Source organism: Rosa chinensis, chromosome 4, assembly GCF_002994745.2.
Source record: "Rosa chinensis cultivar Old Blush chromosome 4, RchiOBHm-V2, whole genome shotgun sequence".
NCBI lineage: Eukaryota > Viridiplantae > Streptophyta > Magnoliopsida > Rosales > Rosaceae > Rosa > Rosa chinensis.
The window spans coordinates 59,637,305-59,707,286 of record NC_037091.1 but is presented as its reverse complement, the minus strand read 5'-3'; the positions used below and the strand labels follow the sequence as shown (position 1 = coordinate 59,707,286).

General features: G+C 40.5%; 4 protein-coding genes across 4 annotated transcripts; 2 read left to right on the top strand and 2 right to left on the bottom strand.

Moving 5' to 3' along the window:
* Positions 1-24,132: 24,132 nt before the first annotated feature.
* Positions 24,133-31,421, top strand: LOC112196838 (tRNA(adenine(34)) deaminase, chloroplastic). Its single transcript, XM_024337305.2, is given in 6 exon segments — positions 24,133-25,335; positions 25,338-28,390; positions 28,495-28,582; positions 29,065-29,192; positions 29,326-30,994; positions 31,157-31,421. Coding segments are annotated over 5 exon segments (4,734 nt in total). The 5' UTR covers positions 24,133-24,147; the 3' UTR covers positions 29,603-30,994; positions 31,157-31,421.
* Positions 30,323-31,000, top strand: LOC112199670 (lysine-rich arabinogalactan protein 19). Its single transcript, XM_024340651.1, has one exon. The coding sequence runs from the start codon at positions 30,323-30,325 to the stop codon at positions 30,998-31,000; it is 678 nt and encodes a 225-aa protein (XP_024196419.1).
* Positions 31,262-32,545, bottom strand: LOC112196836 (uncharacterized protein C24H6.02c). Its single transcript, XM_024337304.2, has 4 exons — positions 32,353-32,545; positions 32,096-32,222; positions 31,664-31,792; positions 31,262-31,572 (listed from the first exon to the last, which is right to left on the bottom strand). Exons 1-4 carry the CDS (start codon positions 32,475-32,477, stop codon positions 31,465-31,467), a joined length of 489 nt encoding a protein of 162 aa, XP_024193072.1. The 5' UTR covers positions 32,478-32,545; the 3' UTR covers positions 31,262-31,464.
* Positions 32,546-33,078: 533 nt separating this feature from the next.
* On the bottom strand, positions 33,079-38,570 carry LOC112195825 (phosphate transporter PHO1 homolog 1). Its single transcript, XM_024336038.2, has 14 exons — positions 38,015-38,570; positions 37,623-37,926; positions 36,872-37,286; positions 36,703-36,751; positions 36,542-36,613; positions 36,093-36,222; positions 35,430-35,550; positions 35,096-35,345; positions 34,906-35,010; positions 34,708-34,752; positions 34,448-34,600; positions 34,056-34,334; positions 33,543-33,679; positions 33,079-33,388 (listed from the first exon to the last, which is right to left on the bottom strand). The coding sequence occupies exons 1-14, from the start codon at positions 38,342-38,344 to the stop codon at positions 33,298-33,300; spliced, it is 2,481 nt and encodes an 826-aa protein (XP_024191806.1). The 5' UTR covers positions 38,345-38,570; the 3' UTR covers positions 33,079-33,297.
* Positions 38,571-69,982: the final 31,412 nt, after the last annotated feature.

Genomic DNA, 69,982 nt, shown 5'->3' with positions numbered 1-69,982 from the left:
ACTAATATACAAGCCATCTCTGCTAAGGATATCCTTACCTTAGCTTATGCAACGAATTTCCATATTTTGATCAATTATCGATCACATATTCACATCTTAACCGCTCAGTTTTTAGGTCCTAATGTATAAATCATCTCTACAAATTTTCAGCCAAATTGATGATCGTTAAGGCATTCAAAACTGCATTTTACAATTATGAACACTAACGGTTCCGGTTGGACAGATTCGGTTCGTTTATTGATTTAATCGAGTTCGATGCCTTAAAGATCATCGATTTAATCGAGTTCGATGCCTTAAAGATCATCAATTTAGTTGAAAATTTGCAGAAGTGATCTATACATTAGAACCTAAAAACTGAACAGTTAAGATGTGAATATATGATCGAAAAGTGGCCAAAATATGGAAATTTGTTCCTTAACTAAGGTAATGATATCCTTATCTGAGAAAGACTGATGCACATATATATGCAACACATTTAAAGTAGTTTGATTATTTATATATGTAAGGAGGAGTTGACAAGGAACGATGAAAAGTAATTGAACAACTCGCTAATCATCACTTGCTTATTTTATGCTTTTCTTGTTTTTCTGTTTACAACCATAGTAAATGGTAAGTAAATTATGGTCATACAAAAAGGGGATCAAGCTTATGATTTGATCGATGATGTTTTTTTAGAAATTACAATATGAAACCTAGTAGAGCTTTGCTAGGGTTGAGTGAGCGCTGCCCCTGAGCACTTCCTCCACTATAATTGAAAGGCCATTCTGACATTGTCTTTGGTGTCATGTGGATTGATGACAGATGTTGCCGTCTCTCATCATCCTTAGAGTCTTTCGGAGCGACGGTGGCTTGCATATTCGTGCATAGAAGTTTTGGTTTTGTCAGTCTGATCGGCCACTGGTGGGAGGCCTTCTCCTTCTCTGTTATGCAGGGAGGACTATCATACGGTTCCATCATCAATGTGGGTAGCAGACGACATAAATGTGGGAGACTGAGGACATTTTCGTTAGTTGGTGGCTGGGTATGATCCGAGTAGCAAGGTCGATTTGGGCTAATGTGTTATGGTTACTCTTCAATTTTAGATGGATTTGTGCATCTTGTTTTGTTTTTCTTTTAATGCATTTACATTGCTACATATACTTCTTTTAATGCATTAAAATAGAGAAACTTACCCAAAGTAGTAACTTAAAAAGGAGGCACTGAACGTTTCTTACAAATTAAAATAGTTATTATTATTATTATTATTTATTTTTATTTTTTTATGTATTACACCTTTCATGCAAACCAATTTCCAATGCCCTTTTGTGATTTGTGGTATCAACTAATAAGATTATGTTGGGATCAGAATCCATAAACGGAAATAGAAGAAGTAAATTGCATAAAATGAAAGGAAATAAGCTAAACGATATTCATATTCATCGATGTCTTTTACAATGGAGGCAGGTTGCTTATATAGCTCAGTCTACTAACAACCTGTTAATGTCTGAAAGTCTAGCGGTGGCCAAACCTTAGTTAACGCTGATCCGGTGGGCGGATCGATACTTGTACTTATGTTGTGATTCCTGTTACCTGTCAAGTAAAATACTACGGGCGTCAGAGGGAGACCGCGCTGGGCGGTCTTCAACTCTCCGATGCCTAAGTTAGTCAATGTATTTATGTTGACAAAATAACCGTAGGTAAGTATTGAATGCGTGATTAATGAGGAGAGAGGAGAGAACCTTTTATAGGTGAGGAAGAGACTGATCTTGTCTTTGTTTTCGATGTGGGACTGATATGCTTCAGTTCTTAGTTTCAGAAGCTTCTGATGCTTAACTTGGCGCGGCGCGTGGCGGCGCGTGGGTGGCGATCTGGAGGCGGTCCGACGCCGAGGCTGTAGCCCGCCTTGCAGTGTGTTCGCATGTCATTCCTTTGGTTGGAATTAGTACCTTTGGCGGTACAATGAGCATGGCCCATTATAGCTAATTATGTTTGCAAATGTACACGTATGTACAAGTCCCCCAAGTCCCCAGTCAAGGAGGGCAATCTTGGTTGGGGAGTTGTTCGGCGGTTTGAAGCGTTGTCCTCCGCTAGACTTGCAAGAGCATAATTAGCGTCAGTGCGTTGTCAACCGTTGGTTTTACTGAGCAAACGCTTTATACCCTTTCGGGTGGGCCCCCCAGGGAGTCCCCCACTCCCCGGCGAAGATAGACCTCCGGATGGTCGTTGAATTGTTTGATGAGGGGGGGCTGCACGGAGCAGAGGGTGTTGGGTAGCGAGCCCAATGTTTTAGCACCCAAATGACGGGGGTCAAATTGCCTGATCAGGGCAGTCGTAGACTGTGACTAGTCCCCGTGTCCCGTAGGGACGGTCTGACGGTAACGCCGCGTAGCGGTCGTTGTCAGTGAGGCGTAGCCTCGGGATTTTCCGTTTGACGGACATCCCCCCGCTGGATGCAGCAGGAAGCAGCGTCTGATAGACGTGCCTGGCGGTTGTTTTTGCAAGATGAAAAAGGGATTCCGCCAGAGGTGTGTAGCGACAGACATCGCGCTTGCAGGATGGCAAGGGAGAAGTTCCGCTGGCGGGGTTTCGCTCAGCGGAGACTTCGTTGCTTGGAGGATGACAAGGGAGAAGTTCCGCTGGCGGGGTTTCGCTCAGCGGAGACTTCGTCGCTTGGAGGATGACAAGGGAGAAGTTCCGCTGGCGGGGTTTCGCTCAGCGGAAACTTCGCTCCTTGGAAGGTGACAAAGGAGACGTTCCGCTGGCGGATTTGCTCAGCGGAGACTTCACTCCTTGGAAGGTGACAAGGGAGAAGTTCCGCTGGCGGATTTGCTCAGCGGAGACTTCACTCCTTGGAAGGTGACAAGGGAGAAGTTCCGCTGGCGGATTTGCTCAGCGGAGACTTCACTCCTTGGAAGGTGACAAGGGAGACGTTCCGCTGGCGGATTTGCTCAGCGGAGACTTCACTCCTTGGAAGGTGACAAGGGAGACGTTCCGCTGGCGGATTTGCTCAGCGGAGACTTCACTCCTTGGAAGGTGACAAAGGAGACGTTCCGCTGGCGGATTTGCTCAGCGGAGACTTCACTCCTTGGAAGGTGACAAGGGAGAAGTTCCGCTGGCGGATTTCTCGAAGTTGCCCCTTCGGTGGTTAATACGTGTCGTGCCCACAGCGGGTTAGCGTGCGTAGGCTTGTCTGCTAAGCCTGTCCGTCTTCTAGCCTTTAATGATAGTAACTGTGGGTTTTGTAACCGAGATGACGCTTCGGGCAATCCGGAGAGTGAGTGGAGATGTACGACACGTGTACGGCTAACAAGGGATGTTGGTATGGAGCGGACGGTCGAGGACGCGTTGGGGCCTATATAAAAAGGGGGGAAATTCTGGGGGATTCGACACTTTGTGAAAATTTTGAAAGCTTAGCCACCGTTTGTTCGAAACCGGAGAAGGAGCCTACCGAAGTTTGGATACACTACTCCCAGAGACGTTGGTCGTACCTGTGCACCACCGTGCCGGAGATTGCATCACTGAGGTTGGTATTCGGATCTCTGTCTTCTGCTATTTGTTTCTGCTAGTTTCTGGGTTTTGTAGTGTTTGCTTTTCTGGGTGTGCTCTGAGGTGTGAGATGGGGGTTTTTTGTGGGGGATTGAATGATGGTTGGCCAATGCGTTCATTGGTTTTAGGATTTGGATAGTCGAGTCTGGGTTGAGTGTGTTTGTTTACACTTTGGGGTTTTCTGGGTTTTGTTCTTGATTATTTTGGCTATAACTGATGCGAGAATAGGCTAGATCTATGTTTGTGCTAACTGATGTGGGTTTTAGGGTTTTGGGATGGCTAGCGTTATAGAGATTTCGAGCAGTGAGGATTCCGGGTCTGACGTGTCGCTCAGCGCGGCGGATGGGGTTTTTATTGATTCGTTGCGTCCGTCTGCCCATGCAGGATCCTCACTGCCAGAACCGCTAGAAGTTGAGCCGTTACAGACTATCCCCTGGGAAGCAACTATGGCCCGTGGTTCGCGTTCAGAGAGCTCTAGGGCGGGTGAGGCCGCTGCCGCCAAGGTTAGGCGCGACGAACGCTTGGAAAGCAATAGTGCTGCTAGCGGCTCCGCCGGGGAGGAAGAGGCAGCGGAGCAAAATGTTGAGTCGGCGTGGTTCCTCCCGGATGGGACAGCCGTTGACGAGGCGGGAGGGGGGATGAGCGGTGCTGCTGTCGCTCGACTGAAGCAGGCGTTCCACTTGCCGGGGTCGGTGAAGCTGCGACCACCGACGGCTGATGAGAAGGCGTCGATTCTCCCGACGGGGTGTGCGGCCGTGCACGAGGCCATATTCCGCCAAGGGGTGACACTTCCGCTAGTGCCCAATCTTCAAATCCTTGTTTGTGAGTTTGGCCTTGCCTTCGGTCAGATCTGTCCAAACATGTGGCGGTTGATGTTGGCGATGAACTCCTTGTGGCGCTTGTCGGGGTGCGAGGGGCCTACCGTGGCGGAAGTGCTCCATTTCTACGAGTTAGTATATGTGAAGCGCCAAGGTTGCCACGGGCAAGTAAATTTGAGTCGCCGGCAGGGAGCGCCCAAGCTGATCGAGAATCTGAGGGACTCCATGTCCTATTGGCGGGGGACCTTTTGCGTCGCTACCGACGGTTGGGAGTACCACGCTAGGTCCAACGAGGAAGGGCCGTCATTTAGGATTAAGTCCGAGTTCCAACCTATTCGAGGTTGGTGGCCCGTGTCCGCTGAAAATGTTTGGCGTGCCTACATGCTTGAACTTATATTCTTACGACGTGTTTGTCTTGTGCAGCGGGACTCCGGTATGCGCTGACGCGTGCAGAAGAGTGCCGGGTGGCGAGGATCAGAGGTTGCTGGCGGAACCGGAACCTGCTTGATTTCCGCTTGCTAATTGGTTGGGAGTTATTGGTCGACCTGCGACTAACACGCTCTATTGGTGAGGATCCTACCCTGTCGTTTCGTTTTACAATTGAATTGTGTCTGACTGGTGGCTGGCTTTCCCTTATCTCTTTTTTATAGAAACTCCGCCGGGCAACAAATCAAGTCGCGACGCGTTCGAGAAGGCGATGGATCGGGCGGAGATAGAAAACTTTTTGGAGGCCATGTATGCCGAGGGGCTGGCGGCCCAGCAGACCGTGGTGAACCCGGAGACGTTGGCGTTGAGTCACTCCGAGGTTCCGGTGGAGATGGCAATGCCACACCAGTCTCACCTTGGCGAAGATGGTCTGCCTACGGTGCAGGCGGGGACTCAGGCGGATGGCGGGGAGAGGGGAACCGTTGCTACCGGGCAGCGGGAACGGATGCCTGCCACCAGGCGCGGTCCTCAAAAGAAGGCGGTACCTTCAACGGAGACTGCCACCGAGGCCAGGGGTGAGCCGCCAGTGCGGGCGACGAGGACCGCTGCTGGCACACAAAGGGAGAAGAGGCGCCGGCAGCCTGACTCCCTCGCCGAGGAAGAGGAAGAAGAGGTGGTTATCGGGGTCCGCCAACAAAAGAAGGCCCGACAAACCGCATCGAAGGTTGCAGTGGCGGAGGGAGAGGCGCCCCCCGTCAGTAATCTGGACTCCTTTGCCGAGTACGCGCCGTTCATGACAGAAGGGGAGCGAGAGTTCCTCTTCCATCTGTGTGAGCGGCTGGGGTTCGGGGGTCTGGCGGGCATATCGCGCCCGACGGCAATTGACCAATCGCCCTTCAGCTCTGCGTTTGGTCAAGTATCGGCGGGGTTACACGATATGTTCGTGGCGGCGTCTAAGCAGCCCCGGATTGAGGCGGAGCTCAGGGGAGAAATCGAAGGTCTCCAGAGGGAGTTGGCGGAGGCCAAGGAGAGAGTGGCGGAGATCCAGCGGGGATTGGTTAAGGCGGAGTGTGATTATGCGGACGCCCGTGGCAAACTGAATGCGGCTATCCGGCGGGATCTGGAGAGGAATGAATATGTCTCCAAGTTGGAGCAGGAGATTGGGCTGCTGAAGGAGAAGATAGCCGCCAAGGACAAGAAGCTTATTATAGTGCAGCGGGAGTCTGCCGCCAGACTGGATGAGATGAAGCGGCTGGATGGTGAGGTTGGTCGCCTGACAGCTGAACAGAGTGCCTCTGCAGCCGCCGCCGTTGAAGCGTACAAGCTGTCGGCGGAGTATAAAAAGGCGATGACTGAGGCGGCGAAAGCTGGTGCCCGAGCAAACGTAGACATGTTGAAGCGGAAGGGTGCCATTGATTTTGTAAAGGCCTCACAGCCTGACGTGCCGCTGGTCCAGAGTGCCCCGGCGGAGCCAGAAGTCGTGCCTGCCCAAGCTGCAGGTACTCATTCAGGCAGCGGGGAAAGTGGCCCGCATCCGACGGAGGGGTCCCAGCAAACCCCCAGCAGACCCCGTCGGAGGTGTCACGTGCCGGGTTTCTGGAGGCACACACCCGAGCCGACGGCACCCTAGAGACTCCCAGTCCGACAGCCCGAGGGTCCGATCAAGCGAGCCGATCGGTCGCGCCGCCAGCCGTCGAAGCAGCAGAGGCCGAAGCCAATCGCTGAACCTATCTGAGATCTCCGAAGTTATTTTTTTTTTTTTTTGTGTAGCCGCTGAGGCATACTAGCTTGTACCGAATTTTGTGAAATGAAGTGCATTTCTGACTTGGTTTGCCATGATGTGTGTGTAGTACTATTGAGTTATATTTTCTTTTGTCGATCAATGGAACATTAAAGGAATTAAGATTGGTCCAAGTGCACCGCGTAGCGGACGGAGTCCGCCGACGATTGCTGGCGTTGCCAGTTGCCCTCGGTGCTAGACTTGGTAACAATGGTCTGAATAATTCTTCGTTTCATTGATGGCTGACTGATCAGCGTACAAAAGTGGGGTAGTACCCGTTGGGTAGCTTCCCTTAGCTAAACATTCGAACAAAAAAATTTAGCTAAGTCAAGATGCGCATGGGTAGCGGTTTGACTATTTGTAATAATACCGAAGGTGTTCAGTATTCCAAGGGCGGGGCGTTGTGACGCCGTCCTTGTCCATTAAGTAGAAGGTGCCTGGGCTAACGACTTCCACAATTTTGTATGGGCCTTCCCATGTTGGGCGGAGTTTTGTCGGTGGCGGAATGACTTCTTTCATGACCAAGTCCCCAGTTGGAGGTTCCGGGCCCTGACTCTGGCGTTGTAAAAACGTGATACCCGTTGCTTGTTTTGCAGATTGTGTAAATGGGCCTCGAGTCTTCTCTCTTCTAGGAGGTCCCTGTCCAAATTGACGCCGGCGTTGTTGGTCTCTGGGCAGTAGCCTTCGACTTTAGCGGTAGGTTGGGTAACTTCAATGGGTAAGACAGCCTCTGTGCCGAACATCATACAAAAAGGAGTTTCTCCGGTGGCGGAGGTTGGAGTTGTTCGGATGGCCCACAGGACTTCTGGGAGTTTCTCCGCCCATAAACCCTTGGCGTCGTCGAGCTTCTTTTTTAACAATTTTTTGATTATCTTGTTTGCCGCTTCGACCTGGCCGTTGGTCTGGGGGTGGGCGACAGATGCAAACCTCAGCTTGGTGCCCAAGTTGATGGTGAAGGAGATGAGCTCGTCATTGTTGAACTGTGTGCCGTTATCTGTGATGATTGTGTGCGGGACACCGTAGCGGCAATAGATATTCTTCCAGAGGAAGTGAATTACCTTGGCGGTAGTTATTGCCGTCAGTGGCTCTGCCTCTATCCACTTGGTGTTGTAATCGATGGCAACAATGATGTATTTGAACTGGCCCTTGGCAGTTTGGAATTTGCCCATCAGATCAAGGCCCCACGTAGAATGAATCCATGGGCCCACGATGATTGACAGTGGCTCTGCTGGTGCGTGTGGGAGATCTGCGAATTGCTGGCATTTGTGGCAAGACCTCGAAATCCGCCGGGCGTCATCGCCAAGTGTGGGCCAGAAGTACCCTTGTCGCATTGTGCGGTTGGCCAGGGATCTGGCGCCCGAGTGGTTTCCGCATTCTCCGCTATGGATTTCAGTTAGGACAACCCTTCCCTCCTCTGGGGTTAGACAGCGGAGGTTTGGATGGGTGAATCCCTGGCGGTAGAGTTTGCCGTGCTGGATGTTGTAGCGGGTTGCTCTTCGTTGGAGCTGCCTTGCCTGGACCTTATCTTCTGGCAATGTTCCGCTGCGCTTGTATGCGATGATTTCGTCCATCCAACTGGGGTCGACCTGAATGTTGAAGATTTCCGCCAGAGTCTTTGTGATGCTTGGTTTGTTAAGATACTCCACCCTTGTGTCCGCCGGACTCTGATGTGGTTGGGCGGTTGCCAGTCTCGCCAGGGAATCAGCCTTAGCGTTCTTTTCCCTGGGGATTTGTGTGATTGTGTGAAACTTGAACTTTTTTAGCAACGTTTTGACGTACCCCAGATATGCCGCTAGCTGCTGGTCCTTGGCTTGGAAGCTGTCGTTGACCTGGTTGACGACTAGTTGGGAGTCGCTGAATATGTTGACGCTGTCAGCTCCTGAGTCAATGGCGAGGAGTAGGCCGGCGATGAGCGCCTCGTACTCCGCCATATTGTTTGAAGCTTTGAAGTTGAATTTCAACGCATATTCTGCCTTCAGTCCCCCGGGTCCGGTTAGGATGACCCCGGCGCCGCTGGCCTTGGCGCAGGCGGAGCCGTCCACATGTAGGTCACATCCTGACTGTGGGGTAAGTACCCCTGTACCGGTTACCATTTCTGTTCCGGGCTGTGCTTGAGTACCGGGTTCTGGCTGACGCTCAGTAAGTTCAGCGATGAAGTCTGCTACTGCCTGGCCCTTCATAGCGGTTTTTGGCTTGTACTCGATGTCAAATTCGCTGAGCTCAATCGCCCACTTGCTGAGTCGCCCTGAGTGTTCAGGGTTCTGCATCACCTGTCTCAGCGGTTGATTGGTCAACACATGGATCGTGTGGGCCTGGAAATACTGCCGAAGGCGTCTGGCGGCAACGATAAGTGCAAGCGCCAGCCTTTCCAACGGTGGATACCTTGTTTCTGCTCCGTTCATACCTCTGCCGGCGTAGAATACTGGGAGTTCATCCTGACCCTCCCGCCGAACAATGGCGCAACTTATTGCCGTTGCCGAGACCGCCAGATATATGAATAGTATCTCTCCTTGGACGGGGACAGAAAGGAGAGGGACTGCCGCCAAATACTCCTTTAGACCTTGGAACGCCGCCTGACATTCTGGGTTCCAGTCAATGACCTTCTTGTGAGTTGTTTTGAGGAGTTTGAAGAATGGGGCGCACTTGTCAGTAAGTCGAGAGATGAATCGAGAAAGGGCGGTTAACTTGCCCTAGAGACACTGGACGTCTACTTTATACTTCGGGTCCGACAGGTCAAGGATGGCCTGTACCTTGTCTGGGTTAGCCTCGATACCTCGCTCGCTGACGATGTAACCCAGAAATTTGCTGGCGGTGACTGCAAAGAAACATTTTTCTGGGTTGAGGCGCATACCATAGGCCAGGAGGATGGTTACTATGATCCTGAGGTTTGCCACATGTCCGCTGGCCTTTATGCTCTTGACTAGCATGTCGTCCACATAGACCTCGATGATTTTTCCCAGATGCTCAGCGAACATTGCGTTCATCAACCGCTGATAAGTTGCACCGGCGTTCTTCAGACCAAAAGGCATGACATTGTAGCAGTAAAGGCCTTTGTCGGTGGTGAAGGTGGTGCATTCTTGGTCGCTGGGGTGCATTTTGATCTGATTGTATCCAGAGAAAGCATCCATCATGCTGAGGAGTTCGTGTCCGGCGGTTGCATCGACCAGCTGATCGATACGAGGTAGCGGGAAACTATCTTTTGGGCATGCCTTGTTTAGGTTTTTGAAGTCGACGCACATCCGCCACTTGCCGCTGGGCTTCTTCACCATTACCAGATTTGAGATCCATTGGGGGTAGATGACCTGGCGGATGAATCCAATGTCCCGTAGTTTGGCGACCTCTTGTCCGATTGCCCGGTATTTTTCCTCATCAAAGGCCCTCCGCTTCTGCTTGATAGGATAGAAAGAGGGTTTGATGGTCAGTTTATGGGTGATTATTTCAGTGGAGATGCCAGGCATGTCTGCATAGGACCATGCAAAGACGGTGGCGTTGTCACGTAAGAACTGAGTGAGTTCTGCCTCCACTTCTGGGTCTAGCTGGGAGCCTATGCGGACTGTCCTCTCAGGATGCTCGTCTGAGATGCAGACGGCCTTCAGTGACGTGTCCGGGTTGACCGGCTCCTTCATTACATATTTCTTCTCTTCATCTCTAGGATCCTCAAAGATATTCGGTGGTGGTGGGTCATTACCCACTGCCAGGATTTCATGGCGGCGCGTTGACCGTGCTACAGATGTTGAATAGCATTCTCGTGCCAGCTGTTGGCTTCCCCTCACACAGCCTGTGCCATTGGGCGTGGGGAACTTCATGAGAAGCATGTATCCGGCAATGATGCACTTGAGCTTATTAAGCGCTGGTCGACCAATGATGGCGTTGTACGAACTGGGACAGTCGACGATAATGAATTCCGTGTGCACCTCCGCCATACAGGGACTAGTGCCAATAACTAGTCGCATGTAATCCGACCCTAGTGGTTGCGTGATGTCTCCGGAGAAGCTGAGCAGTGGCTCATGATCCTGGAGTAGTTTCTTGTTCCGCTTGAGGTGGTCGTAGCAGCCACTGAAGATGACGTTGACAGCGGATCCGCTATCTACCAAGATTCTCCCCACCGAGAATTTGCCAAGAATGGCATCGACTAAGAATGGGTCGTCATGGGGTAAATGTACTCCGCGCTCCTCCTCCTCTGAAAAGGTGATAGGTTCCCATCCTGACTTCGGGAGTTTAGCGGATCTTTCATAGCGGATGTTGCAAACCTCCTTTGGGTGGTTAGCGCGTGCATAGCGCTTTCTTGCCCTGTGAGACATGCTGGTGATTGGAGCACCGCCATCGATGGTGTTGATGCGGCCCAAGGTCTCTACGTTGGCAATTACTGGCGGTGGTTGGCGTACCTTGAACTGCTCCAACTTGCCGTCACGGTATAAAGTCTCAATGGCTGTTTTGAGGGCGTTACAGCTGTTTGTATTGTGGCCGCTGTCCGCGTGGTATTTGCACCACTTGCCGGTGTTCCTGGGTTTGCCCGTTTTTGGGTACTTTGGAGGGGGTGGCGGTGGGATCTGATCCTTGCACTGATTATAGATATCTTCATATGAGGCTGTTAGGACCGTGAAAACTGCATACCGCTGTGAGGACTCCGTCTGCTTGTTGTTGTTGTCATGAGTTGGGCGGTTTCCCTTATAAAAATGCTGTCCCTTCTGCCGCTTGGTTTGGTGGCCGCCCTGCTGCCACTCTCTTTTCTTGTCAACTGGCGGAGCTGAGGGGGGCTTATCAGCGGCTTCCTGGTGACTGGAAGATGGTTGTGCTGATTTTGCTGGCGTTGCTGGTGGTGGTGTTTCTCCATATGTGATGAATTCCGCCTGGGCGTGAATGACCGCCTCACTCATGACGTGGTCGTACGTTGCATTGGGATGGTTGTAATTGAGGTGATAGAGGAACGGTCCCTTGAGGAGTCCCTTCCTGAAGGCTGCCGACGCCATAGTTTTGTCCAGGTCGCGGCACTGAGATGCTGCCGCTCGCCATCTTGTGACAAAGGCCTTCAGTGTCTCGTCCTCCCCTTGTTTGACGCTGAACAGCTGACTTGTGTTGTGATGTCCGGCAGACAATAGGATGAAGCGGGAGAGGAAAGCATGCGACAGTGCATGGAATGAGCCGACCGACCCTGGCGGACATTCAAAAAACCAGTTCATTGCTTCGCCGTCCAATGTTTCGCTGAACAGATGGCACAGGGTGGCGTCGTCGAATCCCTTGTTGTTGGTGACCTTCTTGAAGGTGTCCATGTGGACAAAGGGATCGGTCATTCCGCCATATGGCGACATTTTTGGGGTCTTTGCATATGTTGGCCTGACGGCCTGTAGGATCGCGGCGGAAAAGGGGCCGGGTCTGGAAGTGAACAGCGGGTTCCGAGTTGATGTCGGGACGCCCGTCTCCGCCCGGATTAACCTCTGCTCCAGTTGGTGCATCCTTTCCAATAACTGGGCGGTTGCATCGCCGGCGGAATCGGCCTGACTCCCCCGCCGAGTTGGCTTGCGCCTAGGTATGGGCGGATCATCCTCAGTCCTTGCCCTGTCATTCAAGCTGTTGGCGTGCGGAAGGGATTCCGCCGTATGTTCTAACATTAGTTGGGGTATGGGCGGTGGTCCCATTCCTGACAACCCTGGTGGGTTCAGCGGTACGTGCGTTTGTATGACTGGCCCTGGCGCTGCCGTGCCGGCGCTGGGTCGACTACGCCTGGTACTGCGTGACTGTTCGCTCTGTGCCGGGCGGTCGGTGGCCGCCAAAGTGTTTTTTAGTTCCTCAAAACGTGTCATGAGCGCAGCCACCTGTCTTTGGGCTTCGGCCTTCTCTCTACGCTCCTCCTCACGCTCCCTGTTTGCCTTATGAAGATCCGCCAGTGCTATCTCGTACATGGTGACGAGATCCTGGCCTGACGGGCGGCTGCTGCCTGGGTTTGCCTCACCACCGGGATTGGCCGGGGTTGTGAATAGTGCGCGGTTAACGCCGATCGCGGGGTCGGAGGGCTGGGGAATGGCGGGGAGCTCCGCCTGCTCTTCAGCGTTTCCCCCGCTGTCGTTAGTCATGATGATTGTAGCGGGATGACCTTTAGTTCAAGGATTCCCACAGACGGCGCCAATGTTAATGTCTGAAAGTCTAGCGGTGGCCAAACCTTAGTTAACACTGATCCGGTGGGCGGATCGATACTTGTACTTATGTTGTGATTCCTGTTACCTGTCAAGTAAAATACTACGGGCGTCAGAGGGAGACCGCGCTGGGCGGTCTTCAACTCTCCGATGCCTAAGTTAGTCAATGTATTTATGTTGACAAAATAACCGTAGGTAAGTATTGAATGCGTGATTAATGAGGAGAGAGGAGAGAACCTTTTATAGGTGAGGAAGAGACTGATCTTGTCTTTGTTTTCGATGTGGGACTGATATGCTTCAGTTCTTAGTTTCAGAAGCTTCTGATGCTTAACTTGGCGCGGCGCGTGGCGGCGCGTGGGTGGCGATCTGGAGGCGGTCCGACGCCGAGGCTGTAGCCCGCCTTGCAGTGTGTTCGCATGTCATTCCTTTGGTTGGAATTAGTACCTTTGGCGGTACAATGAGCATGGCCCATTATAGCTAATTATGTTTGCAAATGTACACGTATGTACACAACCCTAGACACCAATTTACAGCATGACCCGACCCGGTGTTGAGCCCAAGATGGAAATGCAGCCCATTTAGGTAGCTCAACACATTAGCCCAAGACAATATGTAAGAGAGTCCTAACATTCCTCCCCCCTTAAAATAAGGCATGTCCTCAGGCCTTAAATATGTAACAATAGAGAAATGAGCCCAGACTGCTTCAGCAGAAACCATTCCACTCACTTGCATTGCTTTAATCATCTCATCTGCTTCAACCATCCATTCTTCCATAACCAACACAGCAGTCAACAACCTGTAAGTTGGCATGGTTAAAATTATACCATTATCCAACATCGTCTGATTCTCTTCACTAAGAATCAGAAACAAAAGCACTTGAGTAGTCTTTTTTTTTGGAATAGAAAGAGCATGTCCTGTCGCATATTCATCACAGAGAACTGGTGTTATGGAGATCCCCTTCCCAAGCTCTTCAAAGTAGGAAGTCCGAACCAAAAGTATGAGTATAGTTGCTTTTCTACTAGCGTAACCTTTGGGAACAATAGAAAATGCAGGGATAGGGAACACCAAGGGCCTCTCACTTGTTATATGAACAACAAGTTCGTAAAGGAAGAGCAAAATCACAAGAACATCCACTTGACATTCAACCCAAGGCACAAGGAACAAAATATGTGTTTCACTCTTGTATTTGGAACAACTCCATTTAGCAATAGGTACCTGAAAATTTCTTACCATGAGCTTGGCAGCTTGGGACTGCTTTGCTGCACCCTTGCAAATCATGGTAAGAACAGATTTTCTGGTCTCATTGGTGCAGATCATGGTAAGAACAGATTGTCTGGCCGCGTTGTCCATAATCATAAGATCCCATTATGAAATATAATCTAGTCGCCAATATCTCAGCCAAACTATAACATGAGGAATATCACAGTTGAATAGCAAAAGGCACCATAATGTAGAGTAGACCATCTGAAAATCTTTATTGACAATTTGCAAGACAAACGCAAGACCATAGTCAAAAGTCACTTGGAAAAGTGCCCATGTATAAGTAGTTTCCAGTAAAATCACCTTCGTGTGCAGCTAATACATTTTAGAGTGATCCATGTGTGAATATGAGTTGGTAATGTGCAAGTCTGCACCAAAATGACAAACAAGTCTAATAGCAATTGCTCCCATGGGAATGATGTGACATTCATTATCAAACATGAGCTCTATTTTCAAGAATGCATCACCAATTAACATTTGAGCCTTGATCACAATCAAACCATGCAAGTTAAGTACTCAAACTTTTAGATGTAACAGTGGTGTAGGAAGCCAAATCCAAAAGGTGTCTATCTCTTTCTGTGTCATGTAATGTCGGGGAAACTCCACTATATGAGGTGGCATTGATTTCTCTACAAGGTGAAGGCCACACATAAGTAACATAGAAGATAGTCGTAGGGAAAATAACATCAAGTGCTGCTTGCTTGTGGTTCGACATATTGACAAAGATCGTACTCAAAGATTCATAGGCATGTGAGGTGGTGCCCAGTGCAAAATATGGTAACGTAAGAAGTGAAGTATTCTTGCTAATACTGCACACTTATGTTCATGAATCAACAATAACCAAGCATGGAAAATTAGATGAACAAAAGATTGGATAGCAATAGTAGTCATTGAAACAACTGGGCCATAAGTGTACCTTGAAGAAGAGAACACTGAATTGATTTGGAGAAAATCAATAACTGCATCAATACAAAAAGTACTACTTGGTTGACAAATGGCTTCAATTTGGCTATTTAAACTCTCAGAAATGGCACCCAGTACAATTGTAATGATTATGATATTGTGGGTTAGCAATGATCTATTTCCTTGCAATTTTGAGCAGACCATAAAGCAATAGGTAGAGCAACACAGTTGAAATTTCTCAAAGAAACCATTTCATTGCAATTTGTTGGCGAATAAAGGGTTTCCTGCAACAAGATAGAGTTATGAGATTGACCAGTGAACACAATGAAGATACCATTTTTGTCACCAGGTAATGCAAGCAAATGAATCCACGATGCCCATGGGCTTGCAGCTCTCAAATGAACTGGTTCTAGTGCTAGTAAGATCAAATGTCCTTGCATTGAGTCGAGCATATGAGTCTTAGAGCACCTTTTCTCATGTTGCTTTTCCATCTCAATTAAGGATGAGAGACAGTTCAATACTAATAACACGACGAAATGATGCTAATGCGTAGAACTGAGTGATTGCAAATTCTGCATTATGACCATTTTCCACAAATGCTGTCACAACATGGTTAAGAAGCGAATTGACCGAGGCCCTGTCAGTACTCATAACCAGCACCGAGTCCGTTACCCAAGCAGTAATCCTTCTTAACTCTTAAGTAGTCATGCACAAGGGGACATGTCACCCTTGATATTTGAATGAACACTTGAGGAGCTTTAACAATTGGCTTCTCATTATAACTCAAAACAAACAGAGGCTCATTGTTACTAGAAAGAGAATTAAAATCAATTTTTAGGGCAGTGGTTGCATGGGAAGATTCCATTATTGCTGTTTCTGTAAATGACACAGATAACTCAAATGTCAACAATTTCAAAGTCACATATGACATTGAAAATTTAGGGCTGAAAAGTGCATCTCCGAAACACTGCTTATCCGGCTCTTTACACTTTATAAAGAAATGCATGTTCAACTTGATGTCCCAAAATGATCTACTAAAGTTCGAACAACCATATTGGTTTTAAGTGCCTCCAAATTTCCATAAAAATTCATGTCTGCATTCCTTTGAATTTTCTCAAGCCAAGTAGCACGAGGCAAACTCATCTGCCAGTAAACCAAATTTGTAGATTTGGAAAGACAATTGCAATGCTCCGCATTCTTCAACAGCAAAGTAGATACAGCTCTCAAACAGTGAAAATTACCAAATGGAGAAGCAAATACCTCCACCCACTGGCGGTAATTGTTGACAAAACCATTTAGAATTATAACATATAGAGGGACACATGGGGCAGGTGCAAACCAGTGGCAGAAGGAATATGTTGCGTAATCTGAACACTTTCCAAGAAATTCACAGAATTCATGGTAGGACTATGACATGAAAACTTCTCATTCTTCTCAACAATCATAACATAATCAAGCGAAGGCAAGCACTCATCAATTCTAACAACTGATAATGGATGACACTCTAATGCTTTAATACCTGACACTAGAATCTCCACTAAACTCAAGCTCGTCCAATACGCTTCTCCAATTTGAGGTGGAGACTGGCGATAAGTGGAACCGTCTGGATCATTGTTGTTGACAAGCGCATTCATTAGGATTGCAGCGGGCTCGTTGTTCTCATCCACAGTGTCCTCGTCGGTCAAGTCCTGGAGCAAGTGAAAGGCGGTCAAGTTCTCATCTAGGACCTCGAGGTCGAAGCCGTCAGGTTTGCCTGTTGCATCGCGATTCTGACTCGGTGAAGCCAGGCTGACCTCCCCTCCTGCGACGGCGAGGGAGAAGGGCCGGCTAAGCTGCTCAAGCTCATTGATGAGGGTGAAGACGACAGGCTTGGAGTGCAGAACCTCCTTTTACTCCGGAATATCAGAAATTGGCGACGGAGAAGATGGGTTTGTTGCATCTTCAAAGTAGGTTTGTGGGTCAGATGATGAAGAAGAGAAAGAGGGCAGGGTTTGGATCCGACCCGTGATTAGAGCTGGAAGCTCACAGTCCACTACTAGCAAAACAACAATTACCCACGGATTTTAATCTGTGGGTAATAAGATTTTCACACACGGATTTCAGTGTGTGATAGCCTTTACACACAGTACACGCACAGATTGGTGTTACCGTGCGGTTTGGAGGGGGGGTAATGCTCATCTCACACTGATTATATTGTCCGTGTGAAATACTTACGTGGGCCCCACTATCTTTCCATAAATATAAATTACCGTAATGAAACACAGTCCGTGTGAACAACTCTATTTCACACGGATTTCTGTAGCAAATGTTTACCTATCTCACACGGATTATTTTGTCCGTGTGAATATTAGACGTGGGCCCCACTGTCTTTCCATGAATATAAATTACCGTAATGAATTGCAATCCGTGTGAATAACTTCCTATCTCACACGGATTTCTGTGTCAAATGTGAAATCTCTCCCATAATTTATGACACCAAGGAATCTTTCTAGACTCTTAGCATCAGAAATTCTATCTGGAAACTTCCAGATCTTCTCAAGGATATGAGGTTGGAGTTTTATGACTCTATTCTTGATGTTTATTCCTAGGAAATCAACTTCATCGAGGATAAAGAAGATTTTCTTTTCTCCTAGGATAATTCCATGCTGAACTATCAGCTTTACTACCTCATGGAGGTGTTTCATGTGTTCTTCTCTGTTTTTGGAGAAGACCAGGATGTCATCTATGTAGACGACGCAGAACTCCGCCACATGCTTGAAGATGTTGTCCATATTTCTTTGGAAGATTGAGGGAGCTTGCTTTAGACCAAAAGGCATTACTAACCATTCGTAATGGCCTTGTGGTGTTCCAAATGCAGTGACAGGAATGCTCTCAGGATGCATCTTGACCAGCCAGAAACCCGACTTTGCATCAAATTTCGAAAAGGCTTTAGCTCCTCTGAGCTGGTTGATCAATACTCTTACTTGAGCAATTTGATAACCGTCTTTGACAGTCTTCTTGTTGACATCTCTGTAGTCAATCACCATTCTAGCTTTTCCTCGTAGATTTTCTGCATGATTTCTCACGTAGAATGCTGGAGCATGATGAGGGCTAGTGGAAGGTTGAATTAATCTCTTGTTCAGGAGATCTTCAATATCTTTTCTGAATTCTTTTTTATCTTCCTCTTTGTATTGAGGAATGGCTTTGACATGACAGATAACAATCATGTCATGCAATCTCAATTCACAGACCACTGGGTCTTTTTCCCAAAACTTCTGAGGATCTACATCGATATTCTGTTCGAGTAGTTTCTTGATTTTTTCAAGAGTGGGAATTTTCTGAGACTCAAGCTTATTCTGAAAGTGCTTGAGGTTATGCTCATGGATGAAACTAGTTTCTTCATCCTCACTAGTTTCTTCTTCTTCTTCTTCAGAAGATTCTTCAACAAGTAGTTCTTCTTGTTGTTTGATTTGGAGTATAGGCTCAAATTTGGGTTTGTAGGGGGTAAGATCACCACTATTCTGTTGCGATCTCTGATATTGAGTAGTAAAACCAGGACCTACTACACTTTTTGCTTGTGTAAGTCGGTCTGCCCAGAACACTCGTTCTCCTTTTCTGAAGCCTATTGCTTCTTCATCCTGAATGAATCTCTGTTGGAGAATAAAGTCATTTCCCAACAAGAAATCTGATCCTTGGCCTTTAGATTGCCAAATGTTCTGGATGATAAATGTTCCTCCACCAATTGTGATATGAACATTTTTTGCTACTTTCTTCATGGTGAGATGGCTTCCATCAAATGTAACACCAGTAGCAGATTTTTTCTTATCTTCTTTCCATAGTTCATCTGGAATTGCAAATCTCTTTGCAACAGTAAATCCAGATCCATTATCTACAAAGGCATGTAGATGATATTTTTTGTGATCAGGGAATTTTAGTCCAATCTCTATGTAGTTGCTGTATCTACTAGTAGAGACGACTTTCGATTGTTGAAGCTCATTTTCCTGAGCTTGTTCTTTTGGAATGAATGGTTTACATTCTTCTGGAACAATTTCTGGTGGTTCAACCAGTTCAAAATTTTCCTTTTCATCGATGATTTCTTTCTTTTTCAAGGAAGATGGAGGAGAAGGTTCCATAATTTTTTGGAACAGAGTTTCTACCTCTTTTTCTTCTTCTTTCTCTTTTTGTTCAGAGAAATATTCTTCATATCCTTGTTCAACCAATTGGTTGACAAGACCATTCTTGGTTTTTCTTCTCGCTTCAGCTATGAAGCATTCCTTGTGATAAGTCTTCTTAGACTCTGCACAAAACATAGGGAGACCATTCTTTTCGTGACATAAGCAGTAGTCACAAACGAATGTACCAGGGTTCACCTGATAAGAAGACATTAATGATTCTGTCTTACTTTCTTCCCAATTCTTGATTCTCAAGACATTCATTTGTCTGGATTCGAATTACTCTACTTCAGAATCTGTCTCAGACTCAGATGAAGTTTCTTCTTCAGACCAGGCAGAATAAACTGACCTGTCGTCATCTTCATCATCAGAATAGACTATTTCATAATCTTTCAGGTTTGCTGATTCTACTATATGCTCATATTCTTCGAAAATAGCCTTAGTAGATCTTTTACCCTTTTCCAGGCATTCATTGACATAGTGCCCTTCAGCTTTACATAACCAACATCTGCAAGCTTTCTTGCTTGGTTGTTTATGCTGATGAGTATTCTTCTTTTTCTTGAAGAATTTCTTTTTAGGATCTCCATCCTGTTGTTTCTTATAATTGGAACTCTTCTTGAATTTCCAATCTTTTTTCTGATTACTCTTTTTGAATTTTCTAGAGTAATATTTTTCTTTCTTCTTTCTGTGGAATTGGGATTCATGACATCCCCAGTTTGTGGGCATATCCAGTATTCCATAACAGAAATTCTCAACTCATTTGAGTTGTTTCTTGGCCATCTTAGCTCTAAGATTGGCTTTGCATTGCTCTTTTAGTAATTGCCGGATTCTGTCGGCAATTCCTCCAACTGAAAATCTTTCAATTGGTTTTTCAGCTATGCTTTCTCTCACAGCTGTTCTCCATGGTTCAGGGAGTTTTTTGTGCAACAGATTAACTAGATCAGTATTCTCTAGTTCACCAATTGTACAGTAATATTCTTGAAATTCATTCAAGTATTCTTCGAAATATCTCATGTCACAGATTTTGAGAGCATAGATATTCGATTTTGCCATTTTTTTGGCTTTTTCACTCAGATTTGAGAGATCTCCACAGAACTGATCGTACAGGGGTACTGCAAAATCATACGGAGATTTCGAAGTCTTGATTTCTTCCAGCCATTCTTTTCCTCTGGCTGTCTCCTTGAAAGAGAAGTAATACTTCTTTGCTACCCCAGTGAGAGTAGTTTCAAAGTACATTTGAAGATCAGGAGCTTCAAATTTTCCAAGGGTAAGAGCATAGGCCATCATCAGGCTGTCTACCCATTGGTCAAGAGTTTTTCTCTTGTCTAGAGCTTTATTCAGATCTAGCCAAATTCCATAGTTGGAAATTGGTACTCTGGGTATCTTATCCTCTGGGACAAATCTTTGAGAATTTCTTTCTCTATTTTTGCCCGTAGGGGCCTTCTGTATAGGAAGTTTAATCTTTCTCTTTTCTCGAATGATGGAAGTTTTGGAGCTTTCTCCTTCTTCCATTTCAATATCCTGGTAGGGAAGGAGTTTTCTTTCCTTTCCTGGATTGAAAATTTTCATTTCTTCGATTAGTTTTTCTAATCGTTCAGGATTTTCGCAATTCTTAGCTTCTTCATAAAGCTCATAGAGCCTCTCAGCTCTGAACATCTGGACTGGTCTGTTTAGATAAGCTTCTAGTTCTTCTTCAGTAATAGGTTCTTCAATAGTGGGTTTTGTACTACTGACACTAGCTTCTCTAGTGCTGTAGCTTCTTCTGAGAAGATTCCTGTTTATCCTGAGATTCTCAGGACCGACATCACTTTTTCTGTGATTGTCAAAATTTAGACTGATTTCTCAAGTCTTTCTACTTTCATAGATTTTAGCTTTTGCACTTTCTGCTGGTAGATTCGGACCAGATAATTTCCATTCAATAGGAAAAGTTACTTCGTTCCAAGTAACCTTGTGAATCTGTTGTGACTGGTTCTTCTGACTAGTGAGGAATCCAGTAGTAAGACCATGGATGTTGGAGATCCGTGTCTTTGGCTCTACTGTGGTGCTCATTAGTTTATAGTATATTTTATATACTATCGCCAATTCTTGCATATCAGTTTTCATTGATATGTCATCTGTCTTGACTCTCAGTCGGAGACAGTGGGCTGCATCCTTCAAGCTGGTTGAGAAGTTGGGGAAGCAGTTAAAATATGCCACTTGATTGCACAGAGATGCTTCTAGAGTTCCCAGCAAACTAGCTTGAAAATCTGTCAGTCTGTTGTCTTGCAGGACACATAGGACTAAGCAGTTGATGCCTTCTCTTGCCAAAAGCTTTATGCCGACTTGGACTGCTCCAATGTGCATAAATTGATACTTCTTTGCTTGTGCTCTGGCAACTTCAGCTGGAGTGATCATCAAGAGATATGTTTCTCCTGTTGTTGAGGGGGTTGTAAACTCAAGTAATTTGAAGTGATGGCTGTCCATCAGGTCAAATGTTCCTCTTTTGTAGATCTGTTTGAAATCTAGCTTTGGAATTGAGGCATTTTTTACCTCATGCTCGATTTCATTGTATTCGAATTCTTCAGCATTTAGGAGTTGTACTCATTTCTTTTTCCCGAAGATGCTTATCATTTTGACATCTCGAGTTTCTTTCGGATTTTCATACAGAATACTAGTAGAACTAGTTGAAGGATCCAAAAAAATCATGTTTGGAACAGGATTCTTGTCTGGCCTTTCTAATGGTTTGAATCCATTAGCTTTCTTTTTCACTGTAGGCACTTTATTGTCCTTCAGTATATTCTTCATGGAATCCAGCGTTTTTTGCTGTTCATTGATTTTTCTACTAACACTTGTTAGTTTTTCTTCTTCCGTTTTTGGAAGTTCGTTGATATAATCCAGTTTGTTTTCCAATCTTTCCAATTGGTGGATTATAGAAGGTAATTTTTCTAGATGATTTTGACATCTAGATAATTCCAGTAACAACCTCTGATATTTCTCATCAGAGGAATTTAATAGAGAATTTATTTTCTCTAATAGCAATTCTGACATTGTCCCCATTTAGGAGGGGTTCTCCTTTGAGCTATTTTACAAGCTCTGATACCAGCGATGTTCAGATCTAACCAATGCTCAAATAATCAAGCGGTTTTTGTTCTATTTCTAGAACATATAACAGATTATCAATATCTTCTTCTAATTTATAGATCCTAGTTTGGAGTCTATAAAAATAATATCCCACTAGTTGAGAGTTTCTTTATTAAGACTTTCTCTATAGTCTCTCAGTTTTTTCAATTTTTCTCTTTCTTTCTTCAACTCTTTGCTAGTATTTTTACAAATAGCAACTAATTCAAGTCTATCAACGATCGAAATTTTGAATAGTAAAGTTTTAACTGTTTACCGTCGAGTAGATGATGCAATTCTTCAGCTGCAATTATATCTAGACAAATAAATTCAAGATGGGTCCACCACGTTTCATCAAAAGAAAATAAAAGAATAGTAAAAGCAAGAGAGAGGAGTATTAATGGGATAAACATTAAGTGAAATGAATAGTTGGGAGAAAAAGAGAAAACTTTTGTGTGAGTGGGGTTGAAAACTCCACCGGGTTGTATTTGATATTCTATGGGTAAGTGGTCATTATCCCTTAAAAAGGAGATACTTTCAGTGCTCAGACAACTAGACAACCGGCAAATGTTTTTCATGGGACTACAACATTCCTCTTGGCCCCGTTGCTTGAATTTCTTCGAAAATTTTGAGAATGCTAACTTTCGCACAAACAAGCAATTTTTGTTAGGGTCTTTCTAGATGTACCCAGCAAAGTTCTAAGTATACCTAGCAAAATATTTTTTTTATTACCTTTAATTTATGTTTAAATAAACAAACTGATTTTCCCAAATTACCCTAAAAAACAACATACCCAGCCAAACACAACATACCCAGTATTGTTTAAACATTCAATTGCAAATTTCACGAACCTGGGATATATGATTTCAGTTTCAATCTCATTTCAAACAATGAGTACTTGAACCAAACTTTCACATCCTTGAAGATTTATACTCTCAAGACTCGCTGTGACGTATGGAACATCAACCAGCTTCAATGACTGGCTAAGATCGATCTTTTTTAGGTACATACGGTTCTGTAAAACAAAAGGAAATGGAGAGAATAACTTGGCCTAAATATATGACTCTTAATTACTCCAACATTTACTCCATGAAAGAACTAATTTAAGCATACCTGGTCTTTATTCCAAAGAGTCTGGAGTTGGCTATGGGGCATATGAAGCTCAACAAGATAGCTTGGAGAAAAGTTTGATGGCAAAGTTGCCAAAGGATAAAACCGCCAGGACAGATATCTAAGGACATTAGGAAGAGACTCGAGACCTTGAGGAAGTTTCAATTCGGAGCCAATCTCTGTTTCAAATCCAAGAGGCATAAGCAAAAGATGAAACTAAGAAATGAAACAGAAATGTAAAAGAAACTGCATGGAGCTTACAATGGTTTGATGATAGAGCTAATTCAATCTGAACACCCGATCAGCATCAATCTCAACCATCTAATCATCTTCTGGATTTGACCTCTGTTTTCAATCTCCTTCATCTGCAAACCCTGCATTGCATCCCTTTCTTTGAGCAACTTCTTTGTTCTCTCTTTGTCCAATCTTATCCACTGTTGAAATTGAATTTTCATTGCTCACCGTTGAGCTTGTGCAGAAATCTGAGTAGGGCATGATGGGGATGAACGAGCATAAAGATTTTTGTTTTGCTGGGTACATTATCTTCCGGGGCATTTTGGGGAAATTGGTTTGTTTGTTTTTTTTTTTTTGATAAAAATAATTCTGCTGGGTATATTTAGAACTTTGCTGGGTACATTTAGAAAGACCATTTTTGTTATGCTTAACACACACTTCATACAAACCGATTTTTAACGTCCATTGTGGCTGTTAAGTTTACTTCAAAATCGAGGCCGGCGCTAATCTTTTTTCTCTTTTAATTTTTCCAATTTATTTTGTTTATTAATGAATAGTACTTTCTAATAAAAATTTGATTATGCCTCATAAGATCGGCCCAACAGCCCTAAGGCCGAAGTCCATATATATCTCTCTAAACTTGTAGTTTGGGAACAAATGTACACAGGGACAATGTGGATAGTAGAAGCCCAACTCGAAACCCACATGTTTCCATGGCACTGAGTCCAAATCATTCGAGGACAAACTGGGTTCGAGTTTATGCTCCGACTGACTCAACTCGACCCGATTCTGAAGCGCTCAGTTTGTTTGTGCTCCACTTTCCTCTTCCCATTTCCCAGTTTACCAATCTGATCTACCCAAAGACATCATCTTTCTTCACTCAAAGCTTTACTGCCAGTAGCTCTGCAAAACCCAGTTCTCAATTCAAAGGTAAGGGCTCTCCTTTATGTCTCTCGCTCTTTGTAGACATGCAGAACGCATATATTAGCTCAAGTATATACTCATTTAGAACCAAAGGCTCTGTCTTTAATGACTACTCTTACTTGTTGAATGAAAGATTTGACAGAAACCCAATTCCTCCATCGTTAATATCAACGTCAACATCATGTTGTTGTGATTGTTGTGCATTTTCGACCCCTAGAGTGCCCATAAACCCTTGTTACTTATATGGGTTGAGGCAGTCCTCCTTGTTTCGATGGTCAGCTTCTAGAAGGTTTATCTTGGGTGGCAGGGACCGGTTTTATTACCGGGTTCAGGAATGCGGTCCGGGTCCGGGTTGTTATGAGCTGTCTTGCTCACTTAGTGAGAGGAGTGGTTACAATAGAGGAAAGGGGAGATGTGGTTGTGTGGTTGATGAGGAGGGGGAGAGTGAGGTTTGCGATTCGGATGGTTTTAGTGAAGTGGAGTCTGTGCTCAGCTTGCTGAGTGAGGAAGTGGGTGAGGAGCGTTTTGGTAGGGAGAGAAATGGGTTTAAGAGAGCAGGGCTGGAGGGTAGGAGGAGAAATGTGGGTTCGTCGTCTAAGAGAGTGGAAGAGGAGAGTAGGAGGAGTTTGAGTGGTAGTCGGAGAAATGTGGGTTCGTCTAAGAGAGTAGAAGAGGACAGTAGGAGGAGTTTGAGTGGTGGTAAGAGAAATGTGAGTTCGTCGAAGAGCGTAGAAGCTGAGAGGAGGAGTTTTGTTGGTAGAGAGAAAAGTGAGAGTTCCGTTAAGGGAAGAGAGAAAATTGAGAGTGTATCGAAGGGAGTGCAAGTAGATTTTGAAGAAACTAATAGAAGTGAGTGTAGCAGTGGGGAGAAGAAAAGTAACGGTAGGTACTCATCTTTGGAGAGTAATTCAAAGCACCGATTGGAATCAACTAGAGTCGAGTTAAGTGAAAAGATTCTAGACAGAAAGAAGAGACGGGACTGCTTTTAAGAGCTGAAAATCATAGGGGAAGGAAAGAGGGTTCCAGTGGTTCATCTTATTACTCCTTGTCTTCAGGGGATTTTGGAAGTGAGGCAGATGTCCATGATAAGCATGGCCTTTTGGAGGAACCAGGTTCAAGTGTGCTTAAGGATTCCCACTATGATAGAGGTAGATTTGATGGGCGAATCAGTGAAGAGTACAGGAACCGTAGAGATGATGCTGAGGCCAATAGTGAAATATCGAAGCAGAGAAATACTGCAGTTGAGGGGGGTGGCATGTGGGATTGGAGGAAGAAGTCAGAAAAGAAGCTTACAGAAGTAGTGATTGAAGAAACACAAGCATCAAGGAAATCCTCAGAAAAGCATTCAAGAGTATTGAAGACCAATGAAAGTGAGTTAGCAAAGGCCTCTGGGTCACACAAGCAGTTTAATGATGAGAGGGAGAATTCATATTTGACTTGGGGAACAAAAGAACAATATAGGCGAACAGGGAACCAAGATATTGTTGAGACTGAATCTAGAAGAAAATTTCAAGAAGGCAAAGAGAAATTAGAAGTCCATAGAACTGATGCTGAAACATCATTGCGGTCCCAAAAGAGACTTAGTGACAGGGAACAAAACCTAGCAATGGCTACAAACTTAGTACAGGAGACAAGAGATGAACATTACAAGACGACTGGCCATATCACTCAAAGGGAAGATTTGAATATTGACATCCAAAAGCTCTCAAGAGTTTCACAAGTTCAAGTTGTTGATACCGAAAGGACCTCCAATCGGCGGCGGCAGTCTGATACAAGGATTAACCAGGAAGAAAACACAAATATGGGCCTGATTTCAGTTGAGGGGACAGAAGAGCAATGCCACCAAATAAGCCATCAATTAGATCAAAAAGTTATTCAGAGAGTTCAATCCAGAAAAGGAACCAATGATGCTGCTGAAATGTCGTATGTTCATGCAAGTGATACAGCAAGAAATACCAATTCCCAAAGAACCTTTGACAAGAGAACTACCAATCAAGGAAGTATTACAGTATTGGCTGCAACATCAGTTGAGGAAACAGTACAGAGAAATAATCAAACTGATGAAAAGCTCAAGCAAGTTAAATCAAGAAAAGAGGCCCAAAGTTCAACAGAAGTATCAACTCTTCCGGAAAAATACTCGGGAGAACCTTCTAGTTTCCAAGTATCTTTGAGTATGGTTTCCCAAGCTAGAATGCAACGGGAGGATGTTGAGGGGCATAAGGGAAGTCCACAGGCACCACTGTTGCCTCCCCCTCCTCAATTGATTGCTAGAGGATCGGCACACATTGAGTTGTCGAGTGTGACTGCAACTCAGGAGGTTTCTGGAGAAACTTCAGAGAGTAATTCAGCTCTGAACTATGAGTCTTGTGGTGGAAACAGTAACACTGAGACTCCAGCAGAGATTTTATACCTCGATAATCCTGAAGATGCTTTGGGTTCAGCTCATCGGTTGGAGGAATCATCTTCACAGTTTATTGGGGAGTTCTGTGAGAAAATTAGATATGGAGTCTCAACTTCTGAAAACCAGACTGCCCAGAGAGTTTCTGGAGCAACTTTGGTGTATGGAGGTGAGAAGTATGGGCAAAAGACTTTGACTTCGTCATCCAGCGGAAATGGAACTGATGAGACTCAAGGGGAAAATTCCTACCTCATTAATCCTGAAGATGCTTTGGGTTCAGCTCAGCGTTTGGAGAAGTCATCTTCACAGTTTGTTGGGGAGTTCTCTGAGAAGGCAAGGCATGAAGCCTCAACTTCTGAAGAATATGGGGCGGAGATTTCTGAAGCAAAATGGGTGCCTGGAGGTGAGAAGCATGGTCAAATAACTTCAAGTCAATATGGGTCTGAAGACTCTCAGCTGAAGGGGAACCAGTCAAGGCGTTCATCTGGAGGTTCTGGAACCAAAGGGCCTTCAGTTGAAATGTGGGATGTGACTGACACATCCACTCTTAAAAGCCCTGAGGAAGAAAAACCAGGGGCTACTACAACTAGTGAAAAATCAGAGGCTACTACAGCAAGTGAAAAATTAGAGGCTGCTACTACAAGTGGGAATGCCGTTGCCAAGAAAACCGGCAGGTCCATATGGAATGTTGTTGCAGATATAGTTAAGCTGAGGTGGATTTCTCATGCTGAGACCCATCATTCTGGTGCAAGGTCAGGTGAAAGGATTTCATCAACTGAATCTGGAAGTAGTGAGGCCTGGTTTTCTGGCCGTGAGACTGAGGAGAACAGTGAAAAGAATGTGAAACGGGAGAAAGGCATGCAACCAGGGACCACCTCTGATCAGCTACAACCAGTGAAATCATTTTCTCAAAGTGAAAAAGTGTCTGGCCCTGTGAAATCAAAGGACAAAGTAAGATATCTTGAAACAAGTATGACATCTTCTCCAAATAAAGAGGAAAGTAGGTCGACGTCAAAATCTGTTTCCTTGTCTTCTGGTGAGGAGACTTTGAGTCCGAAAGATAATCAAAAGAATTTCCGAGGTTCTTCTTCTGGCATTCAGATTGTTGAATCGTCACAATCACAAATTGCTAGTGGCATAAAGTCTCCTGTTGTGGAAGAAATTTCAAATGCTGGTTACGCTGTCTCTGGAAGTGTTTCAAAAGATAACCAAAAGAATTTTAGAGGTTCTTCTTCTGGCATTGAAATAGTTGAATCATCACAATCACAAATTGCTAGTGGCATAAAGTATCCTGTTGTGGAAGAAATTTCAGACGCTGGTTACACTGTTTCTGGAAGTGGTTCAGAGGAGAACAGGGACCAGTTTGGTTGTCAGAAGTTTGATGAAGAGTCAGACAATGTGCAAAAGGGTGCAGAATTGAAACAAAGGAAGCTTCAAAGGAATAAGCAAGTCCTGAAAGACAGATTTGATGAATGGGAAGAAGCTCAGAATCTTGAAATTGAACAGAGAAAAACAGATGAATTTTTTATGAGAGAAGCACTGCTTGAAGCGAAGAAGGCTGCTGATACTTGGGAGGTTCCTGTTGGTGCTGTACTGGTGCAACAGGGGAAGGTTATTGCACGTGGATTTAACCTGTGAGTTTAATAACCTCATATGTCTTTTTCATAGTTATATGTCTGTTTTATAGTTGTTAGTCAAATACTTGTTTTCTGGATATTTATACCGATTTGTTTATTAGAGTGGAAGAATTACGAGATTCAACAGCCCATGCTGAAATGATATGCATACGGGAGGCTTCAAACGTTCTTCGGACTTGGAGGCTTGCGGTAATTTCTCTATTATTATTACTACTCATTACAAGTTCTCATTGAAATATATATTGATGGTATAAAGGTATATCCAAATATAGTCATTTTGATGATTTCCTTCTGTTGTTTGTTGTTTTGGTCAACTGGTCACTAGTTCTGAATCATGAAAGTATGGTTTTTACCTGCTCCTTTACCAATTATTCCTTTCTAAGTCTGCATGATGACATTCCAAAGTTCAAGAACAACCTTTTCCTTAAACATTAAAGGTTTGCATCATTTTTGGATGTTTGAAAACTCCTGAGCTGAGAATAGTTTGTCAGGTGTATTGAAACTGATATTTTGAATGCACCATTTGCCACGAAGTTGGGATAATGATGATGACATTTTTATTAACAGTGGGAGTGGCTTTGTTGAAACAAATTTGTCTGCTTCTCAAGTTCCTGCTTAATGATGAATAAGTAACTCTGTTTTGACGTAAATCTTGTTTTCCTGTATCTCAGGAGTCTACACTTTATGTAACACTTGAACCCTGCCCTATGTGTGCTGGAGCAATTCTTCAAGCAAGAGTTGACACTGTTGTATGGGGAGCTCCTAATAAGCTTCTTGGAGCTGATGGGAGCTGGATAAGGTATGTGATTTATGTACTTCCTCGTAGGCCAGCTTTGATTTACAGAGGCTGGCCTATATTATTTAACTGCATTGAACTACTGTTATATTCCACATCTTAAAATGACACACTTCCTTATCTCATCAACTTGCAGACTTTTTCGCGATGGGGGCCAAGGAAGTGAGTCGGAACAGTCAGAAAAGCCAGCTGCACCAGTCCACCCATTCCACCCGAACATAACCATCCGACGAGGCGTGTTGGCATCAGAGTGTGCAGATATAATGCAGCAATTCTTCCAGCTGAGAAGAAAAAAGAAGGAAAAGAGGCAGGCAGGCCCACCAGCACCGCCTTCGTCCCGTGCTGTTTCTCACCATCCACGGAAGATACTTACGAAGCTGCATGACATCTTCCACATAATGTTCTGTTTATGAGGGATGGTACAAAACCCTGAATTCCTTGTACACATCTGTGTTAAAATTTTGCTCCCGTATAAATTTTTTGTTCCCGCAAATGTTTCAATGTTGTGTCAATGTACATGTTACAGCATTAACAAATTAGCCTTGTGGAAAATAGTGAGATGGCCCTTGGTATCATAGCATTAACAATATAGCACGTCTCGGGTGCAGTTGCATCTGCAAGTAGGTTGTTAATTACAGCTTCAGGGCCACCAAACGGTGGTTTCTTACTTTCATCAAGTGAAGGATCCTCAACTCAATAAGATCGAATGAATAAATGCCTTCCAAGAAACTGTGCTTGACCATGATAGGAACCTCTTACCAGAGTTCAGGTTTGCTGTTAAGATCAGCAAACAGCAGCAGGTAGGTATCATTTTTAAAAATAGGATTTAGTGATGCCCTGCACACGTCTTTTCCTTCTTTCCATCTGTGCCATAGAGAAATTTGTGCAGCAACTAGAGTTAAATGTGCAATTTAAGGGGCATTATTTTCATTCTCAGAACCTAGTGAGCCCTGCCTATCTTTATCAGTAACAACTTTGCTGGCCAAATGATTAGAAGGGAAGCACCAATCACATGAAAATTACATCTCTCCCTTCTCTGTTTCACCAAACGTTTCCTTCACTTTCTGCATATTTCTTTTCTCAAGACTCATATATAACTTTGAATTCTTCTCAATACTATCCATCTTAAAAATATGGCTTCGACTCTGATGGCCCTGGTTTTGACCTGTCTCACCTTTCAACTAGTCCTTACCAATGCACAAACACCAGCAGCTGCACCCACTACGGCTACAACACCGCCACCACCTACCACACCGATTGCACCAGCTGCGCAACCACCGACTGCTGTAACACCACCCCCTGTAACCCCACCCACAACCCCGCCAACAACATCACCACCCCCTAAAGTTGCACCATCCACAAGCCCGACATTCCCACCCCCAAAAACTCCACCAAAGATTTCACCTGTCTCAACTCCATCTCAGCCACCAACACTGCCACCACCACCACCACCAGTTGTTTCACCACCACTACCACCTCCACAAGTAGCACCACAGGTATCCCCAACCCCAGCTCCTGTTAAGAAACCGCCGGCGCCAGCACCAGCCAAGGCAGCACCAGTGCCCTCACCATCACAAGCACCGCCAGTATCAGCGCCAACACCAGTTGTCGCGGAACCAGCTCCAGCCCCTGTGGAAGTGCCGTCACCTGCACCTGCTCCACATAAACACAAGAAAAGGAAGCACAAGCACAGGAGGCATCATCATGCACCAGCACCGGCGCCAACTGTCCAAAGTCCCCCAGCCCCACCTATAGTGACAGATACAGAGGATACAACACCAGCACCATCACCAACTTTGGATTTGGTATAAGATCTAACCAGCCTTTCATGTTAATTGTTCTTTTTCTAAACTAGAGTCTTGACCAAAGAACATAACATTTGCATAAATTCAGAACTCAAAGTTTATTAATGTTGCTTGACAGCAACAAAATTTGTTGGATGACCTTCTGCTTTTTTTGTCTCATAGAGCGGAGGAAATGCACTGCACCAGAAAGGAGCAAAGTCTGCTATTTGGATTACGACTGGATTAGCTATTGCTATACTGCTGGCAATGACAAGCTAGTATCTTAGATGATGCACAATGAATTCATTGGTGTTGCACGGAGACAATTATTTCATATGTAAAACTCAGATGTAGGAATGAATAATGCAAGAGATGAACCAACAACATTAGCATTTTTTGTACTTGCCACATGTTCAATATATTGGGGGAGATGAATTTCGGGTTTCAACAACATCAAGTAACTCAAATACCACAACAAATTCAATTTCAGACTAAACTTCATCTGCATTTGATTCCAAATCGATATCCCCTCTTAAGTCATACTCAACCACAAGGCCAAGATTATCAACTAACTTGTGATACTTGAGACACCCTGCACACTGATGAAAAGTAATGTAATTGGTCAGAAACAACCGTAGAACAATTAACAGACCACACAAACTATTATATCAATTAACAAGAAGAAATTACCTGCACATAAATAAGCCCCTTTTCATATGCCAATCGGTTAACGAGTTTGCTTGTTCTTTCATTACACAAATCACAAGTAAACTTTACTAGCAGGCTTCTTCTTGGGAGTTGTAGGTCAATGGTGGCATCCTGTGTAGGAAAACCAAAATCAACTTTAACAAGAAGTAAGCACTCAAGCGATAGTGAAAAATATACACACATTGAAATGAGAACAATGCCACATTGGTTTCAAACTTTCAGAAATCCTACAATGAAATGACCAATTCAAGTCACTAAACCCTAGTCATGAGTCATGACAAACAACCTGAAGCCATGTCTTGAAACTAAAAGTAAAAGCATTACTCTTTTAGTTTGGATAAATGGTTCATACATCTCATATGAAAAAAGACAAAGATGGCATCAAATGGAACTAGAATCACATCACTATTATACCGAATTCAGATTGTTCTGTTCTAATTCTGCGTCTGTTTCAGAATCGCTGCCACTCATCAACCCAGAAACAGCCAAAGCTTTGCGGGCAAGCTTCGGTGCTACAGCTCTCACATGGGAAATTCTTAAGCTGAAAACGAAATTTCAAGGGAGTTAAAAGATTGGCCCAAAAAAACCCAGTATTGTAATAAAAATCAAAACTTGAAAGAAACCCAGATAAAGAAAATCCAAAGTGAAAGTTTTGCTTTTGGGTTACAGACCTGTTTCTCTTGGAAGCAGAAAAGGGTCTGACAAAGTTGGGAGATTGAAGGGTTTTAATGGGTTTATGAGGGTTAGTTGTGGGAGAGGAGAAAAATGGAAGGGTAGAAGTTGATGTTGCCGCCATGAGTGTGGGACTCTGTAACTTGAAGAATGAATGTGATCCTATTTAGCTCTGGCTGTGTATATTACTATATTACACACCTTAAACCCCAATTCTAATATACCTAAATTACCCCCAAATGTGTTGCCATTAAATTTCAAAGAAGGTAACTTCATCTTCACGCATGAAATGGTTGCTGGGTTTTCTAGAACATGGGAATAATTAGGGTTTTTATCTTTCTCCCAAGTCCTAACCAGGTAATTAGTCCCAGTCACAATCCGCAATTGCCTTCTCTTATTTTTCTTGGTGATGATGTAGTATGAGTTTTTATTGAACTCGGTGGTTTCTTGAGTTTTGGTCATCTGATATCTTCGTCCTAGTTACGTCCTAGCACCACACTCGTCCAAGGAGGCTCAACTTTAGAGTTTTGATGAGATCCGGTGCATCATTGCTGGTTTGATCGCGGTTGTTTTTCTGTTTGGTCATGCATACAAGGTGTTTGCGCAAAGGCTCAAAGAGAAGGGGAGTATAGTACGACATGCACAAGGAAGTATCTTGTGTATTAGTATATCGATGCATTAATTTGCACTTTGGATCATTTTATTTTCATTTCATTGATGAAGAGATTTTATTTTCATTTCATTGATGAAGAGCTATGTTGTATACAAGTATGAACAAATGTTCCCACAATCCATCGAACAAAAACGAGATACGATGGTGAACTTGAATGAGCTCTACAAGCTTAGGTTCCTCTTGGGAAACATTTGTTCTGAAAGTTAAGTGCACCATTCCATGGCCCTAGAAACTGAATCCAATTCTATATGCAACTGTTGCCAATGGGGCATCAGTCTTCCTCATCCACTTCATGAAAAGGAAGTGGTACTGTTTTAACTGCTCTAAACTTCCCAGCATTATTTAGATGCTCATTCTCCAACCTGGATCATTGAAACAAATTGATCATTAGATCCAGCAATCGAAAAGATTACAGAGTTTAGTTTCATATTAGTGGCATATGGCTGCAGACGTAAACTGGTACATATGAAAATCATAGGGATTTAGGGGTTCTAATGAAGAGAAAACTTGGTTTACCTGTAAAAGTTCCATAACCCTCTTCTAATGACTTCAAGGGCTGCTAAAAATAGCCCTGTTACTCTGTAGTCCACATGTCCAAAACTTGAATGAAGAACAGTTTGCAACCAAGCTAGCCTGAGAACAAGGTTTAATCCCTGCACAACATACAAAACATTGTTCAAAATCGGATTAGGAAGCTGCCAAACTGATAAGACCTAAACTGACAACTATGAACAAGACAGAATTTGCATCTATGATGTCATCTAAATCTGTGTGGCATTATTGTCATCTCTGAAATAGACTGGGAATCCTCTTTGATAATGACATTATCAGGATTTATATCAAGAATATGTTCACAGACGAGGAACTTCATTATCCAGTTTCTGATTCGCTATGTCGATCATTTGTGAGATGCTAAATTGGTTCCCCTAGTTTTGTTAAAGAATAGTAAGGTACCAATTGTATGCCAATGGCCCAAAAGTTTTCCGAATTGAAATGAGAGAGAGAAAGAGAGAGGGCCGTGACATATACCATTGAGAAGTAGTAAATGATCTTTTGGCGAAGCATTAATTCATTCCTAAGCAAAGGATTCTTGGAATTCATTTGAAGCAAACCCCAATCCTTTACAAAGTCCCAATACAATTGGTACACTGTTGCAAAAGTTGACATGACCACAACCAGACAGAGCCATCCAACACTCTTTTCCTTCTCATAAGCCACTTTTGTTCCTGCTGCTAGCATTGCAGACACATATTTGCCGAGATTGACCAGGTGGCTCGTCTGCCCCTCATCAAACCACCTCCTAGCACACTGCAACATCAATTAAGCAAAAAAGAAAAAGAATCTTTGTAAGATATGTTTTGGTCCATTGAAAAAAGAAAATGAAAAGGCATGTTAGGGGCAACATAGCCTAGTAGCGTTACCTGCATTGCCCTCCAGTAATAGGGCAGGAAGGACACGGCATAAGCAAGATCGCGGTAATGCGTGGCCCTCATGCAATAGCCATAGTCCTGAGTTTTGTAGCTTCCAGTTATGTAGTAACATGCCACATACTCGAGGTTCCTAAGCATCGGAACCTATATAATGCAAGAAAGCTATTGTTATAAAAAAAAAAACCGGTAAAAAAAATTATTGGGAAAAAAGAAAGAAAAAGGAAACTAATTTATTGACTGCTCGGTTATACCTGACTACAAAGTTGGTCTGCCATGAAGAAGTCTAGCATGACCACCTGTAGAGTGTAGACAGCAAAACAAAAATCAATTAGAAACATGATTTGACTGCTTCAAAGTTCACATCCATATGACATCCATATAGTCTATTAGCCCTTCAACAGCAGCTAATTAAATAAGAATCTATTGGATGATGGAGATACATGCAGTACCTTGTACAGAGGTGACAAAATGATATTTCTTATCACACGAAGAAGACGAAAACGGCTTGATTTGTAGATGATGTTGAAGGGGCACACAAGTATTAGTAGAAACATCTGCATATTATAAGAAAGTTAAACACTTGATGACAACAGTTGATAACCTTCTCTAGATTTTCATGTCATGAGTTGAAGAAATTACCAGCAGTAGAAGACCGGGGATTGCTCGAACTTGGGTGTATGAATATCCTTTTGTTAGCAAGAACAAATGAAGAAACATGACCCCAACCACGACAGTCATTGATGTAGTACAGATCAAGAACACATCTCTGTACTTCAGCTCCTTTGTTGGGGATAGTTCAAAGATGAAACTGTAATTTATACGAGTCTTTCTCCACGCGAAAATGTTACAACCGTATAGGAAGAAGTGTAGAAACAATAGGCTGAACATGCTGCAAACAAGTATGTTTCGTTAGTTTCCTTGTTTTACATGTTCATCTTAAGATGCCAAAGAATTTAATTGCAGAAATACTTGCCTGAGTATAGGGTAGGCAGTTTCCATGTATATAGAATTTGGTTGCCTTCTGTACAACCCAGTAATATGAGCCATAATGACATATCCAGCAAAGAGTGCAATGAAACACCCAGTGAATAGACCTGTTTATTACAAATGAAGATTAGTCACTTGTTATGTAATGTAGCTATTGTTGAAGACTATGAAGTTGCACTAAGTGACACAATAATCTACAATACTACAGTAGGCGACGCACTATTAATATCACGACCGATGCCTTTTGAGATAAAACTCCGCATTTAGAGTTGTGCGTGTGGTTAAGTTGGCAACAGTATGTCAAGTATTTAGAAGTGTCCATGCTGCTAGTTTGGTAGCACATTGAGGAAACAAAACATTGCTGCCCTATATGTGCTGACGGATCTTTTGAGGTTCAACCTTTGTACGATATAAAAATTGTCTGAAAGATTACAATAGATAGCTTTGGATTCATGGGACCTGTGCTTTATAGTCCACCCAGAAAAGGTAGACCAGTTAGTGCCCTATAATTCAAGACTAGGTGAGTGGCCTAATGGGTCCATGCTTATGTTTCTTAAATCTTTTATACGGCCACAAATTGAGCAAACTTTTAAGCACTTCTCCATTAATAATTGTATTAAAGAAATCCCACTTAGCCTATTTAACTTACCAATGAAGAACGTTACAGAGTGTGATTCTTTGCGATGATGTGGTTTAAGGTATTTCATGGCCTTTCTTCGGTCTTCTTCAGCGAAGTGTTTGGTAAACAGCTCCTCAACTTCATCTGCTAGATTCATAACCTGTCATTTCTAGTATTAATTAGCAAAAACTCTACTGGTTCACAAAGTTTATTTACATGTCAGACAAGCATATCCAAGTTCGACTTTTCTGTATGTTAATGGCATCCATTGTGCAGTCATGAACTACATAATCAATATCCACTTCACAATGTCGGAAAATATTTTTCGAATATCACATTACATCTAAACATGGTAGCTGGTGGCCAACAATACATCCGAACATGATCCAATCATATATTCAAATATCATGCACAAATGTTCTTTTGGCACAGTAATTGGATATTTACTTGGTGGTCTAGAATTCGAATTAGTAAAGTACCTTATCTGAGCTGTTGAAATAGGAACTCTCAACAACTTTTAGATAGATTGGAAGCACTTGTTTTTCAGTCGCCTGAAAACAACCAAGAAAGAAGTACACACTTTATTACATAAGAAAAAAATGCAATGCTTACAAAGATGTTGAGTCATGCATTTACTTACCTTGTCAAACTTCTTTAAAATCTTTATAAAAGCAAGCATGTTCAAGTTCCTGAAAATCATTAGTATTGTACACAACACGTAAGCTTCAAAATTCGAATACGTAACAACTTTATAATTGTTTACAAATTTTCCATCTAATTTGAGCTTTAATTAGGATGATTGATGATACCTGTAGGTTTTGAGATATCCCAAGCCTTTGTACAGCTCAACAAAAGCTCCTCTGATCATCTTATCTGCATGATGCAACTTGGTTTTGTTGATGTGCAGCTTACTTATGCCTTCTGAAGTACATTTCTTTGAGGACTGATTAACTAGATCTTCCCAAACTAAATAACTGATTGCTGAGAAGGTGCGTGACGGTGTAGTCAGAGGAATGTTTATCTTTAAGTTCTTCCCTTGGCAACTGAAAGAACGGCTTGAGGCGCTCCTCAGTTGTTTCCCAATATCCTCACTTTTCATTCTTATTGGTTTCACCAATTCGCCTGATATTGGGACTTCAGTGTAGGCTGCTTCATCATTTTTCTCCAACTCATCTGTTTCTTGCGGCTGTTCAAGTTCTGTTTTGTCCTTCACAGAGTCCTCCTCTGTTTTCAAGAAAAATGATCATACATCATCAATTTTTGGTTCCATTTGTTGAAAATTAAAGACTAGCTAATCTACTGTGTTGCAAAACATTCAAGAAAATATGGGACCCTGAAGTAAAACTTTTGGTACTAAGCGTCAAACATTTTGTTAAGTACATAACTCGAGCAAAGTAGGAAAATCATACATGGAAAGTATGACAAGAAGCATATCCTAAAGAAAAAAAAAGTGCAACTTATTAATAACATGCTACAAAAACTAATATTTAACTATTTTGAAGTGCATTTTCTTGTTCATTTTGATTGAAAATAAATACAAATTTGAGAATATGTAAATACCAGATGAGAAGGTGCATGAGATAGAGGCTTCCTCCTTGGAGTCCTGAGCAGATGCTCCACCTTTGGCGCGCTGTTGCTTGAAAGCGGTTTTGAGCTCAATGAGTATATCCATCTGCTTCCTCAAGGACTGCCCTCTCTCCATGAACTCTTTCTCCTTTTTCTGGTAGAACTGATTCACCTTGTTGAGTTGAAGGTCCAAGCATGCAAAAAACTCTTTCGCAGCATCAGTATCAGCAAGTTGCTCGAACAATTCAGTTTCGTACATGTCTCCCTTGCTTGCTGATGAGGCAAGCTTCTTGTGAACCTGTCAAGAGTCAAGACCACAGCATTAATTCATCATCTTACATATGTAACAGTAACAAGAAAAGAAATCAAGAGAGAGTGAGTAGTACATGTATGAGTTCATGTTCTCTGTGTTGATGGCCAAATAAAGAGAACTTCTTTATAGATGTGAAGAGAGTGTTAGATAAAGAGCTATTATGAGTAGGTGTGTTGTTGTTGTTGTTGTTAATATTAAGGAGATGGATTTTTTTGAGATCCTTCTTGAGTTGCCAGTAATCTACGAATGCATCTTTCCATTCGGGAACTAGTTGTGCCTCGAATTGCTTAGAGAACTTCACCATCTTCTCTCTTTGCTTCTTAAGTTGATGAGCCGAGAGAAAAGAAGAAAGAGGTTGTTCTTCTATCACTTGTGAGTGTTCCATGGAAGCCCTCGACAACATTATATATGGTTGGGGCGGAAAAAGAAGTGTCTGATTGATGTGCTCGTACTGATGCTCTTAGCACATTCTCAAATATCCTTGCACTTATACCATCCTATTCCTCCACTTGGAGAGGTATAGTGGCCACCTTTTCGCCGGAAAGTTTACTAAACTTCCGCCGGAGATGATATGACTTCCCAGCCAATTTGTGCTCATGAAGATTTTGAAAGGGGTGGGAATTCAAAGTGGTACCAGACTCAACTCAAAATTTATATGAAAACAATGACCCTGGGGAGGGCATAATTTTTCATTTAGGAGAATTAGCAGAGTGATTGCCTTCTAGTTTACTACAAAGCCCTTTGTTTTATAACTAATGTACATATGGATCAAAGGCCATGCAAAGGACAATATTGACACTTGGCCGGTCAGTGCCCCATAAGTTAGTGAAGAGCTGCTTAATTATTTGCATGTGAAAAGTGAAGCTCATTGGCTAGAAATTTACAAGCACACAAAGATCATCTCTAATTAGACCAGCCTAACTTCCACTAAGTGAACATAAACTAAAAAGTTTAAGTTATCTTTCTTTCACTAAGAAATCAATACTTTTGTTCTGCAATATACGGTAGAGGTCATATATTTTAATATATGTTGCATTAAGCTCATACAAGATCACCAGGACATCAGAAAAGTTTAATGTTTAACATTGGTTAGACTTACTTGACAAAAAAAAAAACATTGGTTAGAGTTCCTAGTAGATATAGGCCAAAATTGATCTTCATCAAATGAATGTCTTTTTCAAACCAAAAATGAAATGATAAATTATTACCAAAACAAAGAAATGATAAATGGAATTATATGAATATGAAAACCATTTCTTTCTTAGCTGGTGAATATGAAACCATTATTGCCAGCCAACCTAAATATATATGCTTCATTAGACTATTCCAAGTAGAAAAGGTATATGTTTTGGATATCGTTTCCAGAATATGAATATGAAATGCATGCTAAGAGAATAGTGCTCATGATCCAAAAAGAAAAGGTAAAGAGAATAGTGAGATCATATATGCATATATATATATATATACACATACATATATATATATATATATATGTTTATATATTAGTTAATTAGGCTAATTGCTAGTAGTTCTAGTAGGGCAATAGTAGTGGTTGTAATGCAGAGGTTCCATATATGATTTATATCATGTTCTATTCCTTTGTTCTAAATCCTTTACATTGGCAACTTGTCAACATGAATATCAGAGCTTTCAGAAAATCAAAACTGAAAGTAAAAAAAAAAAAAAAAAAAAAAAGAAGAAGAAGAAGATCCGCAGCCGTGGCTATGTTCCCGGCAGGGCCTAGTTGTTATCTTTTCATCGTTTTTTTTTAGGACATGGATTGCACCTTCTAACACTATAAATTGTGGAAAATTGACAGCGTCAATAAGCAAAGATACCCTACACATATTGTTTTTTCTTACGTCCGTACACTCACTAACTCTGTCTCCTCTCCTTTTTATTGTGTTGCATGCATACAGCTGGTTAACACAAATAGAAAAGACTGTGCATATGTTTATTTATTTGGAAGGAAAATAAAAGATTTAATATGGAATTATTCTCATTGAGTTGTTTACTAATTAATCATATGAAATAGAAATGTGGCTGATCCGGATTGAGAACAATATGTAGTAAGTGTAAGTAATATAGAAATAAAAATGTAAAACTGATTGGATTGGGAGATAGAAAATGGAAAATTATCTTTCCCCTAATCCCAGAGGAAAAAAAAAAGCAAGAGTTATTTCAAAAAAAAAAAAAAAAAAGCAAGAGTTTCTATTTCACTCTTCAATTTCAATTCCTTCCTTCCCGTTCAGCAAAATGGCATAGTACATTTTCGGTTCAAAGAGGCGACCAGGTCAAATTCTGCAGCAAACTTAGAGACTTTTTCTGGGCTCATACCATGTGATCTGGAATAATATGTAAGAACTTCATATAAGGTATAGAGAATATTAGCTCAATCTTATTGTCTCAGGTTTTGAATACATGATACATTGATCAAACTATTCGACAGAATTATATATATATATATATATATATATATATATATATATATATATTGGGCTCTTCCACTAAGGGATCCATTTTTTCGGTCATTTTAAGGGATCGCTCATTATACCCACTTTTTTATCGCATTTCGGCATCTCAACCGTTCAGTTTTTAGGTCATAATATATAGATCATTCTGCAAATTTTTAGCTAAATTGATAATCGTTAAGTATTGAATTAGATTAAATCAATATATGAACCGAATCTGTCCAACCTGAACCGTTCATGTTCATAATTGTAAATCGCAGTTATGAATGCCTTAATAATTATCAATTTAGTTGAAATTTTACAAAGATGATCTACTCATATATACCTAAAAACTGAACAGTTAAGATATGAATATATAATTAAAAAGTAGGTCTAATGAGCGATCCCTTAAAATGACAAAAAAAAAAAAAAGAATCTCTCACTATAAGGACTATGTGTGTATCATACAATCGATCTACATTACACCACACATAGGAACTTCATATATATATATATATATATATATATATATATATCTTCGCGCGAGGCACCTACCCTCCCCACAAAGGAAAGAGGACTGCTACACCCAAAAACCCACCGCATATCCCGTACAAGATGAAAAAAAAGGGATATTGACCAAACCTCTCCCAACAACCTTGTTAGGTACATGCAATTGTTAAAAATGGGGAGACATTATAAATTTTCAACATGGAAGACTGGAAGTTTAGTTGAAGGTTTAACCCCAAAATCTAAAGCCCTTTGAGGCTTGTAGAGCCATTAGCCAATGAGAAGCCACGGATATGGTGATCCATTTGGATTCCATATTTGAGTGCTCTCTCTCTCTCTCTCTCTCTCTATCTCTCTCTCTGTTTTTACTACGGGAGGATCAATCATGAGATATGGTCAATGCAAATCACTTGCTTTCAAGTTACTTTTAACCTTGTACCCAAAAAATCTCTGTATTTTATTAAAGAAAAGTTACAAGGTAGTTCAAACAAGGGGATGAACGTACAATTTGTGTCTTCTAATAATGAATTGGAACTCTTGTGAGGACAATATTGCTTTGGCGTTTGGCAATAGCTGTGATATCTGACTAAAGGAACTAATTTGAAATTACCACTGTATGGTTTGGCAAATACACTACTCAATTTTATTATGTTGATTTATTTTGGTTAATGGAGGGAAAGGATAAGATTTGAAATCTGGTTGTGAATGGGTAGGTACTTTCTACTGCTTGAGCTATAAATCATGAGTCTGGAGATTTTTTATTTTTTATTTTGGATCCTAAGGAGAAGGAAAGAAAGCCTTCGAGGACAGAAATTAGAACCATCTTAGATCAAATGCTAGTTAGGTTGCGCAAATTTTAAAATACATTGGTATACAAATTATTTTATTAATCATCATCGCCTTAGCAGTATTTATTATTAGATCATAAAGTAATTTTTGTCGATGCTTAGACGATCCATCAAATCAAATATTTTAATGTGAAAGAGTATAGTTATAAGTGTGTATTTGAAGGAGATGAGGGTACATATCGAACTTTGCTGGTTTTCATGAACCTATTCATTATAAATCTTCATGTCTGAAATGCTTTTACCAGTCATATCGTAGCTAGATAAAATATTATATGCTTCCATATTCAAGAATGAGATGCCACTCTTCAATTATACACCCTCTCGATCGCCAACCCAAATGTACTATTTTTTTCCAATTCATTCTATGTAATAAAGAAAAATCTGACTTCCATAGTACTCGCGATCATATGAGTAAGATGATTCTAGGGCATAAGATTCTTGGTTTGTTATCATTAAAACAATACCCCTGAAAATTATGTCAAGTAGGAATATCCACTATTTAGTGTAATAATTCCCATGTTGTCTCCTATAATATTATCTCTTTGCACAGGTTGATGATTCACTTAGAGCATATACCTCCAATTAATTCGTACGTGCTACATAATAATGGTTCTATCCTCTGGTATTTCTTTGAGGGGGGACATAATTGTACTACACTAAACCATATCCACCATGGATTTTAATTTTGTGCTGGCTAGCATAGTACGTATATGCTCAACTTTGCATCTTACACATAAGCGTTATCATCCTCTGGTACGTTTAGAAATGAAAGCCAACGGATTTTGATTCTCCTAAACGTGCTCAGAACCATGCATATGATTATCGACCTAGTCCAAGGGATCAATGTTCAGAGGAAGGTGGGGATCGTGAAAAGTTTGATATTGAAATGTGTGAAATCACTGAAATGTAACTGATATTGAAATGTGTGAAATGTAACCGTATGATATGGGTACTATATGTCGGAAATAAGAATTTTTATTCAAAGTTGTTATGTTCAGCAATCTATGTGAAAGTGTTGAACGATAGAACAATTTAATTATTAAAAAGTGTTTGATAAACGTTTGAGAAATGAAATAATACCACTAAATTATCTTAAATATTACAATGTTATGTGATATTTTTTACCTGAATTATTCTAACTCGATATTAAAAAAGAATTTTACTAAATTAAAAAAAAAAAACAGTAACTAATAGTGGGCATAAAGAACCGCATTAATTGTTAGGTACACATGCATAGAGGCCTAGCCTAGTCCGGTATGAGCTTCGATCTCATTGCTTGGAAGTGACTTGGATTATATTCTCATGTTGATGATGATCAGGATCATTATCTTCCAGGGTGTTGGAAAGGAAGGTATGTAATGAAAATGGCTGGTCAATCAGATTCTGGCAAGATCGCAGTCCAATGAATTAGTACCATATGCCGCCTTAGTACGAAATTGGCAATATATATATTATATACCTGCGTTTAGGGTTTATCCTAAAAACTATAGTCAAATAAGAAGGGAGCCATACAATGATGCAAAGTAATATTTCTTAAAGCACTCGATGTTTTGTGATAGTTGTTTTATCAGTTAAAGAACAATTAAAGATTTCGGGCTGTAAATGTAAGTATGTATTACAACATTTAGAGATTCTCTACTAGGGTTTGCGAGAAAGCCACCCATGGGTTGGCGTTTATGTACCTCCCTCTATCTCCGATGGAGCAAAATTCCGGCCCTGGTGTCGCAGCTGGCGTGTACGGTTGAGGTCGTACCTTCCTTTTTTCCTTTTATCTCCAAGACGTTGACATCTACCACCCGGGTTGAGTCCACGACCCTCTCTCTTCCTCTGATTGTTGCGAACAGGGGATCGAATTTGTCCTCGGTTCACCGCTATGGAATGATGGCTGCGAGTGAATGGAGGGTTTGGGATCCAGGGCTCCTACCGGTGTCATGGAGGTCCGATCTGGGTACTAGGCCGAGTGGTGGATTGGATGTTGTACCAACAGCGGCTCCGGTTCTGCTGCGTTCGAATCGTGCTCTGTTGAACCCCTTCTTCCACGGTTGGCAGCAGGCATGGTGGTGTTCTTTGTCTGATCAGCGAATTTGGAAGAACTGGTGGTTTCGCCTCTATGAGATGGCGGTGGCGAGAACTCGTGGGGAGGATGCTGCTCTTCCTGAGGCTATTTCACACGAGGTCTGCGGGTCTGCTCAAAGAGAGGACGCCGAAGTTAGGCTGGAGAGTCGGTGTGGTGTCAGTGCGGCGCTGGCTGGAGTGATGATGTGGGGTTGGTGCGACGGCGCCGGCGGCAGCAAGCACAAAAAGTTTGTTGAATGGGCTGCTAGGGTTCATCCTTTTTTGGCTTAGGTTTGGATCTGTTTTTCAGATTTGGGCTTGGGCCTGTTTGGGTGGACTAGGGCAGTGATAATTGGGCTCTCTAAGTCTTGGATCCGGATTTGGGATCCTGGGGATTTTCTATAAAAATTTGGGATCCAGGGCGGCTTCTGTTTTGGTATCTAGGTTATTATTTTTCTTGGGATCAATACCTGCGAGGAACTGTAGGTCTTATTGGTCTGAGGTTGTCAACGAGTCTACTGATGGATTCTGCGGATAAATTTAATTGTCAGTTTCTTATTAGTTTACTCCCCCCTGAGCTTCACTCAATAGGTGGAGTGGTATTGCGTTTAGCGGTGTCTCTTTCTGACGGCCCCACTGGGGTGGGTCACTGTGTAATATTGTTTTTTCCATATTGAATACAAATGGCTAACCTCCTTTTACTAAAAAAAAAAGAGAAGATTTCGGGCTGTTATATATGCTCTTTTCATTTCTTTCTAGTTGTAAAATATTTGGGGAATAGGGAGCACAAAGTTAGTAACAAATTATTTGATCAATGTTCTAGAATTTCAAAGATATCAAGGAAAATAGTTATAAGAATCAGAATCGCTTACCTTTATATGATTTTGAAGACGAAACAAGAAAAATTTGAAGAAAAAGAATGCAAAGCTAACCATGCCTAAGTTTTGAGCATGCTATCATGTGTCTAAAGAGTTTTTTTTTAAGATACATATATTTATGTTATATATATATATATATATATATAATTCTGCTCACCTAACTACTTATCTAAGGGATTGAGGGATAGTGAAATTTTGTCACATATATTGAATTTAAAATCTAAAATTATAACAAGGACTAAATTCTGCTTACTACCCTGTACTTTCAAAGGTCTATCAGTTCAGTCCCTGCACTTCTAATTTAATCAGAAAAATCCTTGCACTCTCCAATTTCATCAAATTGATCCAATCTGTCACCACTCCATCAATTTTTGGGGAAAATTTACAAACTACCCATTTGCATTCACAACACTGATGCGTTGGTGGGCTGCCTAGCGATTGGTAGTTTGGGAATTTTTCCTATGAGAAGGTTCCATGTCAACATTTTTATAGTGAAAATTGACGGAATAGTGACGGATTGGATCGATTTGATGAAATTGGAGAGTGCAAGGACTTTTCTGATAAAATTAGAAGTTCAGGGACTGAACTGATGAATCCTTAAAAGTACAAGGTAGTAAGCAGAATTTAACCCTTATAACAATTTTAAAATATGAATTTATTCTCTGCTACTATATTTATATATGAAATAGTGTTTCTATTGGGATCTCCAACTAGGGGTCATCATTTGGCCCGCGGGCGCCCGCCCGGCCCAGTGGGCACGAGGCAGGGCTAGGGCGGAGGGTTCAAAGCCCAGGCCTAGCCTGTTATATGTCCATTAAAGCCCGCCCAGTTCGGCCTTATAAGCCCGCCCAAAAGCCCATTCAATTTTTGTGTTAACATCTTTTTGTGTAGTTATATTGAACTAATTATTGCATTAGGCCATACGTTTTTTAAATTTTGTTCAATCATTAAGATATCATAATTTTTTCATAGCTTTTTGTATTTTTTTAACAAAATAATATGACATATAAATATAATGGGCTTGGCCCTGCCCACCCACCCAAAAAAGCCTGGCCCTGCCCTAAAAAGCCCGTAAGGCCCTGGGCCTTGATTTTTAAGAGAAGCCCGGCCCGAAAAATAAAATATATATATTTTGGCCCTGCCCTACCAGGCCCGAGCCCATTAATTTTGGGCAGAGCTGCCCATTGACGACCCCTACCTCCAAATTTACTTACTTGACGTCATTCAATTATGAATTATTAAATTATATATATAACTTCCTATAAAATGACTATTAAGGATAAAAATTATATCAAAAAATATATTACATTTATTTCTCTAGACTTTCCAATTCAATAATATTAGAATTGCATTCTTTATTAGTTTCCTTATCTGTTTTTATTTTTCAATTTCATTACATACTCATTAAAGCATTTATATATATATATATATATATATATTTAATAAGAACTAAAATTATGATGTATCATCATACATGTTGAAAGGATATTGATGAGGGAGAAAAAAAGAAACCCTATTATGACATAAATCTAAGTCTATTTATTATATTTGCTAAAATAACAACAACAACAACAATAATAATAATAATAATAATAAACGGATATTGGTGAGGGAGAAAAAAAGAAATCCTATTATGACCTAAATGTAAGTCTATTTATTATATTTGCTAAAATAGTAATAATAATAATAATAATAATGGACAATGATAAAAGAAGTCATTTTAAAGTACCTTATTATAATTCAGGTAACACAAATGTCCTCATGATAATTAAGGTCACATTTTAACAATCTGACATTAAAAATAACAAAAATTACAACTCATGCCATGACCTCTCTCTTCCCCAATCTATTTCATGATATAATTAACCCTCTCTCTCTCAACTGACTTCACCGTCTTATAAAATAAAAAAAAACTGACTTCACCGCCATGGCTTCTTTGACACCGCCAACGGCGTCTATGCCGTCGCCTGGTCCGAATCTCCGTCAAGCTCTAAAACCTTGCCCTCCCGCCGACCTGCAACCTCCTCCGCTCCCTCCACGAGCACACTCGCGAGGTTCCCTCCGCTGACTACAACCCCACGCGCCGCAACTTGTTTCTCACGAGTCGTGTGGGACTACACCGCGAAGCTCTGGACCGTTGACCGTGCTGCCTCTGTCAGCAAGTTCAAGGAGCACGCCTACTGCGTCTACTCCGTTGTCTTTGGTGTGAAAATCTCGGAAGCTCGTTCCAGTTGTCAATGGAGGCCTCCAAGACCTCCAGTGGTACAACCTTGAGGAATGCTTTCGGTAATGTTTTCTCCTTCTTCATCCTCATCTTGATCGGCGTTCTCGCTTTTTCGATCCGTCTCTTCTCGGTATGCCTCCATGATCTTCAATTTTTCCAAGACCTTATCGTCTGTTACTGTTTATATTTAATGTTACTGGTATCGCTACCTCGAAAATGCATTTATACTGCAATCTCTATTCGCTCATGTTCATGTAATTGTAGATTACTCAATGTTTGAATCATAGTACTTACGTTTACCAAATCAATTGTGATTCGTTTTGGCTTAGTTTTGTAAAATGGAGATTTAGAATTGTGATTTATCAGTGATTTTACTGGTAATGCTCACGGGAAATTCTAGTGTGCTGGTATGTATCACATACCCACACTTACAAAGTGAGAACAAATTTGTTCTCAAAATTGTAATTTGAGTCCTACTTTGTGTAATCTTTTGTTCTAATAATGGTAATTACACCTCTTACGACACTTTTACAAGTTTTGAACAAATTCGTTGTCAATGTTGTAATTTTTGTTCTCAATGTTGTAAATAGTGTAAATGAATATGATAACTTTTGTTCTCAATGTTGTAATTTTGGTTCAAATACTTGTAAATTTTTGTTCAAATTTTTGTTCTCATAATGGTAGGTACCATAGCTTGTCTCAATGCTCACGGTGTTGTTGCTTTGTGAAAATTAATCTACAGGTCCTAAATCACTGATATTCACAAGTTTGATCCTTATTTCAATTACAGAGTCACTCAGGTTAGTTTCGTTCTCTCATTTGATATCAATTGGCATCAGGTAACCTTCTATTGAATTAAGTATGCTTGAAAGCTAGGAAGTTATTATCATATGGTGTATCGGTTTATCTTATCATATTGCAGTGATGCTAAGCTATATAGAAGATGATAGTCTTGTTTGTTGGTTTTAGTTTCTGATATCTATAGAAGAATGGGAGCATATAACTTGCATTCAAATATCTCATAGCTACTGATTTTGGCATTTGATAATTCCAGGAATTGTAACTTTTGTTTTGTAGTTGTGTTGGTAACTAAAGATACAGATAAACTGTTTTTTTTTTCATGCTTCTCAATTTAGACATCTATTTTCTGAATGCTGTAGTAATATGCATGTTGTTGGTGTTACTATTTGTAGGTTGCTTCAACAAGAACTTTGACTGGTGACCTTTCTAAGAATCTAATCCATTGTTGGTTAAACCTCTTCAACCAGTTGTTGCGCCAGTGGCTCCAGTAGCTCAGAACCTTGTGTTTGATATTTTTATTGGATAAAAAATTTATGTTGTTTGATTAGGGAATGGAGATGTAATTAAGATCTATAGAATAAGTAAATCATTGAAATGTCTTAAAGATAATAGTTTGTTTGCAAATTATATGAGTGATGTTATTTAAGGAACTTGAGTGAGGTTTAATGAGTAAATTTAGTATTTGAAAAAGGGTACGGCTATTACCACCCTACTATTTTCTTAGTTCACCCTACAAACATTTGAATTATTGAAAGACTATATTACCCAAGTGCAAAATGACTAATAAGTATACTAATTTTCTAAAATCCAAATATGTAAGAAAAAATAAATATATAAGTAATTAATTAAATACAAAGACTACTTAATTTTTCATTGGATAACATTAATCTTTATCTTCTCAACCCAAATTTAAATTTATTACTATTTTTTTGTTGCCTCCTCATTGTTAATTCGTTATTCAATTCACAAACCATTACCTTTAACTTCATCAAAATCTTTGCAATATTCTCTGTAAACACCGAAAGTAAAAATTTAAAACACAAACAAAAAAAAATCTCTTTTTCATTGATCATAGTTGTAAATTTACTAATCTTTTTACATAGATTGAATAGAGAACATTGAAATTCCTGATCCCAAAAAAAAAAAAAACATTGAAATTGAAAGAATTTTTTAAAAAAAAAAATGGAAGTAACTCAGATTTTTTTTTATAAAAAAATGGAAGTAAATCAGATTATGATTTTATTAGGAAACTTTAATAAATTAATTTTAATTTTTTTATGAGTGTAAATTAAATGAGAGATTTTCATTTAAAATATTTATTTTCTAATTGGATATGTCATATAAGGATATTCTTGGAAAGAGAAATGGGTTAAATAAGTAAATTTAATAATTGAAATTAAAATGTAGGGTGTAATGAGTAAGTAGGGTGAACAAAGAAAATGGTCGGGTGGCAATAGCCGCACCCTTTGAAAAATTGATAGGATGTGTAAAAAGTATAGGAGGTCAAGCGAGTAAATTTGAAAGTTTCAAGTTCTAATAGAAAAACTCTATCGGAAATTATCGCTTGGATATCTTAACACATGAAATATATGCAATTATATTAAAATAAATGCAGTCCTCAATCAAGCATGAGTTAGATATTATTACACTACTACAAAAATTGAATCAGACGAAGGCTAAAAACTGTCGTCTGATATGGAGGTAAAGCGTCATCTATCGAGGCGCCGTCTGATGAAGGTCGATTGTAAGGAACCGTCGTGTGAAGGGCTCGGCAGCATGCTGGCAGCCTGTCGACAGCATTAGTTATTGTGACTGCTATTCAGAGAACGGGCATAAGATGTAGCTGTTGTGTGACTGCGATTTAGATGTCGCTTTATTTTATAATTGTTGTGTGAGTTTTATTCAGACGACAGTTTTTATTTTGTAGCCATTGTGACTATTGTATACATTCGATAGTTCTTTTGACAAAAAGTGTCGTGTGAAGACTAACAATTAAATGTATTTGTGCTTTGAGACGACGCATTGAGCTTTTACCATTGTGCTATAACATGTCGGACAATGCTTTTCATTTATTCTGGTTGTCTAATAGTTACAAAATATATAACAATCAAATTAATTCAAATCCCACCACATGTAAAATGAATTCAATAAATTGATATCAAATAGGGAGTATTTCCCAAATATTCATACACAAATTTAGGATGGTCATTTGTACAATTGTCTTCTCTCTGTTTCTGTCAACTTTTTTGCCATTTTCTACATCATACAATGACCAAGTACCTTGCAGCTCCATGTCTACAAGTCGAGCTACTGTCTGTGATCCTTGGGACACATCCTTGGTACTTACCATGTTGCCTAGCCTAGTGTTGGCACCAGTAAGAATGGGCAGGCCTCCTCTGAGTTCCAACTGATATTCCAATAACCATTCCAACAACAATTGAATAGATGCAGAAGTTTCCAATTGATGTTAAGAGTTGCAACCATCAAACAATTAAATACTACTTTTTGTTAACATTTAGCATCGGTGAAATCTGCCATTAATACAATGTATAGAAATTGTTCCCATCTATTAACCCATAAGATTAGCTCATCTATGATTAAAACAATGTGGAGAATGTGAAATAAATACCTGTTGGAAATGGCTAACATGCATGTACTCGTTTTCTCCACAAGATCAGCAGACTTTCGAAAGAAAGTATGGATACCAGTTGCAATAACAACTCCTTAAAGTTCTCCTTGTTTGCATGTTGATCCTAAGTAAACCACATCACCAGGAATTTTGGTCACAGGAAGTGATTCTCCGGTAAGAGCAGACTACAAGTGAAAAAGAGAATATCAAGTTCAGCAATGGTATACTTTAGATACATAATAACAAGGCATCATCCATTTTCTGTCACGTACAACCTGGTAAGAAATTTGGGAAAAGAAAAAAAAAAGGAACACAGAGAGACCAAATTTGGAACTCATCAATCTCAACAAGAAACAAAAGAAGAAATGGTATGTAAACCTGCACTGGACTACATTATCCAAAAGTAATGTTTGAAGAGAATGACCTTATGGTGGACTCCAAATAAACCTGCATAGTGGTATGAAATGAAGGTGGGTGAGATGCCAAACCAACTTATGTACATTAAAAAAAAAAAAACAACTAAAACAAGGGAAATGAAATGCAGCAATCTGCATTAATACACATTATCCTCCCACCTCAGTGGTGTAACTACTCCTTGGTTTTTGAATATTTCTTCAAATAACTCACTCGGAGTTAAAGATCACATGGTCACTTAATCACATAGTTACATATAAGAAAGCAATGAATTGAGTGCATGTCATGAATTAATTTTACCTCATAAGCATCTTTAGATATCTTAAAGCTACTCTCCAGGCAAGAGAACCAACTTCATCATTTTCAAGCTGCTCTCCTTGCAAGAGAACCAACTTCATCATTTTCAAGCTGCTCTCCTTGCAAGTATACAAGATTCGGCTAATACGATTCAAGCAATTTACAAAACTCCTCTTTGCTTGGGTTAGTCAGAGTTTGAACCTACATTCAAAGAGTCAAGACATTGTAAAATTAGAAATAAACTAAAACACCCAATTCACTTAATAAGCTGAGAACAAAAACATGCTTCTGAACTGAAAATCCAACTCACCTTGGCATCTTCAGCTGATGCAAACATTACATATCCAAGTATTAAGAGAGCTTCCAAAAGAAAAAGAAAAAAAGGAAGAAGAAGGAAAGAAGAAACCTTGGCAATCTGCAATCCAAGTATTATGAGCCACTCAGTAGCAATAATTCCAAGTTGCTTCAATACACATTTTCAAGAACAGAAACCTATTGGGAGAGTCATAGAACTCAATTCCTAAAGCTTGTGGCTCCAAACTTTCTTTTGCTGAAACAGATACTAAAGCACTGACTAGTTGTCTGCCATGTCCCTGACTATCAAAGGAAGAATAGATAACAAGCTAGTCTTGTAGTTGGTGGTGAGCTTGACAGTACCAATTGTGCTCCTTGCATTGGTAAGAGCATCCAGAAACAACAGCTATAAGTATTGAGTTCTTAAGGAGCAAGTAAATTTTTTCCACACTAAATAATCCGTTTTTAAAGAGTACAACAAGTAATGCTTACTTACATGACCCTATTTGATACCGGGCTTCAAGAGCAGATTCACATTCATCTGTATCATGAGATTGGTCCCAAAGAGCAGATTCACATTCACCTTAGGAAACAGAACAAACACTTGAAATTAATGAAAACAGCAACAATCCCAATAAAATCCATAACCAAAATCGACACAAACCCAGCAAAAATATCATAAAAGATATTCAATCTCCAATAATAGACCCTCTCTACATCTTACTGATGGAAACTTAGTGTTTAACTTCAGGTTGCCCAACATATAAACAAATACGTGAGCAGTATAGCACAAGAACAACTGTTGAATACCCTAGAGGATCAAAATTGAAAGGCTCACAATCAAATAGGCAATGAGGAATATTCATCAGGATGTAATCCAACTTACCCATATATGCTCCAACTACTACTATTGCAACTAAACCAGTCATTTGCAGGAATATCTGATATCAAATACAAAAGATGAACAAAGAAATGAGCTTCCAAACATCAATCCAAACTGAATATGATCAACAGAAATATTAATAATTATATAAACATTAACATAAAGAATCAAGAACAACAGCATCCATCATATCTAACCAAAATCAAGCACACAACAGACCCACAATCAAACAGTAGAAAGAATCTATTCTATTCTATTTTCATCAATTGGCCGGGTATTCTAGATAACCAAACTTTCTGTCTTGGGTTGACTTTACCTTCTCCATTCCAGAAAACCCCATGATAATTACAACAAAAAGATCAAAACTTGAGAGGACCTAAGTGAAAACAAGACGCAATAATCAGAACCCAGTTACAGAATCGAAGAGAATCAACATAAAGAAACGACTTTGATACTTGCAATTCGGTCTCACAGCTGGGTGCGACAGGAAAAAGAAACAACTAGGTCTCGACCTGCAGCTAGGTACGATGGGAACCAGTCGGAGAGGCTAAACTGGCCAATAATGCTTCGCTCTAAGGGAATCGGCTCAATCTCAGTTCACCGGCTCAATCCCATTCGCAGAGAGATGAGATTGGTTAGAGAGAAGAATGAGGGTTTGGGAGAGTGAGGTTTTGGCTAGAGAGTGAGGATTTTCGTTTTGGTTTGGGTCTGTCGAGATAGAGAGAAGAATGAGGGTTTGGGAAAGTGAGGATTCTGGTTTTGGTTTGGGTCTGTCGAGAGTGAGGCGACCAAGAGAGCGACAGAGTGAGGATCTATCGATAGTGAGACGAGTCAAAATAGAGTGAGGAGCTAGCTGTCGAGAGAGGGTTTTGCTATTTTGTTATTTTTGTTATGTTAGTGGTAGGGTTTCTGCCAGATTTGTGAGGCCTATCAATTTGTACAAGGACTCACACAACAGATTTGTGTAAGAACGCTGTCTAAATGTAGCCATTTAAATTTAGGGGTTGTCTCCTATTAATTGGACTTCCCTCCGTGGGGAGTTGGAGAAAAATTGTGGAGGGAAATCTTCCTCCTTTCTGTCGAACATTTTAATTAGACCACAGTTTTATTGTTTATCGTCGTGTGATTAATACATGTTGGGGAAAATTTGGGGTTTGAGATGGGGTTTGGCACCACATGACATGGTGGAAAACTTGGCGCTCAATTTTTTTAGGGTCATACAACGGTTCTGTCCTTATACGTCTTCTGAACTAATTCATAATTCCATATCAGACGACGGATTTTTTAAAAACAACGTCTAAAAAAATAAAAATCAATCAGATGACGAAAAACTATAATGCGTCGTCTGAGAGGCGTCGTCTGATTCAATTTTTGTAGTAGTGTTAAGATAGATCCATTTATCTTAATGAAGACTTTTCTTAATTAGTTATCGCTTTAAAAAACAACTTGAGATATAATTAGCATAAAAGAACAACTAGTATGGGAAACATGCCTGTATCAGATAACTTTCTGTCAAATTTATAATTCTTATAGCTTAATTAATAGGGAGGTTCTATTCATACCTCCAAAATTGGCATTTTGACCTTTTTTTTTCTCAAGTGATAATTGACTTTATCAACTCATGTCAAATTACTAATAAGGCCGGATACAAAAGAAAGAAAGAAAGAAAAAAATATCTTCTTCCCATAATAATAAATAGGAATATGCGGTCTGTCACAACGTACATAACACCATCATCACAAGGATCAACAACCTTGAACTTCTTGGGCTGAGCGGCTTATTGAGGATAGTTGCATAGGTGGTATATGTTATTGTGTTTGAAACTCTTTTGCTCCGAAACCATGTTAAATATTTCCATGGCATGTTGTGGATCTCGCTAACGTTGATTATATTGATGGCAGCATCGTGAGAAATATATTTGGATTTCCTCCTAGCTTCTATCCATGTGGTTGTGGTTTTGGAGGGGGATTTAGTTTGTGAGCATTGAATTTTGATAACTAAAGAAGAGAGATCCATGAAACAGATGATGAGATTGTCGAAGGAGGGGAAGTGAACCAATGACACCAACTAAAATAAACTCTTCTTAGATTCATGAAAATTGCAACTGTTTTGACGACCCTGCAGTCAATGTAAAAAACTTCAATCTTAACTGCATGTAAGAACAAAGTGGCAAGCCTCTCTCATTCCAAAACAAGAAGCAATTTTGTCCTAATGCCCAGCAGCCCAGAATCCAAGAATCCCAATTTGGGATCATCACGAATTGATCCTAAGCTGCATACTTTGAGGACTTTGATTCATGGTCAAGGATTCTGAGGCTATCATCTTTCAAAAAAAAAAATATTGATTTTATTGGACGATGGGTATTGTACGTGAGAAAGTTAGAGAGGTGTAGATAGTATTGATTATTTGTAAAAGTAAATTGGAAGTATGTTAAGTGGAGAGATTCAAATGCCAATTTTAGAGTATGAATAAAAACTCCCTAATTAATATGATATACTTATTTTTTTTTTTTCAATCGGGATATACTTATCTTTTGATTAATCAATGGAAGTTTCATTTTCAAAGAAAAAAGAAAAAAGAAAAAAGATCTACCAATCTTAATCATTCCCCCATCACCCCATGCCGTCATCATACTTTGAAAACAGTAAATGAATGGGATATATGTTGGAATTTGGTGCAATGTCAAACAAAATTGCGCCCGTTATATCCCCAGAAGCAGTTTATACTTTTATACCTAGTATAATTCGATCACATGTATATTAAATTATGTAAGCAAGCAAGTGGAGTTGCAGATTGTGTACTAGATTAGAGATGGCTTCTAAATAATTAAGGAATATATATTTCTATATATGCTTCTTTTTTGAAGGAGATGCATATGACTTATAGTCCCAAGAACCCAAAATAGATCGAGCACCCCCAAAACAGAAAAAGAAGAAGAATCTTCAGACTGCTTCGATCATTTGATCGAATAATATCCAATTAATATGCATGGTTTTAGTGGGTAGGGAATAGGTATAATTTGCAGCCATATGACGTATATAATAAATAACCAAATGGTTTTCTAGTTAATTAGTTGAAATAAGCTAGGAGAGCTAGTGGACGTACACAAAGGAAGATAGGCGTTTGAGAGATTGCATTGCAGTCCGGATCTTCTTCGTGCATGCTTTTCGTTTCAGAAATATTATGTATGCATATCTGATAATTAGCTTATATCTAGTTAGGTGACTTGGGTCATTTTCCATTTGGTTCAATCTATTCAGAAATCTTTGCGCAATTCATGAACGATGTCACCATCTGGATAGGCTCTTCGCAATATGCAGAAACAAAACTCTGCTAACCCTAACCCTACTTTTGACTTGCTATGTCCGAGTGATATCCCATAGAGAAGACCATAAATACGTGTTCTTAATTACTTTAGATATATATGTTTAGTACGTGCACGTTTCATCATCAGACAGAGTATGATCTGCACAAACTTGTTTCCTCACATAATTGGCAGCTGATTAATAATTAGCTTCGCGAATGCAGTTTGGTAAGTTTCGATCAGCTCATAAAAAAAAAGAGATAATAATAATGACGCAGTTGAGATTGAGATGTTTACGTACTAATCTAAGCTCTTTTGTGCTTTGATTTCAGATAACTACGTGCTAATGTTTACATTTGAATGATCATTGATCCGATGAAACTATTACAGCAGAATATTAACTTAACTTTGTGGTAGGAGAATCCCCCTATAATTAAATAGCAAACCACACATAAACAACCAAATTCAACATATAATCATATATATGTGCTCACTAGGGCCAGAGCGTCTAGATTTGGTTATATATATATATATACACACACAGATCCTATATCCAGAATGATGCCTTGTAGATCATCAATTTGACTGAAATTTTGCAGAGATGTGGATATGCGACCGAAAAGTGACCATAAACCCTAACCTCGCTTTGAAATCTCGACCGTTCAATTTTTAGGTACTAATGTATAGATCATCTCTGCAAAATTTCAGCCAAATTGATGGTCTTTAAGGCATTGATAACTGCTTTAAAGCTAATATGGTTTAGGTTGGACAGATTCAATTCGTCCACTAGCAGGGCTCACCCACTATGTGTGTGGAGATAAGTTAAATGTAGTGGAAAAACTTCCCGTACAACTACCACATTTTCTGCTTTTAATTTTTTTTTCTATCTTACAATTTACCATATTATCCTTATTGATTAATTATATTTAATAATTTTTTAATATATAAAAGTTAAATTAGTAAAAAATTTCAATTTTGGAGAGCTACTCTCTTCTTTTAACAATAGTATATATATATATATATATATATATATATATATATTATAAAGAGAACTTCATCAAATCATCAAATGTGGAATTTAATTAAGGACCTGTATTTTAAGCATGCAATTCAATATATAATTAGTAATTCTCAAGTTATATGACTTATTGAATTTTGAAAACGTTAACAGTTATTTAGTCATTACTCTCCTATTATTCTTCATAGATGATTTTTTTTTTTTTTTGAACCAAACCCAAATCCGGGTGCTGATAGATATATTCATCTGAAGCCAGAATAAGCCGTTACTTACCCTTCTGCTGTCATGTACAGACAGACAAGAAGATAGTGGTTGTACCCACAGTGATACATAGAAATAGACCCACTCCTTTGGTACTACTCCAGAGGCGCTAGAGATACGTAGAGTCCACATAACGTGCATTAGCTTCCTAAAAGGAACTTTATTGTAAAAGACTAAGCTAATACATAATTAATGCACTAGGGTCAAAGCCCTAGCCCAAAACTCAAAGCCCAACTAGGGCAGGCACCACAAAAAGTCCACCCAAGGCCCATTCAGTTAGTCCGGTCCAGTCCACCAAAACCATCTATTCTCCCGTCGTTCACAACAGTTAAGCGAAGCTCCCTCCACTGCACTCAGCCATGACCAGCATCGCCTCAATCAGCTTCGCAGCCATCCCACCTCCTGCGACCCACACCACCACAGGCCCCGACATTGCTACCCACGCACAGAGAAAACCAAACCCGTTCCAGGTCATCGCAACGCCACCGCAGAGAAAAACCAACCCTGATCCCGGTCTCCTGCCACACACCGCTATCGAGTCTGCTCCTTGGCGCCGTCGAACAAGAAAAACCATCATCAAAGCTAGATCTCCGCTCCTGTTTAAACGATCACCTCCACGCACCATCCCAGCCAAACCCTCCGACAAGCCCCCGAGCAAACTCATCTGAAGGAACCCCATGAGCAATAGCCATCAATATCCGTCCGGCAGCAGTCCCCATGACAGCAGCGAGCCCAGAGGCCAAAGGCCAGCTATGCGTCCGGACGCCGCTGGACGAGAATGAATTCTTGGATCGGAAAAGTTCGGCCTTTAGGGTTCTCAAGGAGAGAGAGCTATTTCATAGATGATTCTTGTTTAAAGTTTAAACTTATAAATAATGTATGTTTTTGATCATTAGATTGAGTTACCTAGTCATCGGCAATGGTAAAAGCCCGTGAATTTTGATTTATACTAGGAAAAAGAAAAAGAAAAACAGACCATACAAACAGTCAAACACCAAACAAATTAAAACAGAAATTTAATTAACTCAATGCTATACAGACTAAGCATTCATTAGAATAGTATCTATCATATTCATCAGTATAATAATGACGTCACCTTTTCTAAAACCACCATTCCGCATTGGAAAATGATTTGTGGCCTGAATGAGGCCTAAGATTTATGGCCTCAATCTTAGGTGTCATGCCATGTCACCTACACACATCAACTATTTGTCAAATCATGCTATGTAACTCTTGAGAAAAATACCATTTTATCCTTCCAAAATCTAATGACTATGTTATTTTGGCTTTCTAAAAAATATTTTAGTTTTTTTTTTTTTTGCATTTTTTCTTTTCATTACACTCATGCTTAGATTTCAATAACAATTTTTTTCTCCAATCAAGAATAGAAAAATTTCATGTAATTTAGTCAATGGATTTGCACATACATTCGATCACAATAGCTTTGCTTAACACATGTATATGAATTCAACATTTGTTGGATTCTTGTAAATTTTGAAAATATATATAGTGTGAAAAATACATATTCATACGATTATATATATATATTCTTCTGTTCATTTCTTCTCTTTATGTAGCTAGGGTTTAAATGTTATATTTGAGTTTTTTTTTTCCCACATATATTTAGATTATAGATGATAATTAATGGCTGCTACTAACATGAAATTTTTTCTTACCTCTTAATTTAGACATATGTATTTGCCAAAATCAAATTATTAATACTAGTTTTTTGGATGAAATTAATCAATGTTTCGAAAGAAAAGTTAATGTCTATTTCTTGACACCTAATTCAATATATTAATACTATTTGGAAAGAAAAATCATAGGAAAGAATTTAATTAAATTAAGAAAAATATTGGTCAAAGAATTTGTAGACATATATCTCTTAAATTAATACATAATTAATAGCTTATCTTTTTTTTTTTCGTCACCTAATTAAATTCATTATTGTAAGTAATTCACCCCCTAACATCTAAAATGAAGTATAAAAGGGTAGAGTTGGTGTTGTAATAGTATGATGTGGCAAGATATATTATGTGAAATTAAAAATAAAATTTATATTTGCTTACACGGCATGACACCTAGGATTTGAGGCCACAAATCTTAGGCCTCATTGAGGCCTTATATCATTGCCCTTCTGCATTACTCTCTTTTAGACTCTTGGCCGGGAATCGAAATTAATTAGTATTTAACATAAGCTAGCTAGGATGAATGAGGATGATCACCGCCGTTTCAAACTCAAAGAAACCCTCACGATTAATTGAAGCCTTGAGTATATGACATTGTAATGTTCTATTTGGTAATTAACCAAAAAGTTATGAAAACGGAAGGTACGTAAATGTAGTGAACTCCCTGGAGTTTTCTGTTAAATAAGCACTAGCTTGAGCTGCTTGGGGTTGATGTATTTGGCCAGAGATCTTCGCCATTCTTGAGTGTATGTCATTCAATTTCTGACTTTACTACTATAGGTTCCTTTAAAGTACTAGTCATTTTGCATTTACAATCAACAACTTGACTATGCACCAAACAAGTATGTACAATCAAACAAATTTGTTTCTTCACAACTTACTTTATATATATGAAAGTTATAAAAGAGAAAAAGTTGGGATTTCTTGACAAAGCTGGCTAGCTAGGTATGCCTTTAGGGCAACTAAATCACGACTCATGCATGTGTTTCCCCACATAATAATCTAAAGTTGCATGGGTTATTGCTCATATTACGACAACAAAAGGTACTAGCTAGTCTATACTAGAAAGCAAAGTGTGTAATTCGTTACAAAATTAGAGTTGTCTTTCGCAATAAAAATTAAAGCTGTCAAAGAAGATTGCCCATAAATTTTCATTTTAGTGCATCATTCAAATCTAATCAAACTAGATAAGTTATTAAATAATCAAATTCCTATATCTACTATAGGTTTGTTGGATACGGAAAAATAGTTGAGTGTCTATACTCTTCTTTAGATTCCTCATTTCACTCCAATAGTATCATACATAAATCGAGTCAATGCAGAGGAAATGATCGATCGACATGCTAATATGAGAAAGGAAAAACCCAAAGTACAGTAGAAGTACGTTGATCTTGATCAATACATATCATATTATATGTCACTGTAGCTTGATCTCGATATTTTTATGGTCGACAACATACCTAGATAATTCTTAATCGAAAAAAAAAACATACCTAGATAACTAGTACGTATTCAACGTTGTAAAGTTAACGTACAAATTACAAAACAAAATTTGGACTAATCATGGATATCCGTGTTTATCAGAAAAAAAATCACCAATCGATCGAATTACCTCGAATCTTCATAAAAAGTGGAGGCGAATCCCAATAAGGATTGACAAACACTTACCCTAGCCAAACGTGCACCGAGTCCTACTATTTCATCTCCATTATAAATTCAGCTATTACTTCCCCACACGCAAGGAAACCTTAGGTGCTTCTAAAAGTGTATACACAAGTTCATAGGATAATTTGAATGGATATGGAAGCAAGATTAAACTGAGTGCAGTGGACTGTTGGCTGTTCTTAGAAATTGCTTGGTCTTACTGAGCCCTAGATCCCTAATAAAGGTCTGGACTACAAAATTATACGACTGCATGCATCTTAATATATTTAATTATTTTTTAATGGACTCAAATCTATGCTATATATCACCACAGGAAGTGTTAACTAGTGCTCTAAAATGGGATTTGCATTATTGGAGTCTACTTACTTATCCTTGGAAAAGTGAAGCTCTTGCTTTAAAACCCACCATACCTAATTACCTATATAACCAATAATTACTCTCTTTTGGTTGATTTAACATTATTTTTGAATTGTATATTTATATAACGACCCCATATGGTTTGCTCGCTCGATCAGTTCTTTTGATTTCTTTTATGGCAAAAAGAACTATGATTTACGAATCCAACCACTGCAACTTGCGGCATAGATATGCTTTTTTTGCAAAAGTGTATACTATGGTTTGACCAATTAGCTAGCTATCAACGCAACCACAGTGGATGCATAATCATTTTGATTGTTGTTGTTGTATGTTGAGACAACTTACCAATCAGGAGCTTACTGAATCAACATTGTCAATTAGTAAGTTCATGAATTTGTGATCGAAATGAGACATGTTGGTAGATTGGTAGATGATGATGATGAGATATAAATAGAAAATAATACTTCAATTCATGGTTAAGTTGGTGATTCTATTCATCCCACAATGAGGGTATATATACAAGTACAAATGAGTAGTCTAACTCTAATAAGAAACAATCTTTCCATAATTACAGGATATCCTAATTAAATAAAAACCTAATTACATACAGATTTACAGCGATTCTACACTTCCCCTCAAGTTGGTGCATAGATATCTATCATGCCCAACTTGTCAAATACCTTCCTGGACACTCCTTTAGTAAAAACATCAGCTAATTGCTCCTCTGAGTTTACAAATGGAAAGCGAATAACCTTTCTGTCAAGATTTTCTTTAATAAAATGACGGTCAACCTCCACATGCTTTGTTCTATCATGCTGAACTGGATTATGTGCAATCTCAATGGCAGTTGTATTATCACAATGAAAATCCATAGGCTTTTTAAGCTTGTATCCCAGGTCTTTCAAGACATTACGAATCCATAACATTTCACAGACTCCTTGTGCCATACCTCGGAACTCAGCTTCTGCACTTGATCTGGCAACAACTTTCTGATTTTTGTTACGCCAAGTGACAAGATTCCCTCCAACAAAAGTGAAGTACCCAGTTGTAGAACGTCTGTCAGTTTTATCACCAGCCCAATCTGCATCTGTGTACCCAACAACTTCCAATTCATATTTTTTCTGAAACAGTAACCTTTTACCTGGCGCCATCTTCAAGTACTTCAAAATACGAAAGACTGCATCCATATGCTCTTCACTAGGACAATGCATAAATTGACTAACAACACTTACAGCATAAGCAATATCAGGTCTAGTATGTGAAAGATAAATCAACCTTCCTACAAGACGTTGATACCTCCCTTTATCAGTTGGAACTTGATCAGGATAGATAGCAAGTCCGTGATTCATCTCAATGGGTGTCTCGATGGGTCTGCAGTCCAGCATCCCCGCTTCAACAAGTAAATCAAGAACATATTTCCTCTGTGAAAGTGAAATCCCCTTCTTAGACCTTGCAACTTCAATACCCAAAAAATACTTTAGTCGTCCCAGATCCTTCATTTCAAACTCCTTTGACAAATACTTTTGCAATTCATTTATCTCTTTCGGATCATCCCCTGTAACAATCATGTCATCAACATACACAATAAGAGCTGTAATCTTACCACTCTTGCTCTTGATGAAAAAGGTATGGTCAAAATTGCTCTGTCTGTATCCAAAGGCTTTCATGGACTTTGAAAATCTTCCAAACCAAGCTCTTCGAGACTGCTTTAGGCCATACACAGACTTCTTCAATTTACTCACCTTGCCAACGTCACTTGGGTAATTCTTAACACTTGGGGGCATATCCATGTACACTTCTTCCTCCAAATTTCCATTAAGAAATGCATTCTTCACATCAAACTAGTGCAAGGGCCAATCTTTGTTTGCTGCAAGTGAGATTAGAATCCGGACAATATTAATCTTTGCCACAAGTGCAAAAGTCTCCTCATAATCAATCCCATAGCGTTGTGTATATCCTTTGGCAACCAACCTCGCCTTGTATCTATTAATAGTTCCATCTGCATTAAGCTTCATAGTAAATACCCAACGACATCCTACAGTCTTCTTTCCAACCGAAATAGGTACTAGCTCCCATGTTGCATTCTTTTGAAGAGCTTCCAATTCCTCATTCATTGCCTTTGTCCATTTTGGATCCATCAATGCATCCTGCACGTTACTAGGAATAGATACAGTAGATAATTGATCAACAACAAGTGCATGTGACCCAGAAATCCTATGGTTAGACATAAAATTAGCTATAGGGTATTTAGCTTTGGCTTTGATATCTGGTTCATATTGTTTCTTAGGAATTCCCTTGGTAACCCTTTGTGATTTCCTAGGTTCGACACTTTCTAACCCAGAAGACTCATTACAGTTTAGGGGTACCTGAGGTGGATCATTCTGACCGGGATCTTCAGTTGGTGATGTTGAAGGGGAAATATCTTGTGTGTGAGCTTCAGATTTGTCTTGATTTTGATTCAAACTATCCAGAAAAGTTGTCTTTTCTGTCTCGGAATTCACAACACTCTGTTCGGCAGTTACATTTTCTATTTCGGAATTCGCGACACTTCGTTCGACACTCGCATTCTGTTAGGCACTCGCATTTTCTGTTTTGGAATTCGCAACACTTCGTTCGGCAGTCGCATTGTCTATTTCAGAATTTACAATGTTCTGTTCGGCAACTGCATTTTCTGTTTCTGAATTTGTACCTTCAAATCTGTCCTCCAAATTTTCCAAGTCTTCAAAGACATCAAAATCAATAATAGAATGGGGATTCCCTTCACAACCTTTCTCCCCCTGAAGGGAAGACTGAGAAGCTCCCCCTGAATAATAAGGCTCGGATTCACGAAAAGCAACATCAAGAGAGACATGTATAGTGCCAGTAAGAGGATCATAACATCGATAACCCTTCTGGAAGTCAGCATAACCAACAAAGATACACTTACGGGCACGGGGATCAAGCTTGCTGCGTTGAGGCTTGGGAATATGAACATAGGCTGTGCACCCAAACACCCGGGGCTCTAAATTAGGCATAGAAGGGATGGTCAAAAGTGTATGAAGCTTCTGATGAGGATTCTAAAACTCAATCACCCGTGAAGGAGTACGGTTGATAAGATATGCTGCTGATTTTACTGCTTCTCCCCAATAGGACCGAGGTACATTCATGCCAAACAAGGAAGCACGAACAACTTCCATCAATTGCCTATTCTCCGTTCTGCTAAACCATTTTGTTGAGGAGTATAAGAATTGGAGGTTTGATGACGAATTCCATGTGACCGGCAAAACTCAATCATAGGGCCATTCACAAACTCTCCACCATTGTCAAACTGAAACACTCTAATGGATTTTTGATACTGAGTTGCCACCATTTTGTGAAATTCAGTAAACATCCAAAATACATCACTCTTATTATTCAGTAATGATACCCATGTCATGCGAGTACAATCATCAATAAACGTTACATAATATCGAGCTCCAGAAAGAGAAGGAATTTTCTAAGGACCCCAGACATCACAGTGAATTTTCATAAAATGAACAAGACTTTTATTAAGACTTGGTGAATATGAAACACTGTAACATCCCGTATCGTCACTTACCCGTTTACTAGTCATTTGGATGGTAAATGACAATTACTTTTACTTTTCACCCTAATTTGGTAGTTTAGTGGCCCTAAAAGTTGACTTTTTGTTCGGGTCAAAATTTGGGAAAATGTTCTTCATGGAAGTCGTAGAGGGCGTTAAACCGAGCGCGTGCATATGTGGTACGTAAAAATCGGAGCTCGTATGCGAAAGTTATAAGCGAAAATGTAGAAATTACTGTTCATGGTAAGTTATATATATATATGGAAATTTACTGTTGGTAGATTTCTATATTTGGAAACCTACCCAACCGGGTAAGTTCCCTCTTTCTCTCTCCCCGACTCTTTCTCCCCTCTCGGCCGATTTCTTCCCCCTCCGGTTTCTTCCTCCTCCGGCCGACCCAGGACACAATCCGGCCACCCCCAAGCTCGGTTTCTTCCCCTTGTCACGTTTGTGGAGGTATTTCACGACGATTTGGCCGGAGAACCTCGATTTGGAGTGGAGGAAGCTACGGTGGCAGTTGGGTACTTTTGCCGATTTCCGGCGACTTCGGCCACCTCCGGTCACCATCTTGCCGTCGAAGCTTGGGTTTTCCACGGAGATCATTTTGCCCCTAGCCTCGAATCAAGATTTGAAGTGTAGAGGCAGAATTGAAAACCTAGGGTTCTTGAATTTCTGGGTTTTCTTCACCGGTTGATTTCGACTGTTTAAAGGTAAAATTGGAATGTGTTGTAGTTGAAAGAATTAATGGGTGTGTTGAGAAGGTGCTACTGCCAAATTTTGGTGGCCATCGGAGATGGTGGCGGTGGCGGCGGCGCCACCACTGTGGGCGGCGGTAGCGGCGGCTAGGGTAGCTTTTTAATTTCAATTTCTGGCTAGTTAAATTATATAATTATCATAGAGCTTGTATGTGAAGTTTGGTGAATTTTGGAGAAGCTTGGAATTAATTATGAATTTTTGAAGTTTAGGGTTTCGATTATCGAATTACGAGAATCCGACCGTCGGATATCTCTCGGTTCTGCCTTGGAACCTTTAAATTAACGAATTGGTATTAGTGATATAATTTGGGCTGAATCCGAGGAGAATGGGAGATGTAATTGTAAGGATTTGATTTTAGGAATCGTATTAAATTGTTGAATAATTATTCACGGAATATAATTGTGTACAGGACGACGTACCGAGCTATTGCTCGATGACGGAACACAAATGCGTGATCGTCGGAATAGTACTGTGAGTGGACTTTTGTTTTAAATAGCGATGCATGCATTTATTCTCTTAAAATAATGCTCTAGCGTTTATTTATATAACTTTTTGAGGAAATGAATTAATTTTCGGAAATTGATTTCGAATTATATCATGGATTTGCTTTCAATAATGAGTTTCAAAGGTTGGTTTTGATTTATTATATTATTTGATGAATTTCTTATTCCGAGGTAAAACTTCCGGAATTAAGCATATCCCTAATCACCGAGTTAAGCTCCTGAAAGATTTTTAAGATGAGTTTCAATGGAGTTGGATATTCTCAATTGTTTATTGACTTTCGATTTTGGCATCGGGAATGCCTAATTAAGGATTTTGGATTTGTTTGATTTCTGATATTACTTTGATTTATGCGGATTCAGAATTTATACTATATATTTTATATTTATATTAAGCAATTTGAGATTATAATGAGATTTCGACGAAGTAAAACTTTATACTTATTTTTATCTTATTTATTTTGAACTTGAGATGATCTTGGCGTGCGGGGTCACGTCTTTGCACACTTGGATTCTTACTTTGTGAAATAAGTGGGGAAATTATACAGTTTTTCTTGGCTTTCGACTATCTTCCTTTTCACCATACGCGGGTCATGTGCTTAGGTCTCCTCCTCACTTACTTTGTGTTTGTGGGTGGCAGTGAGGTAGCTTTCTCCTCCTCACGTGGGTGGTAGTCGAGGTGATATTCTCCTCCTCGCACAATCTATGTGCGAATGGTAGTTGAGGTTATTAGTTCTCCTCCTCGCACAATCTATGTGCGAATGGCAGTTGAGGGTAGGTAGAGCCTGAGGGGCTCCATTCCCGTATGGTGAACTCTCTTCCCCGTATCCTTTTATTGTTGTTTTTGACTAGCGGGGCTAGTCCGTTTTCCGTTAACCAGTGGGGCTGGTCCTATTTCTCGAGCATTGGAATTTAAATTCTTATTTGTGGTTATTTGTGACTAGCCCATTTCTTTAGAGGAGCTTCTCTTGATTTGTTTTCTAAATCGTTGCATGCATCGAGAGTTTTAAGGAAATAAAGGTGGGAAAGTATAAAATCCTTTTGGTTTAAAAAAATTGTTTATTTTGTCCACTCACGCTAACGTTTTTATATACTTTTCCCTGGGCCCTTCGATTTCAAATGCCCAGTTTGCAGGCGAATTGGTTGAGGTCGGGCGTACACGGAGTTGAGGCATAGTCAACAGCATAGCTTCCGCGGTTGCCTTTGAGTTAGGTTGTCCTTATTTACCTTTCTATTAGAATTGCTCTGATTACCTATGGGATTTATGTTTTTCAAGTTGAGGTTTGTGTTTTGTGAATTAGAGATTGAGGTTGAGTTGGGGAGCAGGGTGGCTCCAGAAGTATAAGGATGACTTGATTTAGAAGTGTAAATGCTTTCTACAGGTTTAGGGTAGCCCATTTTAGGGGAAGTTCCGTCAAATTTTTGGTAGGATTTCTTCTAAGGTGGGCCCCGCAGGGCCACCTCGGATTTCAGGGTGAAATTCGGGGCGGGTCCTGTCTAACACGGTGGCTCTTGGCTAGTTCACAAATGTCACAATGGAAATCCAAATCACTGACAACAGAAGACAAATGAGGTTGCAGCTTCTTAAGATAACTAAAAGATAGATGACCTAAACGGCGATACCATAACCATACAGCTTCCTTCGCATTCTCTACCCCATTGATCTGATTTGCTTGCCCCAAAAGATGCTTCTGGTTCTCTCCAGTCTCTGTCAGATCCAGGTAGTACAATTTCCCCTTCTAACACCATAACCAAGGATCCGCCGAGTCAGAATGTCCTGAAACACATAGAAAGACAGAATGAAGGTCACAATACATGCAAGAGCTAAAATAATTTGACCAACAGACAAGAGATTATAAGCTAGTGATGGAACAACTAAGACAGATTCAAGGGTTAATGTATCAGATAAAACAATATAACCTTCTCTGGTGACAGGAGTTGGAGTACCATCAGCAGTAGAGACAACAACTTGAGGGGAATGTCCAAGGTTTTTCACAAGATTAGGGTCATTGGTCATATGATCAGATGCACCTGTATCAATTATCCATGTATTATTCAAAGTAGCCTTACTCTTCATACCTGATTGCGCTACATTAACGAAGGCATTGTATAGACACTCTTCCTCTGTAGTAGCAATGGCGGCCTTGCCCAGATTCTTTCGTGATTTCTTGGTGAAGTCCCACCAATCAGGGTAACCAATCACTTCATAGCACCGCTCTTTGCTATGACCTAGTTCCCCACACACAATGCACTTTCTATTTGCATATGGATTTGGTTTACCTAGAGGACGATGTGAGAAGCCTGGAGGAGGACCTGGTTTGCGTTGGACAGCCATAACATAAGATTCGGTAGGTATCGAATGCCCCATAGCCTGTTTCTTTGATTGCACCTTGCGAATGTAAGCATAGCTCTGCTCCAAAGAGAATTTAGGTTCCTTGCGCAGGATTTCTCCACGCACCTGATCATACTCTAGGTCAAGTCCACTCAAAAACATGTGAACACGCATTCGGGACATCGCTGAGGTCTCTTGAACTACAGCTGCAACATTATCATTATGAGAGGCCACCCTTTGATCAATCTCCTAGAACATCGCCACTAACTCATTATAGTAGGTAGGAATAGGCTGTCCATTTTTCTTTGCTTCAAAACACTTCTTGCTCAATTCAAAGATCCGAGTTTCATCAAATCATCATAAAAAGTTTTCTCTACAGCTTCCCAAATATCTTTTGCAGTAGGGAGACGAATATACCGGTTCATAAGAGAGGACTCCCTGGAGTCAATGAGCCAACTTTTCACCTTTTCATTGTCCGTGGCCCAAGCTTCATACTCTGCAGAATTTATGGAGGGTTCAGCCTTCACTCCGGTTAGATAACCAACATTCCCTCGTGCTCCAATGCTCATCCGCATGAGAGGAGCCCATATGGTGTAGTTGGATTCATTCAAGACAACACTTGTTGGGAACGCATAGTTGTCTTGTTGGGTGGTATAGACCAGATGGATGACTTATGAGGATGGCACCATTGCCTTCTCGGGATTTGACTGTTCGCCTTCAATTACAGGTCCGGCCATTGAGGAATTCGAGATTTTTGCAGGATTGGGTTTTCTAGGGTTTCAAGATGGATTTGAAATTTTTTCTTTTTCGAAAAAAGGTAGGGTGATGGTGGTTTGGAATTCAATGGTGGTGGTACGCAGTGGTTTGTGGTGTTCTTCAGGATTCAGGATTCAGGATTCAAAGGATGCAGTGCAAGTTCAAAGGATTGAACCTGCTCTGATACCAAGTAGAAAATAATACTTCAATTCAGGGTTAATTTGATGATTCTATTCATTTCATAATAAGGGTATATATACAAGTATAAAGGAGTAGTCTAACTCTAATAGGAAACAATCTTTCCATAATTACAGGATATCCTAATTAAATAAAAACCTAATTACATACAGATTTACAGTGATTCTACAATATATATATATATATATATATATATATATATATATAGGACCGATCAGAAGTGGACGTCCGCAACCCAAAAAAAGTGTGGATGTCACTCCTTCGGCCTCAATCAGGCGTCGATGGCTGTGTTTCTGTTGCTGGACGAAGGCTCTGGACATCCCGGATGACATAGCTATCAGTGCGAAGGCCAAGGGTGATCGGATTCTCAGCGATGTGCGGCGTGCTAGCCTGAAACCATGGAAGCACCATCAAGGTCGACTTTGAACCCTTCATCGATGAGTCCAGCAGCAAGAAGAGGGTCGACATCATGGCCTGGTTCCCTCCGGCACGAGCAGCGCTGCCCGTCGACGCCTGATGCAGCCTGGAGGAGCGACGTCCGCACTTTTTCTGGGTTACAGACGTCCGCTTCTGAACGGCTCTATATATATATCAATCATCTATTTCTTTCAACCTTTGAAGAGACATTGGCTACTTTCATGTGTTTCCTCCAACATTGTTATTCCTACCATATATAATGCTTAGGTTGTTTAATTCATGATATGATATATGTAGAGGGGCGACCTTGATGGCGTCGCTTCATTGTTGTGGCGGTAACCGGCCACCGACACCATTAGGTTAACCGGCCTCAAGATCAGCCGAAACCTAGTAACCAACTAGTAACCACCATTTGGCGACATTTTGATTGAAGGCAACACGGGCTATTTAACAAACGCCCGGTGTGCAATCTAGACTCGTGATATTTTGGAGAGGAATGAACTATGAGAAATACATTGCTGAAAGCCCATCTATCGTTAGTTGGAAGCCTCAACTCCTTAAACTAGCTTGTCCAATAGACATATTGAGAGCCCAAAAATGAAAAAGAAGTCCAAAAAACAGTGCAGGATATTCGAATTTTTGTTCTCGTGATGAGTGAGCGTAAACTTGCGCGACAAATGGCACACAATTTTTGACCTCCCATACTTCAGGTTAGGTAAAAAAGAGGAACAGTATGGGAGACTATGCATTGAAAATTTGAGAAGAGGCCAAGTGTAGCCGACTCATGGACAACTACTCTTAATTGATGCAAATCATAGACGCATTGTGTGCATCTACCAAACCCCTTCTCGTATGGGAAAAGTTTTAGCTACAAGTAGGTAATCGGCAATGCAATCATCTACAAATCTATCTAAACGGTGTTCAATTGTAATCTCAACAAATAAATT

What these genes read in the sequence shown, in the direction of transcription:
- LOC112196836 (XM_024337304.2), bottom strand. Translation starts at nt 32,477, where the DNA reads ATGGCGGCAACATCAACTTCTACCCTTCCATTTTTCTCCTCTCCCACA. An exon ending in TCTGCTTCCAAGAGAAACAG is followed by an intron (nt 32,223 to 32,352) that starts GTCTGTAACCCA and finishes TTTCGTTTTCAG; the next exon opens with CTTAAGAATTTCCCATGTGA. An exon ending in AACAGAACAATCTGAATTCG is followed by an intron (nt 31,793 to 32,095) that starts GTATAATAGTGA and finishes TTTCCTACACAG; the next exon opens with GATGCCACCATTGACCTACA.
- LOC112199670 (XM_024340651.1), top strand. Translation starts at nt 30,323, where the DNA reads ATGGCTTCGACTCTGATGGCCCTGGTTTTGACCTGTCTCACCTTTCAA.
- LOC112195825 (XM_024336038.2), bottom strand. Translation starts at nt 38,344, where the DNA reads ATGTTGTCGAGGGCTTCCATGGAACACTCACAAGTGATAGAAGAACAA. An exon ending in TCCCCGGTCTTCTACTGCTG is followed by an intron (nt 35,011 to 35,095) that starts GTAATTTCTTCA and finishes TATAATATGCAG; the next exon opens with ATGTTTCTACTAATACTTGT. An exon ending in TTTTGTCACCTCTGTACAAG is followed by an intron (nt 34,753 to 34,905) that starts GTACTGCATGTA and finishes TACACTCTACAG; the next exon opens with GTGGTCATGCTAGACTTCTT.